This window comes from Populus nigra, chromosome 1 (assembly GCF_951802175.1).
Source record: "Populus nigra chromosome 1, ddPopNigr1.1, whole genome shotgun sequence".
Lineage (NCBI taxonomy): Eukaryota > Viridiplantae > Streptophyta > Magnoliopsida > Malpighiales > Salicaceae > Populus > Populus nigra.
Genome location: NC_084852.1, coordinates 20,844,202 through 20,915,552, shown reverse-complemented (window position 1 = coordinate 20,915,552; position 71,351 = coordinate 20,844,202). Strand labels below are relative to the sequence as shown.

Genomic DNA, 71,351 nt, shown 5'->3' with positions numbered 1-71,351 from the left:
GAACTAAACCTGCTCAGCTCTGAGATTGGGCAAATGGCCCTGGCTATCGCGATAATAACGGACGGAATAGCGATAATCTTGTTGATCATATCTGGGGCGCTAAAACAAACAGATGTTGGTGTCGATGCCGCTTTATGGTACATGATCTCTGTAATAGCTTTCATGGTTTTCAGTGCTATCACCCTTCAACAAGCAATGATATGGATTCTTGGAAAAAACCCCGAAGGGAAGCTTATCGAGCAAGTTTATGTGGTTCTCATTTTGTTAGGGGCTTTGGTGATGAGTTTTCTTACAGACATGCTCGGATTGGGCATTGTTACGGGATGCATGTTGACGGGGCTTGTGATACCCGATGGTCCACCACTCGGATCATCAATTGTGGCGAGGAGCGAGACATTCATAATGAACTTCTTCATGCCGTTTTCATATGTATACATCGGAATGTCCGTGGATCTTTCTGCAATGACAAGTGTTTCTTGGTCTGGATTGGCACCACTTTTTACATTGGCTATGTCAGGAATTGTGTTTAAACTGCTTGCAACTCTTGTGACTTCTCTCTTAGTGAAAATACCATTTAGAGAAGCTCTTACTCTCACGCTCATTCTGAATTTGAGAGGTCAGCAGGAGTTCATGTTAATAATGCATTGGAAGGAAAAATCGGTAAGCCAGTTTTTCTCCATCGCATATATGCACATCATCATATAGTCTATGTTCAGAACTAGAAATTCCCCTTAACTGATAGGTGTATAAAAGAGTTATTCATTGATTATGTGCATTTTTATGTTTTATAGGTTATAGAAATCCCATCTTACACGATGCTGGTGCTATTGGTAACAGCTGTGACAGCAATTGCCACGCCTCTCATCAGATTCCTCTACGATCCAACTAGGCCATATATAGTGAACACGAGGAGAACCATCCAATACACCCCTCCACACGAAGAACTTAAAGTAGTAGCTTGTGTCCACAACCAAGATAGTGTGGCCACCCTCATCAATCTTTTTGAATTCTCTTGTTCATCTCGGAGAAATTTGTCAGTCTATGCTCTCTGCCTCACTGAGCTGAATGGCCGTGCAGCCCCTTTGTTGATAGATCACGAGGAGCAGAAAATGACTTTCAATTACTCAGGTTACGATTCCACATATAATGCCTTAAAAATCTACATAGAAACCAAAAGGGACGTGATGGAGATCCATTCCTTCACGGCAGTGGTTCCAAAGCAAACAATGTATCAAGACATCTGCAAGTTGGCTATGATAAAAGAAGCCGATCTTGTCATTTTACCTTTCCATATGGAATGGAGGGATAGCGTGAGAATGACTGAACTCCATCATCAACGAAGAACGCCATCTGTGCTCTCAAATGTGTTGGACCACGCTCCATGCTCCGTTGGAATTCTTGTTCACAAGGTTCACTTATTGGGCCCCCTTTTCGATCATTCCTTCAACAGCTCTCCTCGCCATGTTCTTGTGCTATTTTTAGGGGGAGCAGACGCTCGAGAGGCACTTTGTTATGCAGATAGAATTCTAATGAATCCGAATGTGTTCCTTACGGTGATTAGGTTCCTTTCTCATCATCATCACAGAGAATATGAGCAAGAGAAGAAGCTTGATGATGGGGTGATCATATCATTTCGGGAAAGGAATGGAAGAAATAAACGTGTGGTTTGTAGAGAGGTTGTAATGAAGAATGGAGAAGAAACATTGGCTACAATCCAGGCATTTGGTAATGATGTGCATTTTGACCTATGGATCCTAGGAAGGCACAAAGGGATCAATCCAGTTCTCCTCAAAGGATTATCATCAGATTGGTGTGAGCATCTTGAATTAGGAGTGATAGGTGATTATATCTCGTCCATGGATTTCGATGGCACCACTTCTATTTTGGTGGTGCAACAACAAACTTTGAGAGAGTAATGAATTCTACTGTGCAGATATATAGGAGTGTTTATAATTGATCGGTGCTATGTTTCACCGTATGCATGATAAGGGACCGAATCCAGCAGTTTCATGAGAAAACAAGCCCAGGCAAATTGACAGATTTGTGGTACTTGTTCTCTTCGGACCTCTGGACTCGCACAAGCGGTCGCAACTTGTCAAATTGACAGAACTGAGAAGGTCTCGAGAGTCAAAACAATGAACTAGCTAGATAGCAAAACTGGTCAAGGCAGACTTCAATGTTTTTGTTTTTATAATTTAGACTATTTGTCAACAACTTTTTGATTTTCTACTAGAACCATTTAGATTCCAAATTTCGACATTCATATTTCGTAGTCTAGTTAACTCATAAGTAATATCACTATGTGGATCATTGCAAAATTTCTTACGAGTTGGGGTATAATATTACTCTTTAGGTATTGGATTTAGAAAGTAATAATTAATATAATAACTAATAAATGGATGATTATAAGTTATCTAGTTGAAATTATTAACTCAATAAAATTTAAAAAGTGATATGTCATCCTATGCAAAGTGGTGCCAAATCCAATCTCCACAGTTTAGAATGAATTAAGAGGATAGATGGGCGAACCTTCTTGTACAATTTGGAGCAGATCCAATGGTGAATGAAAAAGATCTAGCTAGGTCGGTGACTATGACTGCCTTGAGCATAGTTTTCTTATAAAATTGTGACTTCAAGTAGCAGAAGATAATCAAACTCCGAACGGCCGGTTTGTAGAGAATATCAAGGCGCACAACTCATCAAAATTCCAGCCTGATGCGACGGTGAATGATGGAATTATAGCCGATAGTGGGTCAGATCACTCCATCACGTGTTTCACTCTAGTTTTTCCCCCATCACAACCTGAGTGAGTTTACACCATGCCAGTGGATTGTTATACAAAGACTGTTACTTTTTCCATTGTTGAGAGTGGCAACACCTCTTATGTTTTATATGTCTTGTTCGTATCTAACCTTTATAATATTGTCGCATGTACACCCGCAGTGTGACGAGACATCAGGGTTAAAGAATTTCCATCTAATTGTTTGATTTAGAATTACCAGACTTAGATAAATTGGTTTTATTTGAAATTTTAGGATAAAAAATTGATTATGACTATAAACAATATTAACACTTATAATATATCTTATCTAAAGTAAGTTGCATTGTGATATAGATATAGTTTAAAGATGTTGATTGATTCATAATCGGTGATCCATCAAGATAAAGATTTATGCTCATGAACAAAACTAACATTTCAAATTTATTATGTGCTCCAGATAAATTTTTATAGAAAGAATCTAAGTAGGTGCCTTGATATGATTTACCTATCTTGAAAGGTGAAAGCATTTCCCACAACTCATATATTTTAATGAAAAATACTTTCAATTAAAATTGATGAATATTAAAAAAAATCTAAGAATTTTCTATTCAAACTCCTGATATTTAAATACTAGTCTACTTGTAGGTCCAATATTTATAAAAAATATTGACCATTAATTTTCTAAGAAAGAAAAAAAAAAGAGAAAAATTAGCATTATTGAAATATTAGCCAAATCTTGAAACAATTTTACAAACTTGTTGTAAATTCCACAAAAAAAATGCAAAGAAATAAAAAAAAATCTAAAATAATGCTAAAACAATTTAATTTTCTTTTCTTATAAATAAAAAACAGTTTTTATAAGGATCAAGCTATATGCGACAAGAAAAAAAAAATTTTGTTTAAGGCTATCTTTCAAAAAAACCTATTTTTCTCTCAAACCAAAACTGTTAAAATAGGCTTAGCAGTGTTTGTTAAACACACCTTTAAGCAAAAAAAAAACCTTTAGAAAAAAAATGCTAGTCAAATAAGGTTTTAATCTTTGGCCTGATTTTGACCCGATCGAGTTAACCTAAAACTTTTGATTCGATAATAAACAAAACCAAAGTTCACTGGTTTGACCTGAAAAACAAACCAAACCATAAATAGAATCCAAAACAAAATCAAACTAAAAAGACATAAGAACTCAAAACCTTCTTATCAAAACGAATTAAAACCCAAAAAAACAAAGAACATGAAGAACATCAAAGAACATTCAACATAAACCCAACAATGTAGGTTTCAAATCAGATCGGATACGTACAAATCAAGGACACGAATATGTTGGAAATCATGCAATAATCAATAATCTAGCATTCATAGACTTTGATTATCACTTAAAAACTGTGATTTTGTCAAAATAAGTTTCGGTTCAAAATCAAAACCCTAAGATTAAAACCTATTGAAAACATGTTATTGATGTAAATAAACCCTAGATTATTAACTAATAAAGTCACTTGAAGGATTTTTTGCAAAGAATTGAATCAAAATTTTTTCAAATCATTGAGTTAAGACAATGTTCTTCTCAATAACATAAAGTACACAACCCAACAACCCATAAATAGCTCAGAAACCGAACACACTAGCAACCCTCTAAAATTGTCATCTTTGACTTCTAAAACATATTTTCTTCATTCTAACAAGTTACACAACCATAACCAAACATGCTTTAATAAAAACAAGAAGAATACTTATTTATTGAAGTACTTTAAAGTAATGAATCTTTTGTTGTTGTTAATAATGAATTATTTGTTCTTAAAACTTTATTTCTCATCACTTATCCTCTCAAGATTCCAACACCGCCATCTTGGTTTAGATGCACTTCTAAACCAAGGTTTTTAAACCAAAAAAATATAAAAATTAAATGTTTCTTAACAATATAAACCTAAGCTCTAGTTTGAGAGGAAAACCAAATAATAAAATGAGAATAAACCACTATAATATGAGGTGAGGAAGAGTGTAAACATCCGAAAAATTGTTGGTTTAAACTCATCTTTTAACTCTTTTTATGGTGAGTTTTAAAGCTAAAAGATTGAAGAATTAATAAAAATTAATTTCATCATTATAAACCATCGATTATCTATTATAAACTAATAATTAAATCTAATAAAATCAAGAATTTTTTTAGTAAAAAAACTAAAATATTTTTAAAATTAATTTTTTATTCATCTATAATTTATTTAAATCAAATTTCTAACTATTTCAGCCATCATTAATGTTACAAGCATGTCTGTTATTTTCCTTTCTCTTACAAAAGAAATCATTACTGTTCCAACTTCCATGCATGTCCACTAGCTGCGTACACAAATTCTTAGACATGACGGACTTCATTAATTCACACGTGGCACGGGTCTCTATACTGGTAAAATTATACATATCCATCCAATCATAGTTATTAGACTCGGCCCGGAGGTTGACCCGGCCAAGGGATCGGGTCCCGGGTTTCAGGGGTCAACTCGGGTCAACCCGGATTAACCCAGAAAAATTAAAAAAAAATAAAGTTTTAATATTTCATATGAAAAAATCCATGTAAATATAGATTATACATATTATGAAGTTTAAAAGAATATTTTTAAAAAGTTTTTTATCCCACATTAAAAAGATATTATGTTAAGCTTTTAAGTTAAAGTATTTAAACTAAAAAAGTTTTTTATCCCACATTGAAAAAACATAACTTTTTCCTTGGAAACATAGAGTATATATACTAATGGGTTTCAAATCCCACATTGAAAAAACATAACTTTTTTCATGGGAACATGGAGTATATATATGAAAGGGCTTCAAATCCCACATTGAAAAGATATTATGTTATCCTTTTAAGTTGAAGTATTTAAACCAAAAGGTTTTTTATCCCACATTGAAAAAACATGGTTTTTTTCATGGGAACATAGTGTATATATACGAAAGAGCTTCAAACTTCATATTGAAAAGATACTATGTTATCCTTTTAAGTTGAAGTATTTAAACCAAAAGGTTTTTTATCCCACATTGAAAAAACATGACTTTTCTCTTGGGAACATATAGTATATATACTAATGTGTTTCAAATTCCACATTTGAAAAAAAAAACCGGATCTCGTCCGGGTTTGGCCGGGCTGTTGCCACAGCCGGTCTTTTGTTAAACCCGGACCGGTCCAGCCACCAGGTCGGCCCACCGGGCCGGACCGGGTTTAATAACCGTGCATCCAATAAGCATGGAATCGTGCATGCATAATCATGAAGAGAAATTCCAACGTGAACAGAAAACATGCAATTTCCGTTCATGATATTGGGCTCCATTTCTACAAAAGGCACAAAGCTTAGTATAGGGTCCCAATGTTAAGGCCCAAATATCTAAGCCCACTGGGGCAAAAGGTGCCAAACTATCCCAGCCACCTGAGATAGTTTTTCTTTTATTTTCTTTTTCAGAACCTGAACCTGAACCTGAAGAAAGTTTAATTAAGGGTTTTTGTTTGGTCAAGCTGGTAGATTTTCTTCTTGTAGATTTAGATAATTATGATTTATCCTTTATTGTTTTAAAAAATTATTTATTTATTTCTAATGGTCTCAAAAAATATATTTTATCCTATCTTTTTAAATTTATATATCTATAAGAATTTGGCATATTAAAATTAATTTTTTATTTAATTAAATCTTAATATACAAGAATTTATTTTGTGCAATAGGAACTCAATTAATTAAATATTAATAAAAATCTTAACACCGTTTAGCCTTGTAAACCTTGTGTTTTTTCTTCTTCTTTCTCAAGAAAAGGAAGAAAATAGCTTCAAAAAAAGCATCCCGATGGAATATTCTATTATTATTTTAAGAACTCAGAAGTCAGAATACTGACACCTTGGAAAATACTTCGAAAATGACCATTAACACAATATAAATCACGCCCTCAACCTAGCCTACGCCAACAATATATTGCCACGTTTTCAACCTAACTAACCCTAACCCTATTAGATAAACCAGTGTTGTCCGCTGATAAATCACAAGTCCAGATTTTATGGTCAGTTTCACGAATTCATAGGCACGTCAGAACCCTTTCTCTCTCGAAGCCTCTCTCACCCCCTCTGTCCATCTATCTAGTCGCCGCCTCTATCACTCACCATGCCTCGCCGAAGCTCTGGAGGTCAGATTTTTTCGTAGATCTGTTAATTCTTTTCCGGTTCTGTTCATTTTTTTGTGTTTTTGTGTTTATTTTTATTCGTTGTTTTAGATTTGGGAAAACGTAGCCAAATAATACAAATTTAAATTCTCCATCTTTTTTTTTTGGCGACTAGAGAGGATGTATTGTGTTGATTATATTTGTTTAGTCATGGTTTTTCTTTTTCTTTTTCTTTTTTACAGCATTTGTTTTGTGTTTGTTTTCTAATTGGTGAAAGTTAATGTTGAGCATAAAGTTCGTTCCTTTTTATCTGTTTAAATCTTGGAAGATGCTTAATTGGTTTGGATTTCCATATTTTTGTTGATACGTGTGATTGGGTGGTTTGGTTTTCATGTTTTTAAGGAGGGTTGCGTAGAGGTATTATTGTTTTTAAAAAGAAATTTATTTGGAAATGTATGAAAATAATTTTTTAATTTTAAAAAATATATTTTTAATATTATAATATTAAAATGATTTAAAAAAATTAATCTTGCTCCATTCTCATTGCTTAGTTAATATTAAGCATGAAATCTCAGGCACCTAGATGTTGGTGCTTGTTAGCTTTTAAATTTGTGGGGTTGACGTGATTGATTCATTTGTTGAATACCCATATCTATTCCGTTTCGTTTTGTTGTTTTGGATAATCATTTGCGGGTTTCCAATCGTTTAGTTTATGTATTATGTGATGTGTTTTTTTTTTTTAATCAATTGTGCAACTTGTCATCCAACTTCTTATTTACATGTAATCCTATGCTTTTTGCAGGAAGATCTGCCCGCCCAGCTCCTCGACCTGCCCGAGCTCGCAGCCCACCTCCCCAAACAGGTAATGCTACTCTGCAGAGTATTGCAGAATAATTTGAAGATTGCTAGACATTCTAGGTGCACACAGGAACAGATCCATCTATCACATTTAGTTCAATTTACCTTCTCATCTTAAATTTGGTGTTGCCTTTTTTAAATCATAACTTTGCCTTAACTTCTTTGTGTGTGTGTGTTTGTGCGTGTTCTGATGCAGTTAACCATGCTCCTCCACCAGCTCATGCTCAGAGCAGCGGTGGTGGATCAATTCTTGGAGGCATTGGTTCGACCATAGCTCAGGGTATGTGAAAGATAGATCATTGCTTCCCTGGGATTGAAACCCTCTCTTTCATGTTATTTCTTGGTCATGTTATGTTTATTTGAATTAGCATAAGCCTGATTCTTCTTATAACAGGCATGGCTTTTGGCACTGGAAGTGCTGTGGCACACAGAGCTGTAGATGCTGTGATGGGTCCTCGCACTATTCAACATGAAACTGTGGTCTCTGAGGCTGCAGCCGCCGCAGCACCCACTGCAAGCAGTATGGGTGGTGCTGATGCATGCAATATCCACACCAAGGCATTCCAAGATGTATGTACACTTTTCTTGTTTGGTTACTTATTTGCAAATATTAGCAATGTAAATCAAGTGATTAGTTATCTTTGTTAATTTCTGGTATTGTCTGGAGGATGGTAGACAATGACTACAAAATTTAAAAAATGCAGTTCTGAACAAAATAACGAAGTTATGATGTCTAGATGCCATAGAGAATCCAATGATTCCTGGGATAAGATCCTCGACATATAGTGACATGAATCCACAAGAATAGGAAAACAATCTTTTTGAGCTGGTTCATTGTTAGAACTATTTATTGAAAATAGAGTTCAGACTCTTCCAAGAAGGGATACTTCTCTTTACAAAATGCTTATGATTTTTATTTTTGTTCCATTTCCTGGAATTTGTTTGTGCTATACACAAACTTAGGTTGTAAATTGCTCCTGCATTGACATTAGTTTCACCTGTCTTCTTTGCAGTGTGTGAACAACTTTGGAAATGACATCAGCAAGTGCCAGTTCTACATGGACATGTTGACCGAGTGCAGGAAGAACTCAGGCTCCATGTTGGGTGCCTAAGAGTTGTCGCTTTGCTTTGCCATGAAATGGAGCATATACTTTTAACTTAATTTCTATCATGATCTATCCATGTGATGATGAAGAAGCTGCTGTCCATTTATGATACATTTAATAATTTTTGTGGTTAACTACTGGACTTGGAGGACTAAGTACTGGACCTTTCCCAGTTATTATTTGAACCAGGTTCTCAGATTGCTATTCCAATCTCAACTGCATATTCATTTGACTGAATGGCAATGGCTGGTCTTGAATAACGAAGATGGACACTGATTCAGTAATGGTATCTGTTTTCCTTTTTTTTAATTGTTCAGGTATTTTTGAAATATTATCACTGAGATACTAAAGAAATTTGACATAAACACTTGTAAAGTTAATTTTCACCAACAAATTACGACAGGTAATTTAAGACTGGGGATCGTATGAACATGAATTAATGTGTTCTAGATCAAGAGTCTTCATTTCTGAATCGAGTTATAATTTTAGGTTGATTTCAAGAATGTTGATTTAAAGATAAATTAAGTGTAAAAAGCATATAAAGTTATCCAATTAGAATTCAAATTGTAGAATGCAAATCTTTACAAGCTAAAAATTCCCAACAATTGAAAACTGTTTTCTGTCTCTAACATGCGCGTCTCGCTAACTCCAGACAGTATGAACAATCTGAAATTCTCTCTGTCGACTATAGCGAGGATATATGTCCTCTTCCATAAATCCTCCAACAAGAAAACTGTCACCTGCTGTGCTGTTGAATTTGTCCGCTCTCGTGTGGTTGCCGGCCTTGGAACCAGTAACCACAGACTCACCGGGCAACTGAACTAGTGCACCATCCCAGATTGCACGACTGAACTATTAATGCGTTTAAGTTGGTGGTTCCTATGACTGCTGGTTGTGAGTGGGTTGAATGATCAAACCCAAAAAGACAATCAAAGACGTGCAACAACATAAGAGAATCAGGTCGATCATTGATAAGGATTATGAAGTTGGTAATTTCTTGCAAATTAAGCATCATCCATAATATAATTCTAACATATGAGAATCAGGTCAATCATTGATATCTCCCACTGCTGACAACACTGCATAAACAATTTTGGACCCTTAAGAAACTTCTCTTCTTTCAAATCTTTTTAACAAAGACTACATAAAAAATTATACTAGATGGGTGAAATAATATATAAGATGAAGATATCATAATCTGCTTTATTTCACCTGATGATGGATGGGGATTTATTAGCCTTTTTTATAATAATAATAATAATAATAATATATTTAGTTTGTCCAAGCCTATTTTAACATCATCCCAAAACCCGCTTAGAAAACATGATTTAGACCTAAATCATGAATATGGATACTGGATCCATTTTCAGCATCTTTGTGGGCTCGGGTATAATGCGTGAGCCCAGGTGTTAGGCCCACACCCAACACCCTTTAAGCTCAAGTATTATGTCCTACTCCAATCATTATACGCGCACCTAGTGCATCATGAACTCTAGCCATGCATTGGAGCTCAAGTACATCACTAAACTTTTTTAGGCTTATATCCCAACTCTTTTAGGCCTAAGTTTATGGCATAGGCTCACCCACCTTTTCTTCTTGTTAATATTTGTTAGGGATATTTATCCTTCATGAATACATGTGTAAGAGATTTGTGTCCCTCTTTTAGGGATATTTGTCCTTTATTAATATTACAATGGTGTCGATACATGATGTTGCTTGGTGGCTCCAATTTTTTTTATTAATAAAAAATTAATTGGGGAAATAAAGATTTTATTGAAGTCATCATCTAGTAATTTGATGGAATTATATAAATCTCAAATTAGACATTGGTCCCAAAGATTTAGGTACTGAGTCAATTATGATTAAAAAAAGGTAAACACCACCCTTAAATTATCCTTTCAAGTGAAAGGTTATCCTTACTTGTGTTTTTTTATTTTATTTTATTTAAATGCTATAATATTCTGAGCTTATTTGCAATTTGTTTTTTTTTTTGTTAATGTCAGCCCCTAAAAATAGAAGACACGTCAAAAATAACATAAATCCCTAAAATCAGAAGACTCGTTGAAATGATGATGTTTAACCCTAGAAAAGAGAGTTACGTCCAAGTTGTAAAAAGAAACAATGGACATAATCCATATTTGTTTTTAAACTTTTGATAGCGGTGGTAAAAAAAAAAGATATGTCGACGAATAACATTCATTCCTAAAAATGAAGATTATGCTGGAATCGCTAAAAATAGGCATAACCCAAATTTGAGAATTGGGCTATGGACCCACCCACGATAACGGGATAAATTAGGTGTTAGACTCACGTCGTCATTTTTTATATTTATTTTGGGTATTTTACAAAATACAAAAAAAAAATAGATACATGTATATATAAAAAACATAGATACATGTATAAAAAAAATACCCCCTGAAGTCCCCAAAATTACCTGAGTGTCATTGTATAGGAAAAAGACCGAAATACAATTGAACTTCCCTGGAAGTGATGAAATACCCCTAGTGACGCGTGTAGCTCACATGCGCCACTACTAGAGGGGGAATTTTTTGGTGAGACTCCAGGCCAAAAAGGGCAGATTCTTGTATATCTCGGTGAGAGGATTCTAATAATGATGGTGGTTGTGGTCGTTGAGGGCTGATGAGAGAGAATCAATGGTTTGAAGTTTCGGGTGGCCGAAGATGCTGCAACCTTTTTTTCGAAAATATTAGGGAGTGAAGTCAACAAAAACTACCCTGGGTTTGCTCGCGAGGAGGAGATGAGTCTTTCTGTGGTGTTTTGGTGGCTTGATGTGGCCAGAGTTGTGAGATCTAGAGAGAGAGAATTGTCAGTGATAGGAGAGAGAGTCTTTAAGATTTGCTATGGTAAGGATGCGAGCATGGTAAGTTGGTGCACCTGGAGCTTGTGAACAGCTGGATCACTTCTGAATTGATCCTTTGACTATGGTTGGCTTGATCTGAAAATTAATCTAACAGTTCTGATTGATAGATTTTGGCTTCGATGTGATAAGGTGCATCGAATGCTTGGTACACCAGGTGACATGGCAAGATAAGATCTAAGCATAGATTTCTTTTAAAGGCTGAGATGGATTTGGGTTTTAATCCAATATGGTAAGCCCTATTAAAACATATCTAATTAAGGATTTAGATATAATACTATTAAATCTAATAGTTAGGATATTCTTTGTATTTTTTGAATTGTTTCTTTTTTAAAATCAATATCTTACTACCGTGAAGAAAAACTAAAAAATAACATGCAATATATTAGAGTTCTTAAGCTTCCTTCCTTTTCTTTTAACTTTGCATAGGAGACGTACAACATTTATGTTTAGAAAACACGATAAGAGACACGAAGCATCTTGAAAAAAATTTTCACCTAAAATCGACTGTTATATATATATATATATATATATATATATATATATATATATATATATATATATATATAGAGAGAGAGAGAGAGAGAGAGAGAGAGGTAAAACTAAAAACTCAATTCAGTATTAGAAAATTCATGTATTAGCTAAAAATCAATTTTGATTTCAGAAAATTAATTTGAATCACCTTTTTAACCATTAGCGGTTATTGTAGTTGGATGAAGATTTTGTTGACCAAATACAAATTCTCAACAATCCAATTGATATTCAATTTCAAACAATCTTATATGGCTTACCATCCCATTATCATTTGTAGCCATAACGATGAGAATATACTTGATCAAGGCAATGGAGATGATCGAGTAGATAATTAGAGATAACACTCCAATTATACCATCATTGTTCTTGATGGCCGATGTCGTCAGGAAAAAATCCCCGGATAACACATGAAAAGTAAACGGGCCCAGATCCCTTATGCATTGAAAGGAGAGCTTATAGGAGAAAGACTAAATATTACCCGATTCTATAGCTTCAGATATCTGATATGTAAAGGATTAATTATGCCAATATTTTAGGAGAAAGATATGCCGTTCTTATAGGATAAAGATTGTCGGTTTTCCTTGCAATCTTAGACTTCTATTTTGTATTGTACTCCTGCTTCTGCTTTGTGTGTGTGTGTGTGTGTGTGTGTGTGTGTGTGTCACATAATAAAGCATGATGTTCTGGTGTTTTAAAGCAATAGCTTTGTTTCTAGTTTGCTGGTTCTCTTATTTTCTTCTTCATGGTATCAGAGTAGGTTTCGGTTGACCTGTGTTTTATTTAAAGTTTTCTATGGAAGACTCTTCTAAATATATTGGTGTTGATGACATCAACAGATATTTTAACATTTCAGAAGGAAAACAAAATAATCCAAACCAATGTCTAGGCTCAGTATTGTTGAATGAGCTCAACTATCTTTCTTGGTCAAGAGTTGTGACGATTGCTTTTGGTGGAAGGTACAAACTTGGCTATGTTGATGGCTATATCAAAGCCCCTGACCCTTCTTCACATAACTATTAAGCATGTCAATGCAAGGATCAACTTGTTATATCTTGGTTACTCAATTCTATGAAGAACAATATTGCTAAAATATTCAGCTATTCAGAATCTTCAATAGATTTCTTGGAGGTTGTGAAGGAAATGTTTGGAAATCAAAACAATATAGCTCATGTCTTTCAAATCAAAAGGGATCTTGCTAATCTACAACAAGATGACAAGACTTATGTGTAATTATTTGGAATTCTGAAAGGTATGTGGAGTGAACTTGCATTATATCATCCTCACACTATTGATGTTGCAGTATTAAAAAAACAAGATGAGAAAGACAAGATATTTCAATTATTATCCAGTCTTGGTCCAGATTATGAAGACCTTTAAAGTTGAGTTCTTATGAACTCTAATCTTCCATCCCTTGCAAATGTATGTGCTACAATACAACGAGAAGAAGCTTGCAGAAAGATCATGAATCCAAAGCCAAGAATCACCTTGCCAGAAACTCATGTCTATGTTGTTATCAGACAGATGAAGAGTAACAAATCATACAAAGGAAAATGACCAGTTTGAAGTGCATTTATTGTCATAATCTTGGACACACAATCGGGCGGTGTTGGACCCTTCATCCGGAATTGAAGCCTAACTTTGAAAAGGAGAAGGGACTTCAAAAGGACTATAAACATAGAGCTCACATTGCTGCAATTCTGATTCTACGGCTCTTCTTCGTAAGTTTGTTGGCTTCCTACCAAACTCTATTCATCTATCATAAAAGAATTTAAAAGGTATTTTGACTGCTTTAGTTGCTAGCACTATGCATAATTTTTGGATCATTGATTCAGGTGCCTCTGATCACATAACAAATAAAATGACTAGCTTACACCATTTCAAAAAAATCACTACTCTAACTCATATTTCTGTTGCAAATGTAAAACATGTCTCTATCAAAGGTAGATGGAAAATTAAATTGGTCTTTAAAAATATGGTGTCTTTGGTTTTATATGTTTCATGTTTTCCATTCCAATTACTTTACATTGGCAAGGTCGCTCAAACACTAAATTGTTGTGTTACATTTAACTCTCACCGAGTTCTTTTTCAGGACCGCGCCACCAAGAGGACAATTGGTGAAGGTTTCTTTTTTCAAGGACTTTATTAATTTTCAAATAATTATAAAAGCAATAAGCGACCTCAAATTTCTACTCTTTCTTCCTTTAGTCAGGATAAAGTTTTATGGCATCAATGTTTAACCCATCCCTCCGAGAGTTTTCTTACAAAATTAATGCCCAGTCTAGATGCCAGAAACATCACCTGGATATATGTCATCTATCCAAATCCACCAGACTACCTTTTTCACCTTCTTTGTCTAGAGCTAATGAGATGTTTGAACTTGTACGCTCTAATGTTTGGGGACCAACTATTGAATCCTTTAATGGTTATAAGTATTTTATTACTTTTATTGATGATTTTTCTTGTGTGACCTGGATATACCTTTTAAAATTCAAAAGTGAGGTTGTTGATGTTTTTAAAGATTTTCATATGTTAATCATGACTCAATTTTCTACGAAACATAAAATCCTTCTATCTGATAATGGCACCAAATACATGTCTCAAAAAATGACATAGTATCTAGCTACTCATGGCATTTTACATCAATCTAGCTATGTTGGTACACCCCAATAGAATGGGGTAGCTGAACGCAAAAATAGAAATTTGTTAGAAAAAACTTGAGCCTTGATGATACAAATGCATGTTTCTAAATCCTTTTAGTTTCAATGAGTATTATTTGTTGCATATATAATTAATCGGTTACCTAGTTGAGTGTTGCTTTTTAAGTCACCACTTGAAGTTTTGCAAAAACAGTCACCTGACTTATCACATCTAAAGGTGTTCGGCTGCATATGTTTTATGTATATTCAGGCTTCAAATCATGACAAACTTGATGCAAGGGTTGCTAAGTGTATTTTCTTAATATATTCTTCAACCAAGAAGGGTTATAATGTTATCACCCTTATTCCAAGAAACTATTCATATCAAGAGATGTTCAATTTGAAGAAACTACTCCATTTTATGATAAGATAAGTTAGTAGACATCCTAAAAAGATCTCTGTCCTTTATCCTATCTAGCTCCTACAGATATGGTATCTCCTTTAGCCTTACTTCCTGCTGCTAGTAACACCTCCTTATCAACCACTTATGTGTCTTCAGGTAAAGGGAACTTCAGTCCAATTATTTTAGAATTTGAAAATAGTCATGAACACTTTGAACCCAATGCAAATTCTGGTAGGAGTATTTCTGTGTCTACTGCAAAAATAAGCAATCTGAATTGGATGCTCATGTTATTCCTTTACCACAGACCCGCAAAAATCCAGTTCATAATCGTGCTCCTCCAATTAAAATGCAAGATTTTGTCATTTTATAGTAAGACATCTTATTCCAAATTCCCTTACATATCAACGACTCTCACTTGCTCATGTTGTATCTAATGTTCATGAGCCATGAAATTTTCAATAAGCTAATTCTCGAGATGAATGGAAACATGCCATGAATGATGAGCTTCTAGCTCTTGCTCAGAATCAAACCTGAAGTATTGTCAAACTTTTCAAAAGAAAACATGTTGTTGGCAGCCAGTGGGTGTATAAAACTAAGTTTAATTTTGATTGCACCATTGACAAACATAAGGCATGTCTTGTAGCTCAGGGAAACTTTTGCTCCTGTTGCAAAGATGAACATTGTTCGTGTTTTACTATCAGTTGCCTTGAACAATGGATGGTTAATGTGTCAAATGGACGTAAAAAAAATGCATTCTTACATGGGAATCTTGAGGAAGAAGTCTACATGAAATTGTCTCCTGGTCATCCTCAAGCTTCAGATCTTACCTTAGTGTGCCGACTTCACAAATCGCTTTATGGTTTGAAGCAATCTTCACATGCTTGGCATGCTTAATTAAGTGTTGTTCTTGAAGAACTTGGTTTCAAAAGGAGTAATGTGGATTCATCCTTATTTGTTCATCTTGGACCTAAGAAAACATTGGTGGTTTTTATCTACGTTGATGATCTTATTATTTCAGGAAATAATAGTGAGGCTATATCACGTCTCAAGGCCACCTTACAACATTGGTTCCCGATTAAAGATCTCGGCAGATTGAAGTATTTTCTTGGAATAGAAATGGTTGCTTCTCGTAAAGGGTTATTTCTTAATAAACATAAGTATGTTCTTAATTTACTCAATGATGCTGAAAGGATGGATGCCAAGCCTACCCCTACTCCATTGGACAGTAAATTGCAGCTTGCCATAAATAGTGAGTCTCTTTAGTCTATCAATCACTACTAATATCTTGTAAGTAAGCTCATTTACCTTATTATCACGTGACCTGATATAGCCTACATAGTTAGTCTTATTAGCCAATTCATGCATGCACCTAATGTTTTCCATTTGAATATTATCAAGCAAATCCTATGCTATCTAAAGGGCTCTATTGGACGTGGAATTATCATGGCTAAAAATGGTCGCACTCAAATAATCAGATACAGTGATTCAAATTGGGCTGGCAATGATATTGATCACAAGTCAACCACTGTCTATTGTATGTTTGTTGGCGGTAATCTTGTCTCCTGGCGTAGCAAGAAACAACATGTCATTGCACGTTCTAGTGCCAAATCTGAATACCGTGCAATAACATCAACTACTTGTGAGTTAATTTGACTTAAAGGTCTCCTATCTGAACTGGGTTTTCCAAGTAGCATCCCAATGACCTTGTTTTGTGACAATCAAATTACCATGCATATTGTAGCTAATTTTATGTTTCATAAAAGAACAAAACATATTAAGGTGACTTTATCCGTCAAGAAATTCATTCTCATATTATCCAAACTCATTACACCCACAATCATGATTAGCTTACGATGTGTTCACCAAATCTCTGACCTCTGCTCACTTCCACCGGTTGTTGTCCAAACTTGGATCAATCAATCTCCTTGATCCAACTTAAACGGGAGTATTGGAAGAAGATCAAACATTAGCCGATTCTTTAGCTTCTGATTTCCAGTTTGCTGGTTCTCTGTTCTTTTTTCTTTATAATGGCACCCATATATATATAATGAAGCAAAGCAGCTCTGTTTCCAGTTTGCTGGTTCTCTGTTCTTTTTTCTTTATAATCCCGGTGCTTGCATTTTAATTTAAAATGACACAAGTATTCGTGCCATGTAATTGTTTATTAATTTGTTAAATGATAAAATGAAGTGCTTGATTTCCAAAATAATTAATTACCACTTCCTGATTCTAACTCGTGGGAATTAGCCAGAAAACCTTTTAAATACCAGACGACCGAGTATTATACTGCCGCGCTCCACTGTAACCAAATGATCACGTCGTTATAAATGTGAGTGATATTAATCCATCCGGTCTCTTTTTTGAATTAGTGCATGGATCGTTCAGTTAATTTACAGCTTGCTTGTGTTGGCTCCTGATATAGCTGTTTTGATGTGTTGTATTGTGCACTACTTATTAGTGAAATCACTTAAATTAAAATCATTATTAAATTCATAAATTGAATTAAATAATTTCTAAAATATTTTAAATATTTTCTTTAAAAAGCTAAATGATTTTTTTAATAAATAAATTAATTACGAGAAGAGAATATTTATAGTTCGGATTTGAATTGAGAATATTAAAGAATACTCATGGGAGGTCAAATTGAAGCTCCCCTGCGTGACCCTCAAGGGATCTAGCATCCTCTTTTTGGACGGTGAGGTGCCGAACTAACACTGCCTTACATTTTGTTCACATTCGGGATTTCTTGTCGAATCTTTCCGCTTGAATAAGAAGTTGTGGAGTCGTAGGGAAAAAAAAAGAAGAGAAACCATGTCCCAAGAATCTATGCTTCGTTGCAAAATACCCGTTCCATTCACAACTAATTGCTTGAAATTTTGACAACTTGCGGTTTGTTTTGATATATTTCTTTTAAAATAAAAAATAATTTATATATATATATATATATATATATATATATATATATATATATATATATATATATATATATATATATATATATATATATATATATATATATATTAAACACGGCATGATTACAAAGACAAAAGGAGTCTTGAGCTAAAGTTCTCAAATTATTTCTTCTTTACAAGTCAGTCTATTTTTTAATGAAAATAAAAACTCTAATCAAAATCAACCCTTGAGAAAGTTGATGCACAGTTTCTTCCATGCCTCCCTATCTGGTTCCGGTTCCCTCCACATTTGCCTTTATCTCGTCAGCATGAGAGTCCTGCATAGAAAATAAAAAGGGTCAAGAATTCAATACTGGTGATTATAGATCATGCTTGGTTAAAAAAAATTAACGATGGGGATCAATATTAACGCAAGTGGACATGCTACGTACGAGGCACATACGTTCCACTATAAAATCACGTTGGGGAAGACGGTCGATCAAGTGGAGGAGAATGTCTTCGGTGTCCTCAGGAACATCTCGGTCCCGGTTTTATTAGACCATGCATTCGCTTTAGTTTAACGGGGATAGGAATGTTTAGAAATAATATTTAGAAATACAGTTAAAATTATATTTTTTAAAAAAGTTAATTTTTTATATATTTTTAAATCATTTTAATACGCTGGTGTTAAAAATAATTATTTTTAAATTAAAAAAAATATTATTTTAATATATTTATAAAAAAAACACTTTAAACAATAACCGCTGTTACATTTACATGCACCCTGAAATTTCTTTACCTAGTATATTGCAATTGTTTGCAACACGCACCAGTAAAAATATAAAAATAATTAATCATGGATTGTTACTTGGTGTGAGCGAGTTCATTTATCTATGGCACTCGATTACCAAGAGCATCTCGGGCAATTTCACTGCGGGGAAAAAATGATGGATGTTATCCCTGTATCCCATGCGCACCCTGAGATATGGCACGTCCAGTCCTTCCCCCCAGTGCACGACATGGTATCTAATCAAAACCATTAAACAATCTCTCAGAGCTAGCGACAAGCAAGACGAATTGTTGTTTAAAAATAATTGTAGCTAGCTAGGTGTTTGCTTCAAGTAACTATAGAAAGTGTAAGGAATTGCAATAAGAAAGCACCGTATATAGCTCTCGTAAGCATACACGGTTAGTTCAACACAAACACTAACACTAACAAAAACAAAGCCCAGAAGACATGCAAGAATCCCCAGTTGTATGATCTATGATCAGTAGTATTCTATGGATTGCAATGGGTTCCCGTTACGAAGACTCGAATTTGTCCACCTTCGAATCTTACACTTGTTAGTGATGAAGTTATCCACAAAAGTACAACATGTGTCCGTTCTGTGTGGACTCTTCTCATAATGTTGCATATCACAACAAAGACTATAAATACTAAAAGTACAGCATGTTTTTCTTTTTCTTTTTTGAATACGAGAAATATAAAACATATATATATATATATATATATATATATATATATATATATATATATACCAACGTACATACCATACTTGTTATAGAAAATAAATTTGAAGATGTACTGAGATGTTAAATTTGCTTTTTAAAAATTACTAGTTTGAGTCCCACAAATCTCAGGACCACTGAAGACTTATATAATTGTTAAATTCAGAACATGTGGGATTAGTCGAGATACGTGCAAACTAACTAGCCTGCACAACCATGTTAATAAAAAAAACTTAAAAATATAAATTAATGTAAAAATTAATTATTTAGTCTTAAAATAATTTATTATCCGTCATATAATGCTAATATAATAATTGTAATATTGTTTTTTATGTTTACTCAATTCTTTTTATTAATGAACAACAAACCAAAATTTATATGTTATTATTCATCCATCTATCATTTTTCAAAATCTTGTGAGCTACGATTTTAATTTAGTTAAATAGATTTTTAAATAGACATAAATTTCCGTGATTTATTATTTGTAAAGCTAGTTTATTACCCATGACTAATTAAGAGCTTTTCTTGAGCACTTTGAATATAGAAAATTTCCAACATATACATTCTGTATTAGGAACGGTATTGAGCTTAAACATTAATCGCGAAATATTATCTAGGATTAATTTCTTTAACAGTAAAGGATATTCTTAGATTAGTTTCTACATTAATTGAAAATAATTTTAAAAGTGTATCTTTATATCCGGTGAATTAAACAAAAAAAATATTATTTTAAATGCTAATTCTAATATTTAAATCTAATGAATCAAGAAAGTTAATATATTCATTTAATTAGGTAAATTCCTTAATTAAAATTATTTAACATTAATAAAAATATGTATATTCTAGTATTACATCGCTCATTATGGTTACAATAGAATCTCTACTATATGGTAAGCCCATAGTCAAAAGAATTTTTCAATCACTTCTAACAAAGAACAGTACACGTTAAGAAAAAAATTGAAAATTGCATTCAATTCAATGTTATTGTTATATATGGAAAAAAAAGGAAAGGAAGATTATACGAAAACCTACAAGTTAATTTATTTTATATAATTTTTTTATTCAATGTTAAAAGGTGTTTTTAAACTAGTTTGTACATCAATATATATATATATATATATATATATATATATATATATATATATATATATATATTTGAATCTAAGTTTTAATAAGATTTCTCATATCAATTTATTACATTCAAAGAAATTTAATAAATTTATATATATGCCAATCTTAGAATTTGTTTTTCAAAAATTTAATTTTTTTGTTTAGTATTATTTTTTTTATGTTTTTTGATCGTTTTAATGTGCTGATATTAAAAATATTTTTTTAAAATAAAAAAAATATTATTTTGATATATTTACGAGTGAAAAATACTTTTAAAAATAATCACTACCATACTGACAAATACCTTCTAAGCCCCTAAATATTATACTACATACTCAGAAATCATATAGTAAACCTGTGGGCAAGATTATGAAAGAAACGAGTAAAGTTAGAAATTAATTATAAAGAAAAGGTTATAGACTGAAGCAGATTATAAAAGAAGTTAGATATTGATTGTTTTATTGCTTATCATGTGAAATATAAAATTAATTCTTGCATGTCAAAAAATTATCTCAATTCAATAGGTTAAGTTGTGAGATATGGTTCTAATATATGATTTAGATAAGGTTCTAATATATGATTTATATTATTATCTAACACATCACCTTAAATGAAAGCCTTTTAGTCTTGAAACTTGCACAGACTTATATTATATATTATATTGTGCTTAATTTTTATCAAATAAATAAAGATAGTGAGATTTGAACTCATGATCGCTTGGTTATTAAGGCTTTGATACTATGTCAAAAACCCATCTTAATCCAATAACTTAAACTATTAAATAAAATCCTAAAATATAATTTATATTATTCTTTAAAATTACGAGTATATTTGGATGATATGTTATGATTTGTGAACAAATAACATTAATATCATTCTACTATATGCAGTACGAAGTTTGTATTTTTATTTATATTTATATATAAAACCAGTCATACTAGTAACCTTAAGAAACTATTTGCATCGCGTTCCTAAAAAATTCAAATTTTTTTACTAAAATTTAATATGATTTGTATGTTTTGGATCGTTTTGATGTGCTGATATCAAAAATAATTTTTTTTAAAATGAAAAAACGTCATTGGAATGCATTTCAGCGCGAAAAGTTATTTGAAAAACAACCGCTATCACACTGCCAAACATACTCTAACTAATTAAGTGCATTTCTAGGATGTTAGTTTTGTTTTATTTAATTTTATGATAATAAAAAAAATACTTCAAAAAAATTTAATGATTTAAATTCATGACTTAAAAATGTATATGTATTCAGTCAAAATTTTGTCTTTTTATTTATTCATTTCCTTTTTTAATTGACAAGTCATGACTTTTTTTTTCCACGACATGGGTTTTTTAATATAAACTTAAAACAATTATAGTAGAAAGGTTTCATTTTCACCCGTACAAGCCTTAGTTTTTTTATATAAGAAAAAGACCTCTCAATCAAATCATTTGAATTTAAGTGGAAAAAAATGTATTTTCAAAACAAAACATCATTTATTTATTTAGTTTTTTAGCCAAACAATTCTTTTATATATATATATATATATTTGTTTTTTCATAAGAAATCATATTATGACATGTAAAGTAATTCTCAATTAAAAAGCAAAAAAAATATCTCAATTATTTTTTTATATAATTATATGAAAAAAAATAAAAAACATCACGATAGTTTATTTGAAGATTATGGCATATTTGATACTTTTAAAGAATAATATCTCCACAAAACACTAATTATGGCATATTCTGATACTTTTAACAAACCATCTAAATTATTTTATTTAAAGATAGTTTTATTATAAATTTCAGGAAAAAAATAAATAATAAAAAGAAAATTAAGAGGTGAAGGGCCATATAAAATTATTTTAATTTATTTGGTTAGAATGTGGCCTGGATGTTGCTTGATGGCAACATTCTCTTAACAAACCATCTAATTTTTTTTTTTACAAGTTAATCTAAAAAAAAAACCCTGCCATTCTATCCCAAACCAAAAACCCTTTATCCTCTAATCTTACTTTAGAAAAAAAAAACATATAATTTGAACAAAAAGCGCAAACAAGCATATAATATTTGGGAGTGTGACCATACATGATTGTTTTTTAAAATATTTTTTATTAAGAAATGTATTAAAATAATATTTTTTTTATTTTTAAAAATTATTTTTGACAACAACGCATCAAAATAATTTAAAAACACCAAAAAATATTAATTTAAAGTAAAAAAAATAAATTTTTTTTAAATTTTATTAAAAATATTTTTGAAATGCAAAAATAAACAAAGCCGCGTATGTAATTTTATCCTTCATAATGTTCTTTAAATTCAAAATAATAATCAGCTTGGAGTATATACCTTAAATGTTTAGTATTGACTTACTCAAAGTTTTTTTTTTAAATAAATAAATTGATTGTAACCTAAGGTTGAGTTTAATAATTATGAAAAAATATACTAACAACAATCTAATCTCCTTGACATTTTTTTTTAAAAGAAAAACATAGGGACAGATGTTAATCACTCTATTGTTTTAGAAGTATTTAAAAACAAGAATTTTATTTTTTTTGAGAATATTATTTAAACACAAAATTGCGCTAACAGCAAAATTCAATCGAATCGAGTCTCATTTCTTTCTTTTCCAAACAGAGCGCTATGGACTCCTGAATCCAGGTAGAATTCAGACATATCTTCCGTACGTAAGCATGTACACGTACACATTTGTACTTGAGTAACATGTCCTGCCCATATTTTGGGTCTTGCTGCGAGTAATCATCTAGCGACACTCGCCATGTCTATGAGAAAATTTGATCAGAGGACACGTTTCAGTTTTTTTGTTTTTTTTTAAAGAAGCAAGTATAAAGCTCCTGCCCACTCAAGCGAGTAAAGAATCTAAAGATAACACACAAATTAAGGACATCCTTGTCATTTCGTGAATCAAATAGCTCTAGTGCTAGAAAAAGCGACTTCTTCCTACTTTCCACCCCATTTCTTTATTACTTGCTTCCACAATGGTTCTTTATTAGTAAAAATCTGAACAAACAAAACTTTAGTAGAGATTAATTAAGCTGAGAAAATATTCTCAAAGAGTTCTTAGTTCATGATGGGTTTTGTGGGTGTTGTAAAATTTGTGGTGAAATGCCTTGACATTGTTGCCTGGTATGAAAATAAGTGTATCTCTACTCATAATCGCCTTGTTGTACGTACAATAGTACTGAAAATCTCCACCTGTGATGTGGTTTTGAAGTTTGGTTCTTAGTTCTTAGATTTCTTTGTTTCTTTTAACTAATAGAGGTCTCAGTTTCATATTTTCTGATTAATCATGAGAATGCTTGATTTTAAGCATTTTATTTTGTCCCAATGATTAATTAAGAAAGTCTTGTTTTGCTTTGCTTTGTGCTTATCTTTTCAAGATTTTGATGATCAGTTGTTTCTGTTCTATGGTCGCAGGCCTGTATTTGGTTTGGGTTATCCTTTGTAAGTCTCGCTCTCTTTGTTTGACTTTGTTTCCTGTTAATGACTCGCGATTTCTAATGATGATTCAGTTATGTTATTCAGAATGTAAAATCGGTATTTATTTACCTAAGAAGCTATGAGTCATCACTAATCATCCGTTCTTGTTTCTGAATGTCAACAGATGTGCTTCCATTCAAGCGATCGAGACTAATTCAAACTCAGACACCCAGAAACTGATCGCTTATTGGGTCTCCATTTCTGTGGTTTTGCTCTTCGAACGTGCTTTTCAGCTTGAATGGTAATTTACTATATTTTCTGCATTTTACATCATATAGCTCTGTTTTCGTACTCAATTGAAACGAATGAAAACATAATCTCTTCGGAGTCAAAACAATTTCTGTAGCTTCTGATCTACGGGAATTTTTCCTGATGTTTTGTAATTACTCTCAGCACGCACAATTGTTGGAAGTTTATATGTTCAAGATAATTTTGGACGTTGGTGTAAATTGTTGAAATGGGGAATTTTGTTGTGTGGTATTTAATTAGGACAACAGGTAGTACCTTACTGTTGATTTCTCTTACCTCAATCTCTATTTTCCTCCCTCTCTCTCTCTCTCTCTATATATATATATATATGTCAGGCTAACCTTCTGGCCATACATTAAGCTAATGATTGTCGGCTGCTTGGTTCTGCCTGACTTTGATGGTTCCCTTTGTGTCTATCAACACCTTGTTCATCCATGCCTATCCATGGACCTAAGAATCATCATCTGCCAGTTCAAAAAGCTGGAGGAGTTGTTTTTCAAGAAAGATGATTTTCTTGTTGAGGTGGAGAGATATGTGAAGGAAAATGGAACTGATGCTTTGGAGAATCTCATTGCTTCCACGGTACATATACTTCTTCATGGAAACAATAAGTATGAAAATCTTTTGATATATACATGAAATTAATTGGATTGATTTAATTTTGATGTTCTTATTATGTGCATAAAATCATATGCATGCTATGGTTGGATTGAATCAGGGTTATAATAAAATTAGGTTTATAGATGCTATATAGTTTTGGTATAAAAAGTATGTCTTCTCATCTTCACCGCCCTCCCAAACACCTGCCTCTTTCTTCCAGAAAAGGAGTGCAAAGCCTAATGTTGCTGTGAATGAGATCAAGGCAGTTGCAGCAGAGGATAGGGTAAGGCCACTAATTTCACTTGCATATTGTTTATGGATCTTTATATTACTTGTTCAAGTCAAATGAACGTAAAAACACACCTGACCCATGGTAGTAGGAAAGGTCTTGATAATGGGAGCTTGATCATTGCAGCAACCGCATGCATCACTCATATTTCCTTCTATTCATTTGATTGATTTATGTATTTGTGATAAGAAGTCCAACTTATGAACTAATTCTATATTCTTGTAGAAGAGTGGTTGTTAAGTGTCATGTTGTCGAAGTACAGGTTTTTATTTTTTGGCAATCAAATTAACTGATTTCAACCATATGAAATAAAAAGAGAAAAAAAAAGAAAAACTTTATCAAGCTTTTGATTCATGCAGCTGAAGTTCGAGCCACCAAATCTTCAAGTTCCACTCAAAGACAGTAGTGCTGCCAAAATAACAGAGAAAATAGAAGTTGCATCAACCAAGCAGGTAATGTTATTCAACAGTTGGAATTATTGGCACTTTTAAAGAAAAAAGTATACCCACGTTTTTGAACTGCAAAATTTTTACTGCCAAATGAGAAATTTGATTGTCTTTGATTAATGCAGCTAAAGCTGGAACAACCTAAACTTCTGGTTCGATTAAACAATAGCAATGCAGTGGAAATAATAGAGCAAAAAGAAATTGCATCAACCACGCAGGTTATTTAAATAACAGTTGAAATTTTCAGGGTTTAAAGAAAAAGTCTACCTGTGATCTTGGAAATAGTATTATGAACTGTGAAATGTTACTGCCTAATGCGAAATTGGAATATCTTTTGATCCATGCAGTTAAAGTTTGAACATCCTAAACTTCCAGTTCTACCCAGAGACAGTAATGCTGTGGAAATAACAGAGAAAAAAGAAGTCTCATCAACCAACCAGGTAACCAATTTATTCAAAAGTTGGAGATAGTAGTATGAACTGTGAAATGTTGGTGCCTAATTACAAATTTGAACATCCAAAAATATGTGGGAAAGAACGAAGAGCTTGTCTGGACCCAGAATTATAAAATACTGTTACTTCCACCCAAACAATCTAAAACTTCTAGAACTTGTGTTATTTTATAAAAGTTTCAAAAATTCTTTTCTGTGGATCACAAATTTCCTTCCGTTCCCTTCCCCTCTATGATTGTGAAATTTTGCCTTTCTTTATTGGTTTCTTATCATTCAATGCCCTCGTTACCATGTGCATTTATCCATCCTTTAAGCATTTATATTTACTGCCTTTGCAGGTTAGACAAATAGAACCTAACATTGGTCAGACAGAAAACAGAACATTTCAGCCTCTGGAGAACATAAATACAGCAGCAGCAGCAGCAAAAGGAGGCAGAGATCTTTACGAGATACTACCTCCTGAGAAAGTCCAAAAGGTATGGACTTGTGCTCTATGTCAAGTAACAGCCCAAAGTGAGACAGTTCTTAATTCACATCTGCAAGGGAAACGACACAAGGCAGCTCGTGAACAGTTAAAAGTCAAGAATCAGACACCAAAAGGTGAGGTTTCCTCTGCTTCAGTGGGAAAGAAATCAAATGTTACCACGGCAACCGCAAGGATTGGTGTTACTGGCATATTATCTCCTCAGAATGCCCAAAAAGTTTGGACTTGTCTTACATGCCAGGTAACGCTTAAAAGTCAGACAGACATTAACTCACATCTTCAAGGAAAACAACACGAGCAAGCTCGTGCGCTGCTGAACTCCAAGAACCAGGCATCACATAGCAATGCTTCTTCTGCTTCAGTGGGAAAGAAAACTAATTTTCCTGAAAACAAGCCAGAGAAGTGTACAATCAGCAATAATACTTCACCTGAAAATAGAATACATGAAGCGAAGAAGCAAGGCAAGCAAGAGAACCCGATGAAGAGCCTATTTGTTGAGATAAGAAATTCCAAGTGGCGGTGTACAATCTGCAATGTCAGTTGCACCAGTGAGGTAGACATGGCCTGTCATCTTAAAGGGAATAAGCACTTGGATGTTAGCCTTTCCAAGTGGCAGTGCACCATTTGTAATGTAAATTGCACCAGTGAGGGAGACTTGGCCTGTCATCTTAAAGGGAATAAGCACTGGGATGTTAGCCTTTCCAAGTGGCAGTGCACCATTTGTAATGTAAATTGCACCAGTGAGGGAGACTTGGCCTGTCATCTTAAAGGGAATAAGCACTTGGCTGTTAGCATTTCCAAGTGGCAGTGCACCATTTGTAATGTCAATTGCACCAGTGAGGGAGACATCCACTGTCACCTTAATGGGAATAAGCACTTGGCTAGGATGCGAGAATTGGATGGTCTTGGAGGCAATCGGCATGCCTGAGTCACTGAATATGTTCATATCATCATTGTAGAACATCTATATGTGGAGGTTAAGGTGGCTACGAGAATCTAAGATACCTGTAGATTAATCAATTACTTGGATTTTGTCTCCCGTCTGTATCCTTGAATTCTAGTTATACAAGCTAACTTCTCAAGGTAAGCACGTGATGGTACAAGGTCAAATGATATTTTTCCTCTGTCAATGGTATTCGATGCAGCTTTATCAAATGACGTGTCTCGTGGCACAACAAGAGAATGCATATTTTTGTGGTTGCTTGTGCTTTTGGAGCAGACCACAAAAATAAATCGTTACGTTTAAATACAAATAACTATTTGTGAAACCCATTACTATTTTGGGTTTAAACCGCAGGTTAACAAAAAACAACTTCAAGCTGCTGCTTGAAAGATGATGGTGAGGAAAGGCTGGTTAGCCAATGCTGCCTCCTCTCCTCTGTTTTTAATCTAGTCTTCCTTTTCCTTTTGCTTTCTGGATTCTCTTCTCTTCTGCTTCTCTCTCTGGTTTGCGGGACAAAGTTGAAGATGATGTCCCTAGCTGCTTCCTATTCTTTTGTAAACAGAAGCGCGGCCTGAAAGAGAGAGAAGAGCAGAAACAGAGGCGCAACCTTCCCTTCTTCTCCTTCTCCTTCTTTTTCTGCTGCTTCCCCGTCTCCACTGTTCTGCAAAGTGAACAGTGGAAATCGTCTCCACTGTAAACAAAGGTGTGGCCTCAAAGAGAGAGAAGAGTAGAAATAGAGGTGCGGCCTTCCCTTTCTCCTTCTCCTTCTCCTTCTTCTACTGCTTTATTCTTCACTGTTCACATGAATAATGGAGAGCGTTTTCACTGTTCATAGATCGGACTTAGTCCGGCCCAAATCTAAATGTATTGGACTGGATTTGACTTAATAAAAAATTCAAAAAAAATTCTCAAATATTGTTTTTTATTCGAAAAACTAGTGTTAACATTATTCAATGTCATTACATAATTACATTAGAAGAATATCACATGATGACGTAGCATTTGAAGAATTTGATCGCAATTTCAATTTTGTTCATGATAATATTTTATCTGATATTGTTGTACGCTTAAGAAGCCATGAAAACTGTAGTCCTTGTCTGATGAATTTCGTTCGTGATGGAATTGCAGATAGTTTAATATAACAATAAAAATTACGTTATATAAAGTATTGTTTATTTCATGATGTAATAACAATAGTTAAATCTAAAGTATTTTAATTAAAAACCATCAATATTAATATAAGTCTTTTTTAGTTATTTTATAACCTCAATTTGAAAAGCATTATTAACCAAATACATTATACTACTTTTTGTTCAACCTTAATTTCAACCATAGTTTTAACCAAACATATATTTTACCAAACCAACCTTAACTAAAAGTGTACGTACGTTTTTGTTTAGCATTGCATTTCAGAAGCGCTTTTGAAAAAAATTAATTTTTTTTTATTTTTTTGCTTCAAATTAATACCTTTTTAATGTTTTCAGATCATTTTGATGTGTTGATATAAAAAATAATTTTTAAAAAATAAAAAAACATTATTTTAATGTGTTTTGCAATGAAAAACATTTTAAAAAGCAACCAGTATCACACTCCCAAACATCATACAAAGGCAAAAACTTGATAGGCATATGTAGGCAAGCATTTGAATTTGCTAATTTTAACTTTAATTAATGGTGTTCGGTATTGAAAGTGAATCTGGTTTTGTTTTCGGTTAAAATTTAAATTTTTTTTATATTTTTCAATCGATATCAAAAATAAATTTTAAAAATTAAAAAAATATTATTTTAATATATTTTTAAACAAAAAAAATATTTTTAAAAAATAATTTTACTATCCTTCCAAAAACAATCCTTTCATTTGAATATTGCAGGTGAATAACGGTCAATGAACTCCTACTGAATTCTTTTTTGAGTTTTTCCCATTGCCTATATGGTATTTTGCTTTACTAAACCAAGCTGCTTTCAGCTGCTTATTTTATAAAACTAGTGTTCGCTTTTGATTCTCAAAATCAGAAGCTTTAAAAGGAAACTATGGCTCTTGAAAAAAAAGAAGAAGAAGGCTAGCTCTCCTTTTAAATCAAATAGGATACCTACTGCTACTTTTGGCGAGAAGCAAATCAGCCTATTATGGGGTATACAATATTTTCAAGCAAAAACACCATTTTTTAAAAGCACTTTCAACTTACAACACAAATGTTTACTTTTTAACTCACACCATAATACAATATAACACATTAATATCTAACAATTTATCTAGGTAAGTCAATCGAGACATGGTCTGTTTGGGAGTTGATCAGATCTAGATTAAATTTAAAAAACCTACGAAAAAATAAATATGATCAAACTTAGATAATTTGATGGGTCAACTCATAATTACATTAAAACTCAATTTAATTTTTTTAAAATCAAAATAATTCATCTTAAAACAATGTTATTTTTTTATTTTTAAAAAATCAATCTCGATTAATCTATTTAAATCGTGACCCATGTATATCGAGTCAGTTTCGTCAAAATAAAAGCTAGGTAAAATCCATCAAGCATGCAAAACCTCTCTTTGGCATAGACATTGACTTCATTAACTGTGGGCGTGGCCCGTGGGAGCATCTCAAATGGGTTGATGATTTTGACGCTGGAATCATAGGCCATGACAGTGAACCAGGAAAGCTTGTTGGATACTAGAGCTCTATCCATCTTTGAAAGGGTTTTTCTCAGGATGTCTAATAAAGAACTTTAGTCAAAAAGTTCACGTACAGATCTCTTAAAGATTTTATGCTTCTTTTCTTCATTTCGAGGTCAAAATTCTCTTGACTTCAGAGAGTTGGGGAAGGTCAGAGAAACTAGTAGAGAGTAGACAGCGACAAATAAAGGAGGTCAGAGAGTCCCATGCATGCATGATATGTGCAAGGAAAAATCCACTCATGCTTGCACTTGGCCACCGTTCTTTCTCTTGGCACGATGGTGAGAATCGAATATGTGACACGTAATTAACCACCCGCATATTGTTGATCTTGCTTGTTGTTAGGTCTAATTAAGATTGTGTTTAGGAAATGCACTGATCCGTAATCCCAATGGAGCCTAACACATATATGGACAGTTACTTATGATTAGTAATCAAGCCACCATGAAAAACGTCCTTCTTGTCATTTTTTATTCACTATTTAACTCGTTAATTAGGATTGGGAAAATTAATGCCTGCTAATATTCAGAACTTGAATATTTCAAAAGCATAATTACCGGTAACTGCGATTTAATTATTAGCAACATAATTGGGAAGCCATGATATTAGCAACTACTTGAACTAAATTCCATCCTCGTTTAGATGAAATCACTTGAAAAAATGGCAGCTATATCTAAAGGTTGCTTATCATTTCCATGCAAGATCGATTTAAAGCATTAATTATAAGCATTAGGGTCATGATTTTGTAGTTGGAAAAACTGAGCAAAAAGTTCATGAAGCAAATGCACTGTGCATTTGATGTCTTGCAGCCATAATGAGAATATATTCCATCATGGGCCGCTAGCTTATGAGAAATGAAAGGTCATGTAGGCAAATAGATTGTGGAGGAGCCATTAATGTAGCAAATCTGGATCTGATTTTTATTCTCTTGTTGGTTATAAATAGGGGATGTCAAAATGCATTAATCACCATCACATTTTGAGCATGAACACAAGAGGAAGAGAGACCTAACATGAAAATAAGAGTCTTGTTAGTTAGCCAAGGACGAGTTGCCTGTTCCTAGAAATTTGGGATTTGCCCTGGACTAAGAGGCAGGACCCTCATTCGGGGTTTCAGGCAGTCTCCTTGGCTAGGTTGACAGGCTCTTCTTTGTCATGCCAGGCCTTCTCTTCTTCCGGACAAACACGCCATTCACTCTATCTTGGTATCATTTCGTAAATGGAGGGTGAATATTCAGGGGAAGTGAAGTCTTACATGAAGACAAGAGTCGTGTTTGGTAGCCAAGGATGACTTGCCCACTCTATGGAAAGAGTTCTCAAGCACACGGCAGAGAGAGGACCCTTACTTCGGCTCTGGGCAGTCACCTTGGCTATGCTGACAGACTAATCTCTCTCATGCTAGACTCTCTCTTCTTGCCTGACAAATGATCCCCTGCATCAGCTTGGAGCTCCAGATGAGTTTATGCAGCTATCCCATGGGGTGGAGTCATTGATTATGCTACTACTGTGGTTTAATCATGCTTTGACGATCAGCAGTTAGAAATTAATTGCCAAGGATATACGTGTTTTAGGTAATTTTAACGACACAAGCGAGTAGCTCTTTAGTTCCACAGCCAAAGTGGTAAGAGATTTGATCACACCTTTTGTTTTGAGAAATGTTATTCAAAATCATACTCAAAACTCCAAACAAATAAGTGTGACGAGTAAATAAGTGATGGCCTGTAGGCAATGATGGAGTCACATTCTAGCTAGTTAGATCCTGTTTGTTTAGGAGATTATGTCTGTACTTTGTTTAAAATGCAGGTGCAACATGTTTGATAATTAAAAAACAAAAATTTACTATTCATTGATTCCATGATAATTTGCTTTTGAAATGCAGGGGGAAGGAAAACAACTCCTTTCTACTTCATGTGCGGATGAAGTTCACTGAACAGTGTAGTTATATTATACTGCGTAGTAAACAGTGGAACATGTTTTTATTGTTCATGTAAATAGTAAAGGATGTTACACTGTTCCGGCCGGATCTAGTCTGGTCTAAAGATTAAAATGCATTGAATCGGGTCTGATCTAGTAAAATAAAAAAATTATTTTTTATTTTTTAATTGTATTTTATTCAAAAAACTAGTATTTAACATTATTCAATGACACTATATAAATTAGACGGAGATCGTTTGATGATGTAACATTTGCAGAATTTGATCACAATCACAATTTTGTTTCTTATTATATTTTACTTGATGTTGTTGCGCGTTTAAGAAATCAAGAAAACTGTAGTCCTTGTCGGATGTATTTCATACGTGATTGAAGTGTAGATAGTTTAATGAAACAATAAAAAAAAATTTATATAAAGTATTATTTATTACATGATGTAATAGCAATGGTTAAATCTATAATATTTAAATTAAAAATCATCAATATATATATATATATAACCTCAATTTCAATCACAGTTTTAATCAAACATACATAAATATCAAATCAACCTCAACCAAAAGTAAGTACTTTTTAGAAAATAATTTTTTTCAAACCACAATACCAAACAAATTATACTCAATCAAATCATATTAACAAAACAATTATTTATTAAAATATTTTTTCTATTTAACAATTCAACAACTCAATCCTTTTCTATTTAGTTTTATTTTTTAATTTTATTGTTCATTATTTTAAAAATTATACTTCATTAATTTTTTTTATTTTCTTTCTATTAAGTTATATATTGGTCTTATATATTTAATTTTTCTTCTTGATTTTATCATTTAACATTAGATTTATTAGAAATAAAACTTCATAACTTTTTTTTTTCAAAATATTGAAATGTATAACTAAATCATTGTAGTCACACCTGCAAAACATTATTTAGTGTAATAGTGTTTTTTTCTTTTTAATTTAACCCTCAACGACACAATCTTTTTTTTATTTAGTTTTTTTTTTCAACTTCATCTTTCTATATTAGATTTTTTTGGAAATTGTAATTTTTATTTTTTTCATTTTTTTTTCTATTAGGTTATATATTAATTTTATATATTTATTTATTTTTCAAACTTAGATAATAAATATATTGGAAGTGGAGCTTCATAATTTTTTTAATTTTCTTTCAATGAGTTTATTTTGATCCCATGACCTAGGCTGTTGGTTTAATAGGTTAACCTGAGTTAATTATAATCGTTTTTTGGGCCACTTTTTCTAAAAAAAATTTCAATTTCATCATTCAATATTGGATTGGTTGAAAAATGGGCTTTGTATGAGATTATTCCGATCTATGGAGTCGGGTCATGAATTTAGCAAGTTGACTCGAATTGACTCCATTCATTTTTTTTGTCATTTTTGAACTTGAATATTTTTTTTTAATTGGGCTTCGTATTTTTTTATTTGATTTGCTTGAGATTATCTCGATCTCATAACCCGAGTTGCGGGTTTGAAAGGTTAATTTGGGTTAACTTGGTTTATTTTTTATTTTTTCATTGATTTTTTTTTCAATTTCACCCTCCAACAACTCAATCTACTTCCTTATTTTATTTTTTAAATTCATCTTTCAATATTAGATTGTTTAGGAATTAGGTTTCGTAATGTTTTTCAATTTGTTTTCTATAGATTTATCCCGGTCTCATGGATTTATTTATGTTTTATTTCAACCTTTAACATTATATATGTTGGAAATGGAGTCATATAACTTTTTTATATTTATTTTTTATAAAGTTATCCGAGTCTTATAACTTAGATCACTAGTTTAACATGTTAGTTTTAGTGGACTTGGTTTTTTTTTAATAGATTTATTTTTTCAATTTCATCATTTAATATTAGGTTGGTTGAAAATTAGGTTTTGTAATTTTTTTTAATTTTTTTCTATGAGGTTATCCCGATCTCATGATTTAGGTTACAAGATTAAATAGTCAACTCGGGTTGACTCGAGTAGTTTTTTTTTTTTTTATCTTTTTCTAATTTAATTTTTTTCACTTTCATCTTTCAAATTTGGATTAATTAGAAATTCTTCTTCATAATTTAAATTTATTTACTTTTTATAAAACTATTATAGTTTCATGATCCAAATCGTAGATTTAACAAGTCAACACAAATCGATCCAATATGTTGTTGTCATATTATTAAAAAATAAATATCATTTGATATGTCATTATATCAATATTTTAAAAAAATAAATGTTGTCTAACATGCATTATAAGTTTATGATTAAACTTTTTAATATATATATATATATATATATATATTGAAGAAATCCTAAAAGAATATATAAAGAGAATAATTTTAAAAGAATTCTGGAAAAACTGGAAAAGCTAAGATAAACAAAGAAAATTTCTTCGAGAAGAATATATTAAAAAAGCCCTTAAAAACCTTTGTACATTTGTATTTTCGCTCAAAATTACTTCTCCTTGACTAGTAAAGAATCTCTTTCCTTTTAAATTCCTTGAGTGTTGATCTTTTTAATTTTCTTCTCGAAGAAATTTTCTTTGTTTATCTTAGCTTTTCCAGTTTTTCCAGAATTCTTTTAAAATTATTCTCTTTATATATTCTTTTAGGATTTCTTCAATATCATTATAATCATCATTTTTATTATTCCTTTTCAGATAGACTTAGATGTCTCTCTACTTTACTCAAACTCAATTCTTTTTTTATGTTTGATTCTGAAGAGGCAAGGCATTTTGCTGGATTAGCGGCATAAGAACCTGTCTCCGCCTTTATCATCTCCCAAGACGACTCTTCGGCACCATACAATTTCAATCGAATGTTCTTGATTCTTCACATGTTCATAGTCAAACCAAACTAATATTTATGTTAGTGGCAAATTCTTCGACACGAGGCGAACACATCCTGGGAATCGAAAATACAGTAGATATTATTTTTTAAAAATACTTTTTAAATACAAAAACAAATGGGTGTATAAATCATGAACACGTGGAAGGACACCTCTTACTAGAGTTTTTTTCAAGAAAGTTTTACATATAAACTTTCGTCAACACTTATCTTTGTCAGATTTTGTTCTTTCGCAAGTGCAGCATCAATGTATCATGCTATGACTTACTGAGAAAGTACTAAGAACAGCTTAGACAAAAGGAACTTGTGAACACTTGAGAGCATACGTACTGCAAGTGGAGATAGATGCGCTATTTCCTGTGGAGATACCTTCATCCCAATAGAGCTGAAGGTGAAAGCAGGGCTGCGATTCCTGTGGAGATACCTTCAGCACAATAGAGCTGAAGGTGAAAGCAGGGCTGCGATTCCTGTGGGAATGATCCCTCTCTCCTTAAGTCTTTTCCCTGCTCTACATGGAGAAAGCTAATCCACTTGGTACATAAATTTGTTACGATTAAAATTAAAAATAAACCTATTATTTCCTGTGGGAATGATATCGTTTTGAAAAGAAAAAATCAATAAGTTTTTTACTGAGTCAACTTTTATTTATTATGAAATCTAGCTCAGATTAAATTCTTGAATCGAGCTTAAAGAAGTCGATCTACATTTATTTTTGTTAATAATACGCATCGTTTTGTTTTGTTATTTCAACTGATAGGATTTCAGCGGACAAATAGTCTGACTTTATCTTCTAGAATGCTATGGCTGATATACATAAACCTGAAATTGTTAGGCATGAACATAATGAATGAATGTTGAGCTGAATTCCTGGAATTCTGCTTCCATATCCCTTTTCTTCTTCTATTTTCTCACTGACATGTAAACACCATGACTGGAACTTGGCTACCAGCCATTTTCATCACCAAGCACCTCTGGATGTCATCCAGATTGGTTCCCACTCCATAAACACAACAAAAAATGATCGATAACACTAGATTTTGGCGAGTAATGCTTTTCAGAATTTGCTCGGGACAAGTTTTTAATTTCACTAAAATCTCATACTATAAATAGTTCACCGCCATGGAATGCTATACTCGCCTTTCCTTTCGGGTTATTGTTGATACTTTACATCCGTAACAGCAAGAATCATGCATCTCGCTTCACGTCAATAGTTTTATGAACATTAAACTAAAATTTTCATTTCAGAATTTGCTCAGGACAAGTTTTTAATTTCACTAAAATCTCAGACTATAAATAGTTCACCGCCATGGAATGCTATACTCGCCTTTCCTTACGGGTTATTGTTGATACTTTACATCCGTAACAGCAAGAATCATGCATCTCGCTTCACGTCAATAGTTTTATGAACATTAAACTAAAATTAAAATCTGGACGCCAATAGCATGTATTTTCCCTTTTCTATGATTTCTGTCGCTAGAACGGCACATGAGGGAAGGCTGGAAGCGAGCGAAAGGATCCCGCTTTTCTGTCGCCAAAATTCTTTCATGCCCGACAATTGAGCCCAGGCTTTGTATTTGACACGATGGGGGACTTTTGGTGACCCGCTTGAGAGAGATAACTACATACGCTTAAAAAGGCCAATTAGGGGAACGAAAACAGAGGGCGGAGCAGAAGACGACCTCGAAATAGTTTATTTGTGGGTTCAAAATTGCATTGCGCATGAAAATTGTCAGGGACATGACACCATTATAGTTTCTGTGAAGTCGGCATTGCCAGAGAAACTCCACTACCACCTGGTAAATCCTTCCATTGCTGAGTTATTGTTTTGATCTGAGTGTAGAAATTAACCCCAGCCTTACCTGCAATTATTTAAAAACAAAAAATAATAACCGTGTCAGGGATGTTTGTAAGGCCAGCGTGTTGGTGAAGAAACAGTAACGGTTGCACAAGCACAAGAGCATGGCTTTAGAGGATGTATGCATTACCATAGAAATTGAGATCGCCAGAAAAAGATGCCTTGGAGCCAGTAAATGAGAAAAACGGCAAGGGAACTGGTATAGGAACATTGATGCCAACCTGGATGAAAGCAACATATGTTAATACGCATGAATTTCACAGAGTGCCTATTTCATGCAGCAATAAACTACCCCTTCCCCTCCCAAAAGGACCATAAATTGGTTATAATCGAATTTGACAAAACCAATGCTTCCAATTTTCAACAAAATATCAATGTTAATTATTCTGGAATTAATTTGCCAAGTTCCTCTCATTTTGTATGAGCTTTCAAATCTTGCCATAGTAAGAGTACAGCGAGGAACTAAAATTGTAGCTACATAACAAAAAAATTATGCAGTTGTAGCTCTTAAATATTCTCTGATGGTAGTCTCATGTTACTTTATAATTTTTACCTGCCCAGCCTCTATCTCAGTTTGGAATTTCCTTGCAGCAGCGCCAGATGCAGTGAATATGGCAGCTCCATTGCCATATCTGTAACAAAAACATTTACAGACATGTAAACCAGATACAATTCATGGAAGGAAAATTGATAAAACAAGCAAATGAAAAGTCATAACGAGATAGTACTTATTTCTGTTCAGGATGTTGATGGCTTCTTCAAAGCTGCCAGCCTGAAAGTTAGGAGAAGAAAGAAAGATGTTACTCCATAGCCATGCCAATCGATCAGAGGCCTAGTTAGCACATAAAAACAAAAAGGGTATTCAAACCACCTCCATGCAAAGAAGAACTGGGCCAAAAATTTCCTCCTGCAAAGGAAATGTATGGAGAGTGGATCAGTCAACTTTTCACCAATATTTGAGGTCTACATCTCCATCCACTTGGGAAATTAATGAATTAAGATTTTTTGGAGTCTGGTCTCCAAAATCAACAACAAAAAAAAAAAGTTAAATAATACCTTGTAGCACTCCATGTCAGCTGTGACACCAGATAAGATGGTAGGACCAATAAAATTTCCATGCTCAAATCCTGGAACCTGTTTATCACCATAAACAAATCAATAAGTAGAAAGTCTCTTTCTGTTAAAGTTAATTGAAAATGAATCATAAAAAGAAGTAAAAGCACCCTTGCAAGAAAGAAACAAAAACACAAAGCTAATGTGAACATGTATGTTTAAGATTAACATATTTTGGACTTGAACTCAATACCTTGCCCATCTTGCTTCACAAAAGAATCAAAGAGCTCCAAGACTATTGGTCCTAATGTATTTTCAGTTCCCTACAACGAAGAGAATGCTGTTTGCTCTACCAGCCATATTTAAATTACTCTATGATTTCCATATATTTTGTGTTTCTGGTCTGACTTGCATATTCAGATGGTTTTACCCACCATTATATACAATAAATAAGTAGCAGGTCCCAACAACAAAACAAAAATGCAATAACATACCACTATATTTCTTCCATCAAGAAGAAGCCTGGCACCACTTTCAACACCACTTTGAATTAATCTGCACACTCGCTCCTTAGCCTGTAAGAACAGAGAAGATTTCCAAGTAAAGATTTGATCATGGTGGTGCAGAGCAGGTTAGGAATAATTCTGAAACATACCTGTTTACTAATCACTGGACCAAGGTCTGCATCAGGCTCCATTCCTGAATTTACTTTTAGAGATTTTGCACGTTCCACCAGTTTATTCTCCCTAGAAAAGTTTGAAAAACTTCTCTGTTATACAGTTACATCTTGGTCAATCACCAAGGGGCTCTTATTTTCCATTAATCGTACAAAACACCATAGTAAATATCTGCAAGGGGATGCAATCTATGTATAACATGCATGTTAAAGCCCATTTGTCCATGCAATGGGGATGCTCCCCCTCTGTGTAAACAGTGATAAAGGCTAAAATTTATGTGCAGCCTCAAATCCCATCTACACATAAAAATGCCTCCCTAAGTAACGTGATGGCATGCATGTGTCAACTCTCAACGAAGGAGCTGTATCCTATTGTGGCTCTACTAAAACTGATCCAGCTTCCATAACATAGCTGAAAAATCATTCTCTTGACATCCTATTCCTTTGCAGTAGCTAACTGGCAGCAGATTACTTGAAAAGTTCAGCTAGAAGTTATCAATTTAACAAGCTGTGGATTTCAATTGGAAACAAACTTACCATGACTGTGGGTCTCCAACAAAAACTACAGTGCTCAGTGCCATACATCTTTGTCCCGCTGCCCCAAAACCAGCAGCAACTAAAGCATTCAAAGTGGCATCAACATTGGCATCTGGTAAAACGATTGCATGATTTTTAGCTCCCATGTTAGACTGCACAAAAGAATACAGATAGCCAATTGACTCCAACTTCAACCATTGTGAAAAAACCATATTGCTCCTAACAGACTGAATAGTTATTACTAAAAAATGATGTGAACTTACCTGTACACGTTTCCCTTTAGCTGATGCTCTTGAATATATGTGCATACCAGCCTGTGAATATGATAACAAAAAATCAAGAAATAACGTGACTATCATGTAAGTAATAACATGTCAATGTGGCAGAAAAGAGCAATGATCTCCAGAATGTTTTCCCCACTCAAAAATAACAGGAGAATAAGTTTAAAGGTTATCCACCAAAAACTGATCTTGTTCAGGATCTTCATTTTCCTCAGAATGCTTGGGATAGAAATATAAGACCATAAAAAGATTGAGAGTGTTTGGCAATGTGGCCAAAACGCTGTTTGCCAAAATTGTTTTTTAAAAAAATTTGCTTAAATTTTGTTTTGGATCGTTTTGACGTACTGATACCAAAAATGAATTTTTTAAAAAAAACATTATTTTAATGTGTTTCTAAGCAAAAACACTTTGAAAAGCAACTTCTACCAGAATGTCAAACACACTCTAAGTAGGAATCAAAATCTGGATATTGCAGTGACTAACTTACAGTATTGGATCCCACAAATGATATGGCTCTAATGTTGTCATCGTCACAAATTGCATTAACAACATCCTGCCACAAATGGAAACACATTAGAAAAACAGTGCTGTTAAAGACACATAAACAAATGAAAATCACAAGATCATATCTCAGGCATTTTCCACTATATCACAGCCCTCCGACATACAAATGAAACTGCAAAATCTTAATAAGTTAGAATCAATTAAATAAAATCCAATTTTTCAAGTTTATTTTCTTAGGAAGATATAGCTACCAAAACACGATAAAGATTAAGAAGCAAAAAAGAGCTCATTGTTGAGCAAAACCATACATTGGTGCCGTGAACAATGTTTAAGACACCATCTGGCAGACCAGCCTCCATTGCTAACTCAGCAAGTATTATAGAAGCACCTGTTACAACTCGAAAAACGAAGTTACTGTTACAAATAAAAGTAAGATGATTGATTATTTTGTGCAGAATATGAATGGAGTTGGAACTGTGATTAGTGAACATTTATGCAGGGACTGCTTTAGTCCCAAACTGTTTTACTGAATTTTCCAGAACTTTCAAAACTATGTTTCTTTGCATTACTAAAAAATTTAAGAGAAAAAAACCTATAATAAGGCAGGACAATTTTGAAATAATTGAACAATTTCCATTAACTGTTCAAAGTGGACAGCTAGCTTCAACAGGAAAAAGAGGAAGGCAAACACCACTTATGACAAGAGCACATAATCTGACATACTAAATTCAAGCTTCCAAACACTTATATTATTGGCTTAAAGGGGTCACCTGATGGGAAGTCCTACAATTCTGAGCTAAAGGTTCTTCCAATACTCATAGGAGGCTATTTTATTTTCAGGGTAACCAGCTTCTAAACAAAGTTTTATCACATATATATGACTAGAGAAGATAGAAAGTATCTTTCTAACCTATGAATTTAACACGCTGGTACCTTGAAGAGATAATGCTCCAAATATTATGCACAAAATATAGACAAGGTAATCCTTACCAGGATCTTTCTCCGATGGCTTCAAAATAAAGGTGTTACCACATGTTACGGCAACAGGGAACATCTGCAGCCAAAAAGGAGCACACATTTTTATTTTTTTTTTCTCTGGAAACTCAAGATTTGCTCACAAATCAGAAAATCTTTAAATGTTTGTACACTTGTGAAACATGATCAACTTCAAGATGAAGCTAGAAGTTGGCCCAGTTAACTGCATCCTTTCATCTTAAGAAAAAGATTTGAGTTACATCTTTGTAATAATGATATAGCAGGCATCCCAATATGCATGGACAGAAAAAATTGCGAAGAAGAATACTGAAGGCTTACCCATAAGGGAATCATTGCTGGAAAGTTGAATGGGCAAATCCCAGCACATACACCAAGTGGCTCTCTGATGCTAAAGGTATCAATTCCATTTGACACATTAGGGACATACTCACCCATCTGCAAAGTCGCCATTCCACAAGCATGTTCCACCACCTCTGTAAGCGAAAAAAAATCAAATTGAGACAGCATATATGAAATCAACTACGATTTTGAACCAAAAGAGACTTTAGGAAGAGCAAATAATAAAAAAAAAAGAAGACTAACCTAGCCCACGGAACACATCTCCATGAGCATCCTTCAAGGTCTTCCCCTGTTCAGTAGTAATATTCATCGCAAGCTTATCCTAGAACAAGATCACAGTAATTCTAACCATCAAACGAAACCTATTAAAAAATAATACAGATAAAAAGCAACAATGACGAAAAATTCTAGCATGCTTACAATGTCTCTACGAATAAGCTCTTGGAGCTTGAGCATGACACGCTGACGAGTCGTAATTGGCGTGTTACGCCACGCCGGAAAAGCCTGCTTTGCTGCAGAGACTGCAGCTCTGAACTCTTCGTTCGTAGTCAAAGGAACCCGTGACACGGCTTCTTGTGTTGCCTAACCCCATATACCAATCCATTAAACCCAAAACAACTTTCAATCATCACTAAAAACAAAGAAAAACATAGTAACAATAATAATATATACTCACAGGATTTATCACATCAATGGTTGAGGATGATTGCGAATCAACGAATTTTCCTCCAATAAGATTGGGGACTCTCTGATACAGCACACAAACTTGTAAGAAATTATAAAACTGAAGAAAAGTTTCTCGAGTTTTTGAAGAACTTCCTGAGAAACCAAACAGACCATAAAGCACCGAAGATATGCGTGTGTACGTATAGATTTGTAATGGGTATATTACCGGAGGGCTAGGTAGGCTTGAAGAAGGCTCAGCTGCACCAGTAGAGAAACAATAAGAGCTTCTTAAAGCAAAGATCGAAGGCTTCAAGGCCTTTCTCGCTGAAACACCAAAAGAAAAGGAATCAAAATAAATCAATTTTGTAACAAATGAAATAAACAGATGATTGATGATTAGTTACGCGCAAGTTGCTTACCTCGTTGAATCGAGGATCGAAGAAGCAACATCGTTTTTCTTTTTGTTTCTACTTGCTTTGATTCAGTGACTCTTTGACGACACTGTTTTTAGTTTAGGCGAAATGTCTGTTTCTTCAAGAGGATGTTGCATAGTATATCCCTTTTTTAAATGCATGCCCACTTGTTATTCTGCGAGAGTGATTAGTGTTATGACTAGATTTTTCTCCCGCAAGTTCAATCATGCTGATCTTAGAAAACAGTGACATCATGACAAACAGAAATTTTAATCATGAATAAAAAATAAATGAAATAAAATGTTAACGAATAAAATAATAAAAAACAAATTAGAAAAAAATATAAAAAAATAATTAAAAAATAACAACCAAATTAGATAAAAATAAATAAAATAAAATGTCAAGAGATAAAATTAAAAAAACAATAATTAAAAAAATAAGTATCATATTTGATATAAAAATTAAATAAAAATTAATAAAAAAATCAAAACAAATAATATATCTTAAAAAGAGAACGAAAAAAAAATGGAAGGAGAACTTTGTATTTTAGCTATCCAGCACGGATTTCATGAAAAGAAGAGAGGGAAGAAAAAAAATCTCACCATTGCAAATTTCACTACAGACGCAGTCATTGGACATTTCAAATGACAAGGCAGTTCGGCTTTCATGGACTCCAAAAGTCTCCGTATGTACTGTTCAAAAATTATAGATACCCACTAACTATTTAGATTTAGATGGTGGTTTAATAATAAAAATTAAAAATTAAAAATTTTATTTTTTTATTATTTGAAATTCGAATCCTGTAATTGCTCCTATAATGACCATTAGAAACTTATATGATTGTTAACTTCAGGATTTATGTGATTAGTTGAGGTGCTTGTAAGCGGGTCCAAACACCTACGTTAAACTTAAAAAATAAATCTTGGGTAGCGTTTACTCATGGACAAATGTATTACATCTATCAATTCCTTTTTCTTTTTATTTATTATTTTTATTTATTAAAAAATTAATTTATCTCTAATTCAAATAGATTATAATAAAAAAATCATGATGAAACAACTCCTCCTTGTCTTCTTTAATTTTTTGACTTGAAAAGCCATAATTTTACTATTTTGTAAAATTAAAATGACGCAAAAGCTCCACTTAACCTTTCATCATTTGTTTTTGATTTTTAAAAGCATTTATATCATTTAACTTGGCAAAAACAAAAAAATAATAAACAATTATAATCCCGGTTAATTTTATAATGACAAATAAATTCATTAGAAAAGATAATTTAATTTAACCTCGAAGAACGATCATTTAATTTTGCAGACAACATTTGATTTTTTCCTTTTGGATTGGTAGGGAAAATCATTTAGTTTTGGCAGCCATTGTCTGGAATATAGTCAGGGGAAAATGAAATCAATATGGTTGGTATTTGCAGAATTGAACTTTCACATCTGGGACCCTTCTCTGAATAAATCTTTCCCGGCACATTGAGGTTGAGTTCTTCAGCATTTTTTTGTCCCTGAATGCACTTGAACACAAAAAGCTCCGGCATGCATGATAGTTCTTTGAGTTTGTTTAACCCCTTTCACAGGGCATTGCCTGGATTCTTTTCCCTCATTATTTCCTCCATGCTTCACCGTTTTTTAAAGCTTGTATGGCTCTCTACCTCTCTGATTTCTTCCATGTTGCTTTCGAGTGGCTTTCAACAAGGCAAGTCTCTCTTCCTTCCCCTCCTTCAACAAGCCATCTGACTCTGTTTCTTTCTTTATAGTCCTTTTGTGTTGATGATTTGTTTCTCTTCTCTGTCTCGAAACCATTCCAATGGTTATTTGCGTTCATTCTACCTGCTCTATGCCATGCTCTTTCATGTTTTAAGTTTGTAATTCTTTGCCATCTATTAGCCTATGTGATGAGTATATTCCAAGAATATCTACCTTCTCAGAATATATATGAAGTTATATATATTTTGAAATAGAATTGTAATTAATCAAGAATTATTTTGTTAATGCTGCTGGCTTTTGCTTAGCTATGTAATTGTGACGGTAATTATTGCTTTTGACATCTGTTTAATAAAACAATTATGGTAAAAAATGCTGTACATTAATTGTAACCGTTGACTACAAGCACAAAATTCATAGAATATGCTAACGACGAAGAAACCTTGCTCGTGCACTTAGCCATCCCTGCCAGAATCCATGAAAAAACCTACAAGGAGAGGTCGAAGCAAGCCAGGATGCATGAATTTACTTCTCAAAACTTCACCGTTTTACAATGCAGTTTTTATACACACACGAATTTCACTACATTATACATATTTTATATATTTTTTTACTCATCCTAATGCTTTTTTAATTAACATGCATTATCAAAAAAAAAATCATGTTTTATTTAATCAACTAATTCTCTTCAACAATGATTTAATAATATGATAGAATAGAAATACAATCATAAAGAATCCCATGTATTAGTTCTTAGTAAAGATAAAATGCTAAAAGTTCACAAAAATTTATAATATGTTTTATTATATAAATAAAAAAAATGAGAGATTAAATAAAGTAAATTATCATAAAAACTAAAAAATAATAACATAAAAAAGTTATATGGGCCAAAGTTGAGCTCATAAAAAGTACTTGGATTAAAGTTCAAGATTGCACGGCTGATTTTATAAATCATGTTTTAAAATCCATGCAATCATGTTTGGGTTTCGACACGTAACCGGCATTAAGCTTTAAATATTTTTTTCTTTTACCACTAAAAATTAAAAAATAAATTTATAATTCTTAAAATTCAAATAAGCTTATCTTCATATTCTAGAGATAAAATGGTTGAAGTTTGATGTGGATTGAGTCTTACCTTTAAAAACCAATGTTAAGATTCCTATCCCTTGTGTCCAGGTCATGCCTGCGTGCATTGACTTTTTTTTCACTTTATATATACAAGTGGCTAATTTATAAATTTTTAAACAGAGTGAACTTAAACTGTTCAACTGGACATGAATTCGCAGTAGGAATGAGTAAAAAAACTGAAAAATTAATTAAATTGAGAAAATTAAAAAAAAATAATAAAAAAAATTAAATCGAAAAAAACCAATTAAAACGATTAAAATTTTAAAAAAACCAGCCGGTTTGGTTTGGTTTCGGTTTTATAAAAAAACCGAACCGAACTGAAACCAAAACCTAGCCAAACCAGAAAAACCGAGCCAAAATGAAAAAAAAACCGAGTCAAAACCGAGAAAACCGAGCCAAACCGGATAAACCGAGCCAAACCAGTTTGAACCGGTTTTTTTTTCTAAAAACCGAACTGAACCGAACCAAAACTGATCGGTTTGACCCGGTTTCAGTTCGGTTTTAGTTTTTTTTAATTTTTTTTTCGATTTAGTTATTTTTTTTTATATAAAAACCAAATCAAACCGAAAATAATCACCCCTAATTTGTAGTCAGTTTCAAAGAAAATCAATTTTAGAAAAGATGTCAAAATTGATCAGTACAAAAAAAAGGGCAAAATTAAATGTTTTTACTGGATAAGAATAATTAATTACACTGGTCATCAATTTAACCTTCGTGTAGAAGCATGGCAGATGCTGAAGAAGGTGCGGTGAACTGGGAAGAATTAGTGATGTAACTACAACTTGAAGATTTGTTCATCCCTCCTTCAGAATCTGTAAGGCCATAGGACATTATTGAAAGTGAAGATGCAGATATTGGCGGGGCGAAATATGATGGCACGGGCATCTTTGATGGGAGAATAGGCAATGGAGCATCAAAATTAAGTTCGTGAAGAGCTTGCCGAATTGAGGGTCTAAGATGTTCATCCGGATGAGCGCACGAAAGGCCGACAATCATCAAGCGTTCCATCTGCGTCTTGTTAAAATCTCCGCATAGTCTTGGGTCAACTGCTTCAAGTAGCTTTCCTTCACCATAGAGCTCCCAAACCCACTGCACCATGGACACTCGATCTTCATTACTGGCCTTTGGGTTGATAGGTTTTCTTCCACAAGCTATCTCCAATGCAACAATTCCAAAACTGTAAACATCTGACTCTCTGCTAGCCTTGCCTGTCATTGCACACTCTGGAGCCATGTAGCCCATAGTCCCTGCCAAAACTGTTGTTTGAGAACCTTTTCCATGGTCCACAAGCCTAGCCAAACCAAAATCCCCAAGCTTAGCATTGAATTCTGAGTCCAACATAATGTTGCTAGACTTTATATCTCTATGCACCACACATTGTTCCCATTCTTCATGCAAGTACAACAGTCCCGATGCCAAGCCTTGCACGATTTCGTACCTCACCTCCCATGTCAACAAGCTAGTTTCTTTGAAAAGATGGGAGTCTAAGCTGCCATGAGACATGAATTCGTAAACAAGTAAAAGCTCCTTTCTTTCATGACACCAACCCATGAGTTGGACTAAGTTTCTGTGCCTCAATCGGCTAATGATCTTTACCTCTGCTGCATATTCTTTAATCCCTTGTTGAGAACCTCTTGATACTCTCTTCACCGCAACGAATGAATCAATCTCCTTCAAAAAACCTTTATAGACACCACCGAACCCACCCTCACCTAGCTTCTCTTCATCCTTGAAGTTACTTGTAGCTCGAGCCAATTCTTGGTAAGAGAACTTCTTTGGTCCTGTTCCCCTTTCAAATTCTTCATCCATGTACTCTTCAACGACATGACCACCTTCTTCATCTTCTTCGTGCCCACACATAAACTTAATAACAAACCCAACCAAAGCGGCCCCAACAACTATAGCACCACCCCCAACACCCAATCCAACTGCCAGTCCTGTCCTGTTCTTTTTCCGATTCCTACGTGAACCACCATTTGGTGGAGAAGCTGCAGCTGGATCTAATGTATTGGTATCTGGATCTATTGGATTGGTAACATTATCATCAATTTCTAAGCTTGAACTAAAATTCCACGAGTAAAGGGTATGTAGGGCAGATGCACTTCCTGTTGAAGCCGAAAAGCCAAAACTAACTCTTTCTGGTAGGTAATCCCTCAAGCTAACTATTTGACTAAGGAATTGCATTTCTATAGTGTTATTTCTATAACCGGTGAAGGCGACACTCAGATTATGTGTACTTGAATTATAACTAATCCAAGCGTCAGTTCTTATCCCTCCACTAATATTACACAGCCAAGTAACATTATTTACAGATTGCATAGAGTTGATGTCAATACCTACATGCTCGCCTGGTGGATCAAAATAATTTTTGTAGATATCGAACTCCACAGCAACAAAATGATTATCCGTTGTGTTTAGTTGCTGATCATTCCTTGTAAGACCTAAACTTCGACCTTGAGAGAGATTGGGCGGAAGCTTTGATCCTTCTGGCGCAAGAAAGAAAGCCAATCCATCTCCGTATGCACGTCGACCTTGCGAATCGATGGAAAAAGAGAAATGGGTAGTGAAGTCTGTAAGATTCCCTGAGGCCTCGTCCCAAAGCTGCATCGGTTTGTAATACGTGGCTCGACCGAAAATTAAACTCATATTAGCATTTCTTAGATTTTTGGTGAGCTGAACAGCTCCTTCTGCGGGATATGCGTCTTGCTCGTATGAAATGTTTCGGTCGCCAACAATGAAGCTGGTGAAGTTGAAAGATAATCCACTCGCAGAAGGGATTATTAGTGTGAAGAAAGTTGAGAAAACAAAAGGAAGAAATGGAACAGGAAGCTTTCCCATGAAGGAAGTTTAAATTGTAGTGCTGCAATGCTTGGGGGTTAGGAAAACTGCAGAATTTCTTGTGTTAAAAAGGGCATGTATAAGCCTGTCTGTGGCGTTACTTTGCATGGTAATGAAATGTTTATTTTCAGCCACTGCGTGGACCTAAAAGACTTGGAGCGTGTTTAACAGTATGGTTGCGGGTGCTTTTCAAATAACTTTTCATGTCAAAATACATGCCAACGATGTTTTTTCATTTTTTAAAAATCATTTTTAACATCAGCACATCAAAACGATCCAAAACGTACAAACCATATTAAATTTTAACAAAAAAAAAAACAAAAAATTTTCAAATTTTTTGGGAACGCGGCCGCAGCCGCGTTCCCAAACGGTCCCTTGTTCTTGCTGTGGGCTCAAGTGGGAGCCTTTGTTCATTAGCATTAGTTTAAGACTTGTAGGACTTTCAAGATAGGCTGCCGTTTGAATTACTTGAAACCTTCTTGGCAATTCACATGTCTCTGCCGCCTCTGCAGTGCGAACCAAGTCATTATGAACCAAGTCATTAATTAATAATTTCTTTGTTTAGTTTGTAAATAAAAAAAAAATTATTCAACGTTGAAAAGAAATATTATTTTTTAAGTGTTTATAATTATACGTTCTTACGTAAATTAAATGAAAAAAATCACATGAACTCTTCAAATCTGCTTCCTAATCCTATTATATAAATATTTATAATATTAAAATAAAATATTTGGCACTTTTGATATTATAATTATATCTATTAAATTAATTCTTTTTTGAACTTATTTATTTTAATTTTCATAATTAATTTTAATATTTATAATTGTCGGGATAAAATTAAATAAATAATTATTTAATTTAATTTAAGATATAATTATTTTTTAAACAGTCATATAATTTTATTAACAATCATAATGTTTTATTGTAATGTTTTTAATTTATATGAACATGTTATTACACAAAGAAAAATATATACAAAACAAATATATTTTTTTTCTGTCTTTTTTTTTCTTATTTTTTCAAAGATTTAGAAAGTTTAGTTGTATTTTAAAAGTGTTATATCTGTATGAGACAAATAAACATTTTAAAAACAGTGTTTTTCACACCTCACAACCAGCTCTATATTTATTTCCATTCCCAAACAATTTACCAGCATTAACAAAAAAAAAAAAAACCTAAAGGAGGAAGGGGTTTTACTTTACCTCTTTCACATTACTCTATTCATTTCAATACTTTTTTTTCTCTCTAATTTGTGTTGTTTTTTTCAATTTTAATTTTATTTTCAACATTATATTTATGAGAGATTGTGTTTCATAATTTTTTTTAATTCACTTTTTATAAAAGTTATCTTAGATCCATGATCCGGACCGCAGGTTTGACTGGTTAACTCTATTGACTTGACTTTTTTTCTTCTTTTTCTAATTAAATTTTTTTTGTCAATTTTATCATTTAATATTAGGTTGACTAAAAATCAGATTTCACTATTTGTTTCGGTTTACTTTCGATGATGTTATCTTCATCTTATGACTCGAGTCATAGGGTTTTCGAGTTAATCCTGATTTACTTGAATTGTTTTTTTGTATTTTTTTTTAATTGATTTTTTTTAATTTTATTTTTCAACACTGTTAATTGAAAATTAAGCTTCATATTTATCTCAATTTTATTTTATTATGTTATCCTAATCTTATAACTCGAATCACTAGTTTAACAGGAGTTGACTTTAGTTATTTGTTTGGGATTTTTTTATTGATTTTTTTTCAATTTCATCCTTCAATATTAGAATTATTAAAAATTAAGTTTCATAATTTATTTTGATTCGCTTTCTATATGGTTATCTCAATTTTTATTAAAAAAATCACATCTTAAATATTTATTTTGGATGAAATTGCATTTTTACTAGTTATTTAGGTTGTTTTTTAGATTCGCTAAGATAATTGAGTCATATTAAATCAATTCCTCCGTAATTTTAAAAACAAAATGTAATATAAAAAAAATATGAGCAATAAACAGAGCAATTTTTTTACATTAAAAAATTATCCTACCCGTACAGTGTATGTGTCAAATGATCTAGTGACGCACTGAATTAATACGTAAAGTTATTGTTCTGGGGAAAAAACTAAACAGATATACTTGCTAGAAAGAAAGGAGACCCGCTGCAGAAGTAGCAGCACCTGCAAAGCTAGGAACGAACATTTTCAGAGAGAACAACAAAACAGAGAAGCACTTGAAGACACAAAATAACACAATATAAGTGTAGCAAAAGGTTAGTAAAGTGTTGTCCTGCTCGCTACAAACAGGAAATCAGAAATGATTAATGCTCGCTAGCTAATATCCATTGTTAGGAGGAGGTTGCCAGTTCTCTCTAAAACTACTCCTAGGCAATGAAGAAAATGTCATGATATGGGTACAAGTAATGCAGCTGCTCAAACCAATTCGTGTATTTTATCAGACATTCTCCAACGATTACTGTTATCAATTAGCCTAACCCAGTTTTTATCCAACAATATTATTGCTTCTTTTAAGGTTTGTTTTCGATTATTCAACATCATCCAAGTTCTTACAGAATAATGATGGGTTGCATTTCATTATGTACCATCCTATTACGAATGCTGAGATTTTTGTTTCGAACTGATGGTAGAATTCAACAGTATCTAAAGTTCATCATCCACGGCATTATCACCGAGATAACCTTTCAATCTCCCCTCTATCTCTCCTTCTCACTAACTCAGCAAGTATTATAGAAGCACCTGTTACAACACCAAAAACGAAGTTACTGTTACAAATAAAAGTAAGATGATTGATTATTTTGTGCAGAATATAAATGGAATTGGACCTGTGATTAGTGAACATTTATGCAAGGACTGCTTTAGTTCCAAACTGTTTTACTGAATTTTCCAGAACTTTCAAAACTATGTTTCTTTGCATTACTAAAAAAATTAAGAGAAAAAAACCTATAATAAAGCAGGACAATTTTGAAATAATTGAACAATTTCCATTAACTGTTCAAAGTGGACAGCTAGCTTCAACAGGAAAAAGAGGAAGGCAAACACCACTTATGACAAGAGCACATAATCTGACATACTAAATTCAAGCTTCCAAACACTTATATTATTGGCTTAAAGGGGTCACCTGATGGGAAGTCCTACAATTCTGAGCTAAAGGTTCTTCCAATACTCATAGGAGGCTATTTTATTTTCAGGGTAACCAGCTTCTAAACAAAGTTTTATCACATATATATGACTAGAGAAGATAGAAAGTATCTTTCTAACCTATGAATTTAACACGCTGGTACCTTGAAGAGATAATGCTCCAAATATTATGCACAAAATATAGACAAGGTAATCCTTACCAGGATCTTTCTCCGATGGCTTCAAAATAAAGGTGTTACCACATGTTACGGCAACAGGGAACATCTGCAGCCAAAAAGGAGCACACATTTTTATTTTATTTTTTCTCTGGAAACTCAAGATTTGCTCACAAATCAGAAAAGCTTTAAATGTTTGTACACTTGCGAAACATGATCAACTTCAAGATGAAGCTAGAAGTTGGCCCAGTTAACTGCATCCTTTCATCTTAAGAAAAAGATTTAAGTTACGTCTTTGTAATAACGATATAGCAGGCATCCCAATATGCATGGACAGAAAAAATTGCGAAGAAGAATACTGAAGGCTTACCCATAAGGGAATCATTGCTGGAAAGTTGAAAGGGCAAATCCCAGCACATACACCAAGTGGCTCTCTGATGCTAAAGGTATCAATTCCATTTGACACATTAGGGACATACTCACCCATCTGCAAAGTCGCCATTCCACAAGCATGTTCCACCACCTCTATAAGTGAAAAAAAATCAAATTGAGAGAGCATATATGCAATCAACTACGATTTTGAACCAAAAGAGACTTTAGGAAGAGTAAATAATAAAAAAAAGAAGAAGAAGACTAACCTAGCCCACGGAACACATCTCCATGAGCATCCTTCAAGGTCTTCCCCTGTTCAGTAGTAATATTCATCGCAAGCTTATCCTAGAACAAGATCACAGTAATTCTAACCATCAAACGAAACCTATTAAGAAATAATACAGATACAACGCACAACACATGACGAAAAATTCTAGCATGCTTACAATGTCTCTACGGATAAGCTCTTGGAGCTTGAGCATGACACGCTGACGAGTCGTAAGTGGCGTGTTACGCCACGCCGGAAAAGCCTGCTTTGCTGCAGAGACTGCAGCTCTGAACTCTTCGTTCGTAGTCAAAGGAACCCGTGACACGGCTTCTTGTGTTGCCTAACCCCATATACCAATCCATTAAACCCAAAACAACTTTCAATCATCACTGAAAACAAAGAAAAACATAGTAACAATAATAATATATACTCACAGGATTTATCACATCAATGGTTGACGATGATTGCGAATCAGCGAATTTTCCTCCAATAAGATTGGGGACTCTCTGATTCAGCACACAAACTTGTAAGAAATTATAAAACTGAAGAAAAGTTTCTCGAGTTTTTGAAGAACTTCCTGAGAAACCAAACAGACCATAAAGCACCGAACATATGCGTGTGTACGTATAGATTTGTAATGGGTATATTACCGGAGGGCTAGGTAGGCTTGAAGAAGGCTCAGCTGCACCAGTAGAGAAACAATAAGAGCTTCTTAAAGCAAAGATCGAAGGCTTCAAGGCCTTTAGATTTCTCGCTGAAACACCAAAAGAAAAGGAATCAAAATAAATCAATTTTGTAATATTCCAAAAATATCTACCTTCTTTGAGTTTGTTTAACCCCTTTCACAGGGCATTGCCTGGATTCTTTTCCCTCATCATTTCCTCTATGCTTCACCGTTTTTTGAAGCTTGTATGGCTCTCTACCTCTCTGATTTCTTCCATGTTGCTTTCGAGTGGCTTTCAACAAGGCAAGTCTCTCTTCCTTCCCCTCATTCAACAAGCCATCTGACTCTGTTTCTTTCTTTATAGTCCTTTTGTGTTGATGATTTGTTTCTCTTCTCTGTCTCGAAACCATTCCAATGGTTATTTGCGTTCATTCTACCTGCTCCATGCCATGCTCTTTGATGTTTTAAGTTTGTAATTCTTTGCCATTTATTAGCTTATGTGATGAGTATATTCCAAAAATATCTACCTTCTCAGAATATATATATATATATATATATATATATATATATATATATAAAGTTATATATATTTTGAAATAGAATTATAATTAATCAAGAATTATTTTGTTAATGCTATTGGCTTTTGCTTAGCTATAGTATCTGCTTTTGCTGTAATTGTGAAGGTAATTATTGCTTTTGACATCTGTTTAATAAAAAAATTATGGTAAAAAATGCTGTACATTAATTGTAACCGTTGACTACAAGCACAAAATTCATAGAATATGCTAACGACGAAGAAACCTTGCTCGTGCACTTAGCCATCCCTACCAGAATCCACGAAAAAATCTACAAGGAGAGGTCGAAGCAAGCCAGGATGCATGAATTTACTTCTCAAAACTTCACCGTTTTAGAAGGCCGCATGAACAAATCACTGCAAAATGAGGAAGAATAATGGCTATGACTTTAATTTCAGTTGCCAATTGCAAGTCTAATGTGGCTATGACTCTTAGCACGCAGACACAGGGAAAGCAGCTTCGAGCTGCTTTCAACGGCATGTAAACGTGTTCGTAAATTTTAGTAAGTTCCATTAACAATAAACAATGATTTATTATTTACCAAACAACTGATACTTGTGATGGTATCTAAACGTGGAAGCTATCACGCAGCCAAACGCTTGCTTGATGAAAGTATTTAGTTGAAAATTACCTTATCGTCTGGATAACGTTTTACTCAAAAACAAAATACTACTTGACACCTAAATGATTTGTTTTTAGTATAGTGTATAAGATAAGTTCTTATTTTTATTTGGTATTAGAATAAAATATGAAAATTATTTGATTTATTCTTGTATATATTTTCTATTTGTCTTTTACATTCTTTGTTTTACAATGCAGTTTTTATACACACACGAATTTCACTACATTATACATATTTTATATTCTTTTACTCACCCTAATGCTTTTTCATTAACATAAATTATCAAAAAAAATATTTTATTTAATCATCTAATTTTCGTCAACAATGATTTAATAATATGATAGAATATAAATACAATACGAAGAGTTGCATAAAAAAAATCTCATGTATTAGTTCTTAGTAAAGATAAAATGTTAAAAGTTCACAAAAATTTATAGTATGTTTTATTATATAAATAAAAAACAAGAATTAAATAAAGCAAATTATCAAAATAATAGCATAAAAAGGGAATATGGGCCTAAAATTGAGCCCATACAGAATTCAGCTTTATTCAATTTGACATGGGTTAAGGTCCAAGGCTACTCGGCTTAAATCCTATTACATGAATCATGCCTCAAAATCCCTGCAATTATGTTCGGGTTTCGACACGTAGCCGGCATCAAGCTTCAGAATCTTCTTTCTTCTTTCTTTTTCTACCAAAAAATAGAATTTATAATTTATAATTCTTAAAATTCAAATAAGCTTATCTCCATATTCCAGAGATAAAATGGTTGAACTTTGATGTCGATTAAGAGCCTTACGTTTTAAAACCAATGTTAATACAAGATTTCGTTCCTATCCCTTGTGTCCAGGTCATGCCCGCGAGCATTGACTTTTTTTTTCATTTTTTTTTCAATTACATATTTTATTTGCTTTTTTTTTATTATCTCAACAAATTTTTATTTTGTTTCTTTAATATTTCATTTTTAAAATATTTTTTTATGCATAAATAATTTTTAATTTATTTAATTAAATATATATGTAAAATATTTAAAAACCAAATACTATATACACACACTAAAAAAATCCGACCCACCGTGAGTCATATAGTAAGTTTTTGCAGTTATGTGTTGGTAAATCTTTTTTCTAATCCGCGAGTTTAAAAAATATTGTATTTTGATTATATATGTATGAGATAAATAAACATTTTAAAAACATTTTTTTTCACATCTCGAAACCAGCTCTATATTTGTTTTCATACTCATACAGTTTACTAACATTAACAAAAATAAAATAAAAAACTAAAGGAGGAGGAGTTCTTACTTTACCTCTCTTCACATTACTCTATTTATCACAATAATATTTTTTTTTCCTTTCTAATTTGTGTTTTTCTTTTCAATTTAAATTTTATTCTTCAACATTATATTTTATTGAAGATTATGCTTCATAATTTTTTTCAATTCACTTTTTATAAGGTTATCCCAAATTTATGATCCGAATCATAAGTTTGACGGGTTAACTTTATTGATTTGATTTTTTTTTCTTTTTTAATTAATTTTTTTTTAATTTCATCATTTAATATTATATTTAATGAAAATTAAATTTTATAATTAATTTTGTTCTGTTTTCAATGAGGTTATTTGTATTTTATAACTTGAATTATGAATTTATCTACTTAATTCTTGTTTGTTCAATTTTACCTCGATGAAGGTTCAGGGCTGCTTGACTTAAAGCTGATTACATGAATGTAGCCTGCACCAAGCTTCAAAATCTTGTTTCTTCTTTCTTTTTCCACCAAAAAATAGAATTTAAAATTTATAATTCTTAAAATTGAAATAAGTTTATCTCCATATTCTATGGTTGAACTTTGATGTCGATTAAGAGCCTTACGTTTAAAAACCAATGTTAAGACAAGATTTTGTTCCTATCCCTTGTGTCCAGGTCAAGGCCGCGTGCATTGACTTTTTTTTAATTTTTTTTTTCAATTACATTTTTTATTTACTTTTTTTAAAATTATCTCAACAAATTTTTATTTTGTTTCTTTAATATTTCATTTTTTAAAATATTTTTTTATGCATAAATAATTTCTAATTTATTTAATTAAATATACATGTAAAAAAATTAATTTAAAAAAATACTGAAAAAGCTTATATATTTTTTTTATTTTTTTTTTTTAAAAAATTTAATTTTATAAATTATTTCAAATAAAATAAATAGTAATAAAAAAAACAACGACCAAATGTGAAGAAAAAATAAATTAAATGGCTGCTCTAGAAATTTGGAAGGTTAGGCATAAAATCGAGGAGGAGAGAGAAAAAAAAGGAAAAAAAAGGTCATTGGCACCAAACCGGAGGTCAGTAACCCACATGCGTTGCCTAGGGATGGAGAGGTCACTAAGATGATTAGACATCATCTTAGAAGCCATCGTTTGGTCATTGAACACCTCCTCACGCACCACCAGAATGGCATAGCCATAACTCACGCGCTCATGCATGCAATGCACGTGTCAGTTATTTTTTAAAATAATATTTAATTTTTTTTAAATATCAAATTGTTATTAGTCTACTTGATTATAAACAAAAAAACTAAAATAAAAATACAAAAAAACCCTTGGACGTGAGTTAAAGAAAATTTGACTTTTAAGGTAATTTAGTCAATTGACTATGTTTTAAAAATTAAAAATACAAAAAGCCCCTGGATGATAATTTATTTTTTATTTTATTTTTTCTTTTAAAGATAATGTAATTATTTAACTATGCTTTAAAATGATTAAAATATCAATTTGTTCCCTATTAATATAATAATAACTAATGAATTCTTATGAAAAGATCTTATTATTTCAAATAGGTAGTTCCCTATTAATATAATAATAACTAAGCCCACTTGTTATCCTGCGAGAGTGATTACTCTAATTTAACCATAAATGCTTTATGCCATGCTCTTTGATGTTTTAAGTTTGTAATTTTTTTTGCTATCTATTAGCTTATGTGATGAGTATATTGCAAAAATATACTCATCACATGGCTCGTGCACTTAGCCATCCCTACCAGAATCCATGAAAAAACCTACAAGGTTTAATTAAATATATATATTTATTTAATTAAATATATATGTAAAAATTTTAATTTATAATTGAAAATATTTAAAAACCAAATACTACACACACACACACTAAAAAAACCCAACCCACCGCGAGTCATATAGCAAGTTTTTGCAGCTATGTGTCGGTAAATCTCTTTTCTAACTCACGGGTTTAAAAGGTTTTGTTGTATCTTAAAAGTGTTGTATATGTGTGAGATAAATAAACACTTTAAAAATAGTTTTTTTCACTCCTCCAAACCAGCTCTATGTTTGTTTTCATACCCATTCAGTTTACTAACATTAACAAAAAAAAAAAAAAAACTAAAGGAGGAGGAGGTCTTACTTTACCTCTCTTCACATTACTCTATTCATCACAATAATTTTTTTTCCTCTCTAATTTGTGTTTTTCTTTTCAATTTAAAATTTATTTTTTAACATTATATTTATCGGATATTGTGCTTCATAATTTTTTTCAATTCACTTTTTATAAGGTTATCCCAGATCTATGATCCGAACCGCAAGTTTGATGAGTTAACTTTATTGACTTGACTTGACTTTTTTTCTTCCTTTTCTAATTAATTTTTTTTTCAATTTCGTCATTTAACATTATGTTTATTGAGAATTAAATTTTGTAATTTGTTTTGATCTGCTTTCGATGAGATTATCTCTATTTTATTACTCGAGTCATGAATTTATCAAGTTAATTCTTGTTTTTTCAATTTGACCTCGACCAAGGTTCAGGGCTGCTTGACTTAAAGCTGATTACATGAATGTAGTTGGCACCAAGCTTCAAAATCTTCTTTCTTCTTTCTTTTTCCACCAAAAAATAGAATTTAAAATTTATACTTCTTAAAATTCAAATAAGCTTATCTCCATATTCTAGAGATAAAATGGTAGAACTTTGATGTTGACTAAGAGTGTTTGTTTATGTGGTTGTATCTACTTTTGAAGCAAACCACAGAAACATAACATTTGGTAAAATATAAAACGTTAATTATTGTCCGTGGGATCCATTGTCATTTATGTTGCGACCACAGGTTACCCGAAAGCAGATGCAATCTGCTTCTCTCTGTGTCGCGTCTGTATAGAGTGAATTAATTCACTCTGCAAATCAGTGGAGAACGTCTCCACTGTTCATGACTGGATCAGGTCTGGCCCAAACTTAAATTCATTGGACCGCGTCCGACCCAGTAAAAAAAATATAATTTTTTTAATTGTGTTTTACTTGAAAAATAATGTTTAATAATATTCAATGACATTACATAAATTAGAAGGAGATTGTAATTGTTTCTGATGATATTTTTCCTGATTTTATTGCACGCTAAAAAAAACCATGGAAATTGTAGTCCTTATAGGATAAATTTCGTACATGATAGAATTGTAGATAAGTTAATGGAACAATAAAAAATATTTGATATAAAGTACTATTTATTTAATGATGTAATAGTAGTAGTTAAATCTAAAATATTTAAATTAAAAACATCAATATTAATATATATCTTTTTTAGTTATTTTATAACCTCAATTTGAAAAGCATTTTTTACCGAACATATTAAACTACTTTCTGTTCAACCTTAATTTCAATTATAGTTTTAACCAAACATATATAAATACCAAATCAACCTCAACCAAAAATACTTTTTATAAAATAATTTTTTTCAAACCAAAATCACAATAATTACCACAATACCAAACACTTACATTTAAAAACCAATGTTAAGACAAGATTTTGTTCCTATCCCTTGTGTCCAGGTCATGCTCGCATTGACTTTTTTTTTTAATTATATTTTTTATTTACTTTTTTTTAATTATCTCAAAAAAAATTTATTTTGTTTCTTTAATATTTTATTTTTAAAAATATTTTTTTATGCATAAATAATTTTTAATTTATTTAATTAAATATACATGTAAAAAATTTAATTTAAAAAAATACTGAAAAAGCTTGTATATATATATTTTTTTAAAATCCAACCCACCGCGGGTCATATAGCAAGTTTTTGCTGTTACGTGTCGGTAAATCCCGTTTCTAACCCGTCAAATGTGTTACTGCACAAATATGTGATGGTCAAACGGGGGTGCACGTGGATAACAAGCAAGGAAACAAAGAGTATGGGACCGCTCTGTGTCAGGACTCGAAGACGAGATTGATTATAAACGAAAGGAACAAATTCATGACAATGTGGTGGACATGATAATGAGAACTGTACAATATATTTTAATAAGTAGAAGGGCTAAGATTTAGCAATTGAGCGGGGTGGCTAATTTATAAATCTTTAAACAGAGTGAACTTAAACTGTTCAACTGGACATGAATTTGTACTCAGTTTCAAAGAAAATCTAGTTCAGAAAAGACGTAAAAATTGATCAGTACAATAAAAGGGGCAAACTTAAATGTTTTAACTGGATAAGAATCTCAAATTAATTACACTGATCATCAATTTAGCCTTCGTGTAGAAGCATGGCAGATGCAGAAGAAGCTGAAGAAGATGCAGTGAACTGGGAAGAATTAGTGTTGTAACTATAACTTGAAGATTTGTTCATCCCTCCTTCAGAATCTGTAAGGCCATAGGACATTATTGAAAGTGAAGATGCAGATATTGGCGGGGCGAAATATGATGGCACGGGCATCTTTGATGGGAGAATAGGCAATGGAGCATCAAAATTAAGTACGTGAAGTGCTTGCCGAATTGAGGGTCTAAGATGTTCATCCGGATGAGCACACGAAAGGCCGACAATCATCAAGCGTTCCATCTGCGTCTTGTTAAAATCTCCGCATAGTCTTGGGTCAACTGCTTCAAGTAGCTTTCCTTCACCATAGAGCTCCCAAACCCACTGCACCATGGACACTTGATCTTCATTACTGGCCTTTGGGTTGATAGGTTTTCTTCCACAAGCTATCTCCAATGCAACAATCCCAAAACTGTAAACATCTGACTCTCTGCTAGCCTTGCCTGTCATTGTACACTCTGGAGCCATGTAGCCCATAGTCCCTGCCAAAACTGTTGTTTGAGAACCTTTTCCATGGTCCACAAGCCTAGCCAAACCAAAATCCCCAAGCTTAGCATTGAATTCTGAGTCCAACATAATGTTGCTAGACTTTATATCTCTATGCACCACACATTGTTCCCATTCTTCATGCAAGTACAACAGCCCCGATGCTAAGCCTTGCACGATTTTGTACCTCACCTCCCATGTCAACAAACTATTTTCTTTGAAAAGATGGGAGTCTAAGCTGCCATGAGGCATGAATTCGTAAACAAGTAAAAGCTCCCTTCTTTCATGACACCAACCAATGAGTTGGACTACGTTTCTGTGCCTCAATCGGCTAATGATATTTACCTCTGCTGCATATTCTTTAATCCCTTGTTTAGAACCTCCTGATACTCTCTTCACCGCAATGAATAAATCAATCTCCGTCAAAAAACCTTTATAGACACCACCAAACCCACCCTCACCTAGCTTCTCTTCATCCTTGAAGTTACTTGTAGCTCGAGCCAATTCTTGGTAAGAGAACTTCTTTGGTCCTGTTCCCCTTTCAAATTCATCATCCATGTACTCTTCAAGGACATGACCACCTTCTTCATCTTCTTTGTGCCCACACATAAACTTAATAACAAACCCAACCAAAGCGGCCCCAACAACTATAGCACCACCCCCAACACCCAATCCAACTGCCAGTCCTGTCCTGTTCCTTTTCCGATTCCTAAGAGAACCACCATTTGGCGGAGAAGCTGCAGCTGGATCTTGTTGGTGGGAGTAACCACTGGTGGTGGCTTTGAAACACTCAGAGGGGATAAAACACAAAGTTTTATTTCAAGAACACAAGCTTACAAACACAAAATAAACTTACAACAAGCTTACCAATACACACCCTCTCTTTCTCTCTAGTGTTTCTCTCTATTCTCTCTACTCTCCCACACCTAATAGCATAAGCTCAGCTTGCTATTTATACACGAATTCAAAACAAGATAATTCAACCTTCAAGTGTGAAGGCGGCTGTGGACGGTGGTGTGAAGGCGGTTGCGGCTGGTGGCTGGCGGCTGGTCAGTGGCAGCTGGTGGTTGCCTTCCTTGACCATCTAGATTGAGTTTAATATTCAACAAATCTCCCCTTTAAACTCAATCGAGAGATATCATGCCAAGCATGAACTTTAATCGGATAAATACTTCTCTCTTCAAAGGCTTTGTGAAGATGTCTGCAACTTGCTCATTTGTGTTGCAAGATATCAGTTGGACTTCTTCATTCTTCACATGTTCCCGAATAAAGTGATGACGTGTATCAATGTGTTTGCTCCTCTCATGATACACTAGGTTCTTTGCCAATGCGATTGCTGATCGATTGTCTATATAAATCTCCGTAGGATTTTCTTGAGGAAATCCCAAAAACTTCAGCATATTCCTTAACCATATTGAATGGCATACGGCTGAGTTAGCAGCAACATACTCAGCTTCACAGCTTGATAATGTGACAATCGATTGCTTCTTGGATGACCATGTGAAAGATGTGTCTCCCATGAAAAAGACAAACCCTGTTGTGCTTTTCCTTTCATCCAGATCTCTACCCCAATCACTATCCGAGTAGCCTACAAGATTAAAGTCTTTACTTGAGGTATAAAACATACCTTCATTCATTGTGCCTTTGATGTAGCGAAGAATTCTCTTGGCTGCATTCAAATGAGACTGGTCTGGTGTCTCCATGTATCTGCTGACGAGTCCGACCCCGTAGAGTATATCCGGTCTGGTACATGTCAAGTACCTTAAGCTTCCTACTAAGCTTTTGAAGTAAGTTGGATCGACATTTCCAACCTTACTCTTCCTCAATTCCACTCCATTCTCAACTGGAGTTGATACCGGATTGCAGCTTTCCATCTTGAACCTTTCAAGAATATCTTTGGCGTAACCGCTTTGGGATACAAAAATCCCTTCTTCTTTCTGCGTTACTTCCAAGCCAAGAAAATGTGACATTAAACCAATGTCAGTCATCTCAAACTCCTGTACCATGCTTCGTTTGAAGTCTTCAAACATGGTAGGGTTGTTGCCGGTGAATATCAAATCATCAACATACAGGCACGCAAATAAGATGCTGCCATCTGCTCCTTTCTTCACATATATGGCGTGTTCATATGGACATTTCTCAAATCCATTATCTTGAAAATACCTGTCAATTCTGGTATTCCAAGCACGCGGAGCTTGCTTCAAACCATAGAGAGCCTTCTTCAACTTGTATACTTTGCCTTCATTTTCAGCATCAATGTATCCAAGTGGTTGTTCAACATAGATCTCTTCTTCTAGGAAGCCATTCAGAAATGCTGACTTCACATCGAGTTGATAGATCTTCCATCTATGTTGTGCAGCTAGTGAGATCATCAGTCTGATTGTCTCTAGCCGGGCTACTGGAGCAAATACTTCTCCATAGTCAATGCCTTCTCTCTGTTTGTAGCCTTTAGCTACTAATCTTGCTTTGTATCTTTGCACTTCTCCTTTTGCATTTTTCTTTGTCTTGTAGACCCATTTGACACCTATTGCTTTTTTGTTTTCTGGTAGATAAGTCAGCTTCCAGGTATCATTCTTCTCAATGGCATGTATTTCTTCATCCATTGCTTTAATCCATTTCTCTTCTGCGACAGCTTCATTGAAGCTTAATGGGTCACTATCTGCAAAGAAACAAAACAAATTTGTATCTTCCATTACATGAGTGGCATCGTACAACTCTTCAAGATTTCTCATCCTTCTTGGTTCTTCTGATGAGGATGTTGATGGTGGTGTTGATGATGATGCTCCTGGTGTGTTCCTCCTGTTGAATACAGGGAATCTGTGTACCGGACTTTGTGGTTCAGCTGCTGGCACAATCGGTTGACTTTGTGGTTCAGCTGCTGGCACAATCGGTTCTTCGACAAGTACTGTTGGTACTTCTTCACCTTCAAGGATCAAATCAATGTTGATCCATTTGACTGCTTCTTTATCATCATTCCATTCCCAAGATTTATCTTCTTCAAAGATAACATCTCTACTCATAATCACCTTCTTCGTGATGGGATTATACAGCTTGTATCCCATCCTTCTTTCACCATATCCGACAAAGATGCATTTCTCGCTTTTATCATCAAGCTTTCTCCTTCTTGCATCTGGGATCTTTGCATATGCCACACAACCAAAGACTCGTAGATGAGTAACACTTGGTTTGTGACCACTCCATGCTTCTTCTGGAATGACTCCTTGCAAACTTCTGGTTGGGCAGCGATTCAGTAGATACACTGCACATGATACAGCTTCAGCCCAGTATTGCTTGGGCAACTTCTTTGCTTTGAGCAGACTTCTTGCCATGTCAAGAATCGTGCGATTCTTCCTTTCAGCTACACCATTCAGCTGTGGTGTATAAGCTGGTGTTGTCTGATGTCTGATGCCTTGTTGTGTACAAAAGGCTTCAAAGTCATTTGCTGTATATTCTCCACCTTGATCAGATCTCACTGTTCTGATCACGTAGCCACTTTGCTTCTCCACAATTGCTTTAAAATCTTTAAAACAATTGAATACTTCTGACTTCCTCTTCAAAAAGTATATCCACGTCTTTCTGCTAAAATCATCAATAAAAGTGAGGAAGTACCTATTTTGTCCAGTCGACATAGGTGTTATTGGGCCACACACATCTGTGTGCACTAACTCCAGTGGCCTCTTTGCTCTCCAGTTGACTTCTTTGGCAAAACTGGATCTGTGATGTTTGCTGAGGACACAACTCTCACAGACTTCATCTGGATGATCAATGTGGGGCAAACCTTTGACCATCTTCTTGCTTGCTAGCATCTTCAGACTTGTGAAATTCAGATGTCCAAGCCTCAGGTGCCAGAGCCATTCTTCACTGTTGGTGATGGCACTCAAACACTTTGCTGCATCATACTGGATGTTCAAAGGAAACATCCTATTCTTGGACATTTTCACATAGGCCATTAATCTCCCATTGTTGTCTCTAATTGTCAGATGACAATTCTTCGAGTAAAAAGTATAACCTCTCTCCATAAGTTGACCTAAGCTGATCAGGTTCTGCTTTATGGCTGGGACATAATAGACATTGGCGATGTAGCTGGAATCGCCGTTCTTCAACTTGATTGGGATGCTGCCTTTACCTTTGAATGGAACCTTTGAGGTATCTCCAAAAGTAACTAGACCTTGCTTGGTCTCATCTAGATCACCAAATAACTCTCGGTAGCCACACATGTGATTGCTGGCTCCAGTATCTAGATACCATATATTCTCCTGTTTCTCGCTAAGTTCTTGTTGGACAAGAAATGCAGCTTCTTCTCTGTCATCCTTCTCTGCATAGTTGGCTTGCTCACGTATCTCCAACGGAGCTTTCCTTTGACATTCAGTGCTATAGTGCCCAAATTGATTGCACCTATAACACTGGATATTTCTCTTATCACGGTTATTGTAACCGCCTCCTCTTCCTCTAGGAGTGAATGCTTGTTGTCTTTGGCCTCCTCTGGTGGTATTTCTGCCACCTCTTCCTCTGAAGCTTGTATTCCAAGAACCTCTTCCTTGGAATCTCTGGAATCCTCCTCTGGATTGTTGACTTCCTGCTTGAGTGGTATATCCACTTGTTGAAGTCTCCCCTTGCTCATATCTGTCCTTGAGAGACAGCTTTGCTTGTAAGGCATGCTCGATGGCCTTATCTCCATTTCGCTTTACAATCTTCTGCTCATGAGCTTGCAAAGAACTCATAAGTTCATCCACTGTCAACTTGTCCACTTCCTTGGACTCTTCAATAGCGACAACAACAAAATCAAATTTTGGATCTAGGGATCTCAAAATTTTCTCAGTAATTCGAGAATCAACGATGGCTTCTCCATTTCTCCTCATCTGATTGACTATCACCATAATTCTTGTGTGATAATCAGAAATAGACTCCGAGGACTTCATCTGCAATAATTCAAATTCACCTCGCAAAGATTGAAGACGAATCTTTTTGATTCTGTCAGCACCTTTGTACTTTTGTTGGAGAGCCTCCCATATGTCATGTGATGTTTCAGCGGAAGCTATGATCTCGAATGTATCTTCATTAAGACCTTGGTAGATGATGGTCTTTGCTTTGTTGTCCTTCTTTCTGTTGACTTTCAGGGCTTGCTTCTGTGCCTCTTGTAAAGCATCTTCTTCTTCTTTGGACTCTGGTTCATCATAACCATAGTGTACAATCTCCAAACACTCTTGTGAACCAAGGAATGCCTTTAATCTGATGCACCAACTATCATAGTTGTCTTTGGTCAGCTTCGGGATGAGTGTTTGTGTACTTTCTGTAGTCATTTTGCTCTTTTAATGACTATATCTCCTTCTGGGAGTTGAATTTGGCAAAACAGACACTGTAGATCGATCCGGAATGGTCGAAATAGTCGGGAACCGGTCTGACTTTGTAGAAATCGGGTCCGAAAATGGGTGAACCGGTCCAAAAACCAATTATGTACGGCGGGCGGTTCGCTGGGTTGAACCGGGAATATTCTGTGGAATATTCTATCGGCTCGGTGCGGCTTGGATGCGGCGCGGAGAACGGCTCGGCTCCACAGGGGAATATTCTTCGGCTCGGCTGGAGGCTTGGCTTGAGTCTCGGCTCGGCGCGGCTTAAACGGCTCAAATATGGCGCACGTGTGGCTCAGTCGTCGTCTACCTCGGGGCGCGTGGGATGCGCGTGGGCAAACAGTGCCGAATATTCAGGTGGCGCGTGTGGCTCACCCCGGTGTCCGATTGAGCTGATTTTTGCGGCAGTGAGTTCGTATGGATGAGCTCTACACAGTGGAATGATCAAAACTTGTTTTTGACAACTTTGAAAATTCGGCTATCCCAGAAAATACTTCTGTTTTCTAACGAACGGGGCTCTGATACCAATTGTTGGTGGGAGTAACCACTGGTGGTGGCTTTGAAACACTCAGAGGGGATAAAACACAAAGTTTTATTTCAAGAACACAAGCTTACAAACACAAAATAAACTTACAACAAGCTTACCAATACACACCCTCTCTTTCTCTCTAGTGTTTCTCTCTATTCTCTCTACTCTCCCACACCTAATAGCATAAGCTCAGCTTGCTATTTATACACGAATTCAAAACAAGATAATTCAACCTTCAAGTGTGAAGGCGGCTGTGGACGGTGGTGTGAAGGCGGTTGTGGCTGGTGGCTGGCGGCTGGTCAGTGGCAGCTGGTGGTTGCCTTTCTTGACCATCTAGATTGAGTTTAATATTCAACAGATCTATTGGACTGGGAACATTATCATCAATTTCTAAGCTTGAACTAAAATCCCACGAGTAAAGGGTATGTATGGCAAATAAATCTCCTGTTGAAGCCGAAAAGCCAAAACTAACTCTTTCTGGTAGGTAATCCCTCAAACTAACTATTTGACTAAGGAATTGCATTTCTACAGTGTTATTTCTATAACCAGTGAAGGCGACACTCAGATTATGTGTACTTGAATTATAACTAATCCAAGCTTCAGTTTTTCTCCCTTCTCTAATATCACACAGCCAAGTAATAGTATTTACAGATTGCATAGAGTTGATGTCAATACCTACATGCTCGCCTGGTGGATCAAAATCATTTTTGAAGATATCAAACTCCACTGCAACAAATTGATTAGCCGTTGTGTTTAGTGGCTGATCACTCCTTGCAAGACCTAGACCTGCACCCTGAGAGAGATTAGGCCGAAGCATTGATCCTTCTGGCGCAAGAAAGAAAGCCAATCCATCTCCGTATTGAGCTTTAGTTTGCGAATTGATGGAAAAAGAGAAATGGGTAGTGAAGTCTGTAAGATTCCCCGAGGCCTTGTCCCAAAGCTGCATCGATTTGTAATACGTGGCTCGACCGGAACTTAAAGCCATATTAGTATCTATTAGACTTTTGGTGAGCCGAACAGCTCCATCTGGAGCAGGAGATGCATCCTGCTCGTATGAAATGTTTCGATCGCCAACAACGAAGCTGGTGAAGTTGAAAGATAATCCACTCGCAGAAGGGATTATTAGTGTGAAGAGAGTTGAGAAAACAAAAGGAAGAAATGGAACAGGAAGCTTTCCCATGAGGGAAGTTGAAATTGTAGTGCTGCAATGCTTGGGGATTAGGAAAATTGCAGAATTTCTTATGTTAATAAGGGCATTTATAAGCGTGTCTGTGACGTTAATTTGTATGGCAATGAAATGTTTATTTCCAACCACTGCATGTACCTAAAGACTTGTTCTTTCCGTGGCCTCAGGTGGAAGTCTTTGTTCATTAGCATTAGTTAAGAGTTGTAGGCTTTCAGGGTAGGCTGCCGTCCGAACAAATCAAGTAAAGAAACCTTCTTGACAATTTTCTTCTCTCCTCAATTTAAAAACATAGAAGCCATTATTTGTCTTGTTGTCTCTGCCGACTCTGCAGTCTGAACCAAGTCATTAATTAATAATTTCTTTGTTTAGTTTGTAAATAAAAAAAATTTACTCAACGATGGAAAAAATATTATTTTTAAGTGTTTATAATTATATTTTTCTATAATTAAAGATATAATTGTTTTTTTTAACAGTTTATTAACTGTCATAATATTTTATTGTAATGTTTTAAATCTATATAAATTTATTTACTACACATAGAAAAATATATACAAAACAACATATTTTCTTTCTTTATCTTTACTTCTTATTCTTTTAGAGGTTTAGAAGGTTTAATCGTAATCTAAAGGTGTTGTATTTGTGCGAGACAATTTAAAAATCACCCGCATCATTCCGTCGGTATTTTCCTCAGAAAAATACCGTATGTAATTCCGTCGGTAGTTATTTAAAAATATTTTTAAAAAATCTATTTTACAAAACTATAAAATAATTAAATTACTATAAAAACACTCTATAATACTCAATACTGAGTTGCTTGGAAAAAAGAAGAAGAAAATCAACTCAAATAAATTTGCAACAAATAAATAACACAAAAAAAAATTCAACTAAAAAAAAATTCATATGAAAAAAATAAAGTTGTGATTGCTAAAAATAAATCAACTAAAAATTGATCTCATATGAAAAACAAATCCTACAACAACATCATACAATTATATATATAATGAAAAAAAGAAGAAAAAAGAAAAATTTTACCGTAATGTAGTTGCAAGTGAAGCTGAGAATAGAAAAAAAATTCGTAAGGTATATTAATTAAAAAAAATTGAGAAGAAAAAAAAGAAAGAAGAAGAAGAAGACATACCTTAGCATGGAGGAGAATAAAAGGAGTTGAGGAGAGAAGAGAAGAGAAAGAAAGGGAAGTTGATTTTTTTACATATGGGGAAGAAGAATAAGAAGAAAGGAGGTTCATCTGTTGTGAAATTAGAGATTCTAACCTTTTTATTGAGGTGTTTTACCGACGGTTTTACCAATGAATAATTAAATATTAATAGTTTTAATTATTCCGTTGGTGATTTCGTCTGTAATATTTAATTTAAATTATCAATTTAATCAAAAAATTTTAGAAACCACTAAATATCATTGACGACTTTTCAATCCATTGGTGATTCCGTGTGTAATATTCAATTTGAATTTTCAATTTAATCAAAATTTTTTAGAAACCCGTCAAATAACACTGATGATTTCAATCCGTCAGTGATTTTGTCTGTAAAGAACAGTAATTAACAGTGCAATTGAAAAATGAATAATTTTAGAGCTATCTAGAAAATACCGATGGAATTTTCTATTGGTGATTCCCTTTGTAATTGATATGATGAACAATGTTAATAGTTTACCAACAGAATGTATTCTGTCAGTAATTCTATTGGTATAAATGACACGACATCATATTTTTTGGATTTTTAAAATTTTTTCCCCGCTGTAATTCCCTCGGTATATACTGAGGGAATATTTTCGTCGGGAAAATTCATTGCAATTTACCGAATGAATATTTGTGTCGGTATTTCCATTTGTATTTATCAGTTTTCTGGTAGTGTCTATTCATTGCAATATTGTTTTTTCTCTCTCTCTCTAATTTGTGTTTTTTTTTTCAATTTCAATTATATTCTTCAACATTATATTTATTGGAGATTGTGCTTCATAACTTTTTTAATTCTTTTTTTATAAGGTTATCTCATATCCATGATTCAGATCGCAGTTTTGACGGGTTAACTCTATTGACTTGATGTTTTTTTCTTCTTATTTTAATTGACCTTTTGTTTTGTCAATTTCTTCATTTAACATTAGGTTGATTGAGAATTTGATTTTTTGATTTGTTTCGATCTGCTTTCGATGAGGTTATCTCCTTCTCATGACTCAAGTCACGGGGTTGTCGAGTTAATTCTGGTTTACTTGTGTTGTTTTTTTAATTGATTTGTTTTTCAATTTTATTTTTCAACACTAGGTTGATTGAGAATTGAGCTTCATAATTTGTCTTTATTTGAATTTTATTGTGTTATCCTGATCTTATAACTCAAGTCACGGGTTTAACAAGTTAACTTGAGTTGGCTCTAGTCATTTTTGTGGGATCTTTTTTATTGATTTTTTTTAATTTCATCCTTTAACATTAGGCTTATTGAAAATTGAGTTTTGTAATTTGTTTTGATTCGCTTTCTATAAGGTTATCATGATCTCATATCTTGGTATTCAGATTGGCAGGTTAACTTAGTTGTCTTAATTTTTATTAAAAAAATTATCATTTTAAATATTTATTTTCAATCAAATTGTATTTTTACTTATCATCTAGGTAACCTTTTTAGACCCGTTAAGGTGATCGATTCACATTAAATCAATTTCTACACAATTTAAAAAACAATTCTACTATAAAAAAATATTAGCAATACCTAAATAATTTGTTTACATTAAATTTTTTTTTTCAACCCATAGAGTAGAGTGTACATGTCAAATGATCTAGTGACGCACTCAAATAATACATAAAGTTATTGCTCAAGGGAAAAGCTAAACAGATTCACATGCTAGAAAGAAAGGAGAACCACAGCATAAGTAGCAGCAACTGCAAGCTAGGAACAGACATTTTTAGAGAGAACAACAAAACAGAGAAGCACTTGAAGACATAAAATAACACAGTATAAGTGTAGCAAAAGGTTAGTAAAGTGATGATAATAAAAATACTAATAATAGTTGTTGGGATGATAGTGATAATGACAATGGTAATAACAACAACAACAATAATAGTGATGATGCTTGTGGTAATGATTGTTAAAATAATGATAATATTAATATGAATGCTTTTATTATTATGAATAATGATAATATTAGCAATAGTTGTGGTGGTGGTGATAACAACAACAACAACAACAACAACAACAACAACAACAACGATGATGATGGTATTACGTATTAATAATATTAGTGCTATTGATTTTAATCTTCATTTTTTGAATTGATATTTTTTAAAATCCTTTCTAGCATGGTCCCGCGAGAAACAAATAGTTCTCCATGTGCGCACATACCAACATATGTATTCTTCCATGAATGTTTTTTGTAAAAGATGCATCATTACAGTATCTGGATTGAAATTTTTTTATTTTTACAACTCTTACATGGACATCTAATACCGTTTCCATTAATATTTCTAGGATTAGATATTGCATAATTAATAAAACCTTGAACCCCATTACAATAATCCACCATCCACAATCCTTGAAGTGAATCTCGATACATTCATAAACGATCGTCAAACATTTCTATCGAACATATATCAAAAAATGATGACAACATGTATTAATTAATTATGTTAACTAAATAAATTTGTAAAAATATTGGTTTAGCTCCAAATTATTCAACTTATTTTAATACTTCTCTTAATTCATTATCAATTATCTACATAGATATAAATTTGTACACATTTACAAAAATTACAACTCGACAACAAAATTGACAAAGTATAAAACATACCCGTTAAACAAGTCATTGTTTATTTCATCACAACATACCTAAGTCAATAATTCGACATAAGTTTCAACAATTTACAAAAAAAAAAATCTAAAACAAACCATAACATGTACAAAATCATAAATCCATACAACAAGTTTGTTTGAGAAAAAAATAAAACAAGTAAACACCCAAACAAAATACATATACAAAAAAAATGCAATAAAAAAAATAACATTTTAAAATTGTGTTCTTATTAAAAAAAGGGTAAATTTGCTTACTTAAGATGGAAAATCCTCAATAAAATTTCAATTAGGACACGGATGTTGTCAAACAAAGTGTTGTTGTGATTGAAAAAGTTGTGAGAGGATGAATTGTGTTGAGATGAGAGGGAGAATGTGGGGGGAGGGGGCTGTTTTGTTGCAGAGAATTTTTTAAGGAAGAAGTAGAA

At 33.5% G+C, this 71,351-nt stretch overlaps 7 protein-coding genes across 11 annotated transcripts in view; 3 read left to right on the top strand and 4 right to left on the bottom strand.

Moving 5' to 3' along the window:
• The window catches only part of LOC133675384 (cation/H(+) antiporter 24-like), a 2,726-nt gene extending 810 nt beyond the window's left edge, over positions 1-1,916 (top strand). The window contains exons 2-3 of the mRNA XM_062096768.1: positions 1-660; positions 792-1,916. The exon at positions 1-660 is cut by the window's left edge and continues 348 nt beyond it. Of these exons, the coding sequence (XP_061952752.1) occupies positions 1-660; positions 792-1,916 (1,785 nt within the window). The remainder of the gene's footprint in view (positions 661-791) is intronic.
• A 4,781-nt stretch (positions 1,917-6,697) lies between these two features.
• On the top strand, positions 6,698-9,063 carry LOC133688267 (uncharacterized). Its single transcript, XM_062107697.1, has 5 exons — positions 6,698-6,913; positions 7,692-7,751; positions 7,944-8,027; positions 8,142-8,317; positions 8,761-9,063. Exons 1-5 carry the CDS (start codon positions 6,892-6,894, stop codon positions 8,857-8,859), a joined length of 441 nt encoding a protein of 146 aa, XP_061963681.1. The 5' UTR covers positions 6,698-6,891; the 3' UTR covers positions 8,860-9,063.
• Positions 9,064-23,720: 14,657 nt separating this feature from the next.
• LOC133678256 (uncharacterized) lies at positions 23,721-27,983 on the top strand. 2 transcript variants are annotated; one of them, XM_062100524.1, is made up of 9 exons: positions 23,722-23,955; positions 24,247-24,273; positions 24,434-24,550; positions 24,894-25,140; positions 25,379-25,441; positions 25,807-25,899; positions 26,019-26,111; positions 26,241-26,333; positions 26,683-27,983. In XM_062100524.1, exons 1-9 carry the CDS (start codon positions 23,897-23,899, stop codon positions 27,754-27,756), a joined length of 1,866 nt encoding a protein of 621 aa, XP_061956508.1. In that variant the 5' UTR covers positions 23,722-23,896; the 3' UTR covers positions 27,757-27,983. The 2 variants fall into 2 exon arrangements, with proteins under 2 accessions (XP_061956516.1, XP_061956508.1); XM_062100532.1 differs by lacking the exon at positions 25,379-25,441 and having other exon boundaries at positions 23,721-23,955.
• An 8,251-nt stretch (positions 27,984-36,234) lies between these two features.
• Positions 36,235-42,729, bottom strand: LOC133687028 (methylmalonate-semialdehyde dehydrogenase [acylating], mitochondrial). 3 transcript variants are annotated; one of them, XM_062107010.1, is made up of 19 exons: positions 42,543-42,725; positions 42,350-42,447; positions 42,134-42,205; positions 41,878-42,039; positions 41,701-41,779; positions 41,437-41,591; positions 41,113-41,176; positions 40,431-40,510; positions 40,106-40,171; positions 39,601-39,651; positions 39,338-39,489; positions 38,780-38,870; positions 38,619-38,699; positions 38,128-38,205; positions 37,943-37,978; positions 37,800-37,843; positions 37,625-37,703; positions 37,202-37,292; positions 36,235-37,075 (listed from the first exon to the last, which is right to left on the bottom strand). In XM_062107010.1, the coding sequence occupies exons 1-19, from the start codon at positions 42,571-42,573 to the stop codon at positions 36,963-36,965; spliced, it is 1,623 nt and encodes a 540-aa protein (XP_061962994.1). In that variant the 5' UTR covers positions 42,574-42,725; the 3' UTR covers positions 36,235-36,962. The 3 variants fall into 3 exon arrangements, 2 of the variants coding, with proteins under 2 accessions (XP_061962994.1, XP_061962996.1); XM_062107012.1 differs by having other exon boundaries at positions 42,350-42,381; XR_009840403.1 differs by lacking the exon at positions 37,800-37,843 and having other exon boundaries at positions 37,027-37,075; positions 42,543-42,729.
• A 3,349-nt stretch (positions 42,730-46,078) lies between these two features.
• Positions 46,079-48,211, bottom strand: LOC133687867 (L-type lectin-domain containing receptor kinase IX.1-like). The gene has a single exon (XM_062107206.1). It carries the CDS (start codon positions 48,209-48,211, stop codon positions 46,079-46,081), a length of 2,133 nt encoding a protein of 710 aa, XP_061963190.1.
• Positions 48,212-50,189: 1,978 nt separating this feature from the next.
• On the bottom strand, positions 50,190-53,297 carry LOC133703384 (methylmalonate-semialdehyde dehydrogenase [acylating], mitochondrial-like). 2 transcript variants are annotated; one of them, XM_062127877.1, is made up of 8 exons: positions 53,079-53,297; positions 52,806-52,909; positions 52,590-52,661; positions 52,334-52,495; positions 52,154-52,232; positions 51,886-52,040; positions 51,561-51,624; positions 50,202-50,958 (listed from the first exon to the last, which is right to left on the bottom strand). In XM_062127877.1, exons 1-8 carry the CDS (start codon positions 53,227-53,229, stop codon positions 50,888-50,890), a joined length of 858 nt encoding a protein of 285 aa, XP_061983861.1. In that variant the 5' UTR covers positions 53,230-53,297; the 3' UTR covers positions 50,202-50,887. The 2 variants fall into 2 exon arrangements, with proteins under 2 accessions (XP_061983853.1, XP_061983861.1); XM_062127869.1 differs by having other exon boundaries at positions 50,190-51,624.
• A 6,104-nt stretch (positions 53,298-59,401) lies between these two features.
• Positions 59,402-67,161, bottom strand: LOC133675290 (uncharacterized). The gene is made up of 3 exons (XM_062096664.1): positions 66,303-67,161; positions 61,697-62,415; positions 59,402-60,848 (listed from the first exon to the last, which is right to left on the bottom strand). The coding sequence occupies exons 1-3, from the start codon at positions 67,124-67,126 to the stop codon at positions 59,515-59,517; spliced, it is 2,877 nt and encodes a 958-aa protein (XP_061952648.1). The 5' UTR covers positions 67,127-67,161; the 3' UTR covers positions 59,402-59,514.
• Positions 67,162-71,351: the final 4,190 nt, after the last annotated feature.

Coding starts and splice junctions, on each gene's coding strand:
- LOC133678256 (XM_062100524.1), top strand. CDS start 23,897: ATGATGGGTTTTGTGGGTGTTGTAAAATTTGTGGTGAAATGCCTTGAC. Junction 25,900..26,018: donor AAGTTGCATCAACCAAGCAG/GTAATGTTATTC, acceptor TGATTAATGCAG/CTAAAGCTGGAACAACCTAA. Junction 26,112..26,240: donor AAATTGCATCAACCACGCAG/GTTATTTAAATA, acceptor TGATCCATGCAG/TTAAAGTTTGAACATCCTAA.
- LOC133687028 (XM_062107010.1), bottom strand. CDS start 42,573: ATGTTGCTTCTTCGATCCTCGATTCAACGAG. Junction 40,511..41,112: donor GCCATCGGAGAAAGATCCTG/GTAAGGATTACC, acceptor GAGTTGTAACAG/GTGCTTCTATAATACTTGCT. Junction 37,704..37,799: donor AACATCCTGAACAGAAATAA/GTACTATCTCGT, acceptor TTTTTGTTACAG/ATATGGCAATGGAGCTGCCA.
- LOC133675290 (XM_062096664.1), bottom strand. CDS start 67,126: ATGGGAAAGCTTCCTGTTCCATTTCTTCCTTTTGTTTTCTCAACTCTC. Junction 62,416..66,302: donor GTTCCCAGTCCAATAGATCT/GTTGAATATTAA, acceptor TGCACAACATAG/ATGGAAGATCTATCAACTCG. Junction 60,849..61,696: donor CAAAGGCACAATGAATGAAG/GTATGTTTTATA, acceptor AGTGTTTCAAAG/CCACCACCAGTGGTTACTCC.
- LOC133687867 (XM_062107206.1), bottom strand. CDS start 48,211: ATGGGAAAGCTTCCTGTTCCATTTCTTCCTTTTGTTTTCTCAACTTTC.
- LOC133688267 (XM_062107697.1), top strand. CDS start 6,892: ATGCCTCGCCGAAGCTCTGGAG. Junction 7,752..7,943: donor CAGCCCACCTCCCCAAACAG/GTAATGCTACTC, acceptor GTTCTGATGCAG/TTAACCATGCTCCTCCACCA. Junction 8,028..8,141: donor TGGTTCGACCATAGCTCAGG/GTATGTGAAAGA, acceptor TTCTTATAACAG/GCATGGCTTTTGGCACTGGA.
- LOC133703384 (XM_062127869.1), bottom strand. CDS start 53,229: ATGGTTTCGAGACAGAGAAGAGAAACAAATCATCAACACAAAAGGACT. Junction 52,910..53,078: donor ACATGGAAGAAATCAGAGAG/GTAGAGAGCCAT, acceptor TTGGTGTTTCAG/CGAGAAATCTAAAGGCCTTG. Junction 52,233..52,333: donor AGCTTATCCGTAGAGACATT/GTAAGCATGCTA, acceptor ATCTTGTTCTAG/GATAAGCTTGCGATGAATAT.